The 59215-nt window shown below is 32.0% G+C and overlaps 5 protein-coding genes, 1 long non-coding RNA gene and 1 other non-coding gene across 9 annotated transcripts; 2 read left to right on the forward strand and 5 right to left on the reverse strand.

The window, feature by feature from the left end:
* Window positions 1-13629: 13629 nt before the first annotated feature.
* Window positions 13630-15352, reverse strand: LOC145957576 (uncharacterized). The gene is made up of 2 exons (XR_014433614.1): window positions 15220-15352; window positions 13630-13878 (listed from the first exon to the last, which is right to left on the reverse strand). It is a non-coding gene; the product is annotated as an uncharacterized LOC145957576 (long non-coding RNA).
* On the forward strand, window positions 15099-22715 carry JAC1 (J-domain protein required for chloroplast accumulation response 1). 2 transcript variants are annotated; one of them, XM_020364224.3, is made up of 9 exons: window positions 15099-15680; window positions 18165-19093; window positions 19219-19535; window positions 19694-19796; window positions 20361-20428; window positions 20527-20589; window positions 20670-20747; window positions 21736-21912; window positions 22455-22715. In XM_020364224.3, the coding sequence occupies exons 1-9, from the start codon at window positions 15310-15312 to the stop codon at window positions 22491-22493; spliced, it is 2145 nt and encodes a 714-aa protein (XP_020219813.2). In that variant the 5' UTR covers window positions 15099-15309; the 3' UTR covers window positions 22494-22715. The 2 variants fall into 2 exon arrangements, with proteins under 2 accessions (XP_020219813.2, XP_020219814.2); XM_020364225.3 differs by having other exon boundaries at window positions 15101-15680; window positions 20364-20428.
* A 1983-nt stretch (window positions 22716-24698) lies between these two features.
* On the reverse strand, window positions 24699-30956 carry LOC109802392 (Phospholipid/glycerol acyltransferase family protein). Of its 2 annotated transcripts, XM_020363747.3 has the most exons (9): window positions 30237-30956; window positions 29225-29341; window positions 29066-29103; window positions 28799-28863; window positions 28091-28159; window positions 27218-27351; window positions 26520-26660; window positions 25359-25422; window positions 24699-24973 (listed from the first exon to the last, which is right to left on the reverse strand). In XM_020363747.3, exons 1-9 carry the CDS (start codon window positions 30705-30707, stop codon window positions 24954-24956), a joined length of 1119 nt encoding a protein of 372 aa, XP_020219336.1. In that variant the 5' UTR covers window positions 30708-30956; the 3' UTR covers window positions 24699-24953. The 2 variants fall into 2 exon arrangements, with proteins under 2 accessions (XP_020219336.1, XP_020219335.1); XM_020363746.3 differs by lacking the exon at window positions 24699-24973 and having other exon boundaries at window positions 25059-25422.
* Window positions 30957-37397: 6441 nt separating this feature from the next.
* Window positions 37398-40293, forward strand: LOC109802915 (DNA glycosylase superfamily protein). The gene is given in 5 exon segments (XM_083073971.1): window positions 37398-37774; window positions 39221-39366; window positions 39464-39601; window positions 39707-39993; window positions 39995-40293. Coding segments are annotated over 5 exon segments (795 nt in total). The 5' UTR covers window positions 37398-37581; the 3' UTR covers window positions 40026-40293.
* Window positions 40294-40875: 582 nt separating this feature from the next.
* Window positions 40876-42658, reverse strand: BZR1 (Brassinosteroid signaling positive regulator (BZR1) family protein). Its single transcript, XM_020363580.3, has 2 exons — window positions 42218-42658; window positions 40876-41829 (listed from the first exon to the last, which is right to left on the reverse strand). Exons 1-2 carry the CDS (start codon window positions 42455-42457, stop codon window positions 41149-41151), a joined length of 921 nt encoding a protein of 306 aa, XP_020219169.2. The 5' UTR covers window positions 42458-42658; the 3' UTR covers window positions 40876-41148.
* Window positions 42659-46948: 4290 nt separating this feature from the next.
* On the reverse strand, window positions 46949-47020 carry TRNAD-GUC (transfer RNA aspartic acid (anticodon GUC)). Its single transcript has one exon. It is a non-coding gene; the product is annotated as a tRNA-Asp (tRNA).
* A 7452-nt stretch (window positions 47021-54472) lies between these two features.
* On the reverse strand, window positions 54473-58849 carry LOC109802591 (uncharacterized). Its single transcript, XM_020364010.3, has 6 exons — window positions 58416-58849; window positions 57363-57489; window positions 56861-57000; window positions 56688-56750; window positions 56512-56580; window positions 54473-54868 (listed from the first exon to the last, which is right to left on the reverse strand). The coding sequence occupies exons 1-6, from the start codon at window positions 58614-58616 to the stop codon at window positions 54797-54799; spliced, it is 672 nt and encodes a 223-aa protein (XP_020219599.1). The 5' UTR covers window positions 58617-58849; the 3' UTR covers window positions 54473-54796.
* Window positions 58850-59215: the final 366 nt, after the last annotated feature.

A 59215-nucleotide genomic window follows, 5' to 3' on the forward strand; every position in this document is an offset into this window, starting at 1 on the left:
AAGAGAAGAAACAAGAGAGTGAGTGAGACCTTAGAGTGAAAGAAGGTTTGGGGAAAAATAAGTTCGTACGGGGGGTCTCACATCCTCCCCAACAACAAGAGTTTTCGTCCCCGAAAACAGACTTACTTGGGAAAAGAAACGGATACTGATCTCGGCACTGCTGCTCAACTTCCCAAGTAGCCTCACCAGTAGCTGCATCCCATAGTACCTTCACCAGAAGAATGGACTTGCCTCTCAACTCTTTCAGCTTATGATCAATCACAGCTACTGGCAACTTCTCATACGTCAAATTTTCTTTCACCTGTACATCATCTAGCTCCACCACATGACTCGGGTCATGAATGTACTTCCTCAGTTGAGACACATGAAATACATCGTGTAGGTTTGAAAGAGATGGTGGCAAAGCCAACCGATAAGCGACCGGACCTACACGCTGTATTATCTGATAGGGACCCACGAATCTTGGTGTTAACTTCCGAGCCTTCAGCGCTCTACCCACACCAGAAGTCGGAGTCACCTTCAGAAACACATGTTCCCCCTCAGCAAACTCCAAAGGCTTACGCCTTTTGTCAGCATATGATTTCTGCCTACTCTGGGCAGTCCTCATTTTCTCCTGAATCATCTTCACCTTCTCAGTAGTCTGTAGGACCAACTCCGGTCCCACAACCACTGACTCACCATCCTGATACCAGCACAGAGGAGTCCTACATCTCCTGCCATATAAGGCTTCAAACGGCGCCATCCCAATACTAGCATGGAAACTGTTGTTGTAAGTAAACTCCACAAGCGGTAATACTTCCTCCCAACTACCCAAGTGATCTAACATACAAGCCCTCAGCAGATCCTCCAAGGACTGGATTGTCCTCTCCGACTGACCATCCGTCTGCGGATGATAAGCAGAACTCAGCTTCAGCTTTGTGCCTAAAGCTTGGTGTAGACTCTGCCAGAATCTGGAAGTGAACCTCGGATCTCGGTCGGAAATAATACTGGAAGGCACCCCGTGCAACCGTACTATCTCCCTCACATACAACTGTGTCAGCTTCTCTAAGGACCACTTCATGTTGACAGGCAAGAAATGCGCACACTTGGTCAACCGATCAACAATTACCCAGATAGCATCACTATTCCTAACGGACCTAGGCAACCCCACAATGAAATCCATAGTAATGCTATCCCACTTCCATTCCGGAATTTCCATCAGCTGCAATAACCCACTCGGCTTCTGATGCTCAACCTTTGCCTTCTGACAGGTCAAACAGACCGCCACATACTCAGCTATCTCCCTCTTCATACCAGACCACCAGAAAGTCTTCTTGAGGTCTTGGTACATCTTAGTCATACCTGGGTGTATGCTAAGTCTACTTTTGTGGCCCTCCTCCAGCACAGCTCTCTTCAGCTCAGCATCCTGAGGTAGGCAAATCCTGCCCCTAAACCTCAAGATCCCATCTTCTCCCAGCTCAAAACCAGCAGCTTTCTCGGTGCCCAATAAACCAAGAAGTCTCACCAATTCCTCATCCTGCAACTGCTTGAGTCCAACCTGCCTCAAGAACTCATTAGTTATGGTAACTGCCCCACAACTAATGTGATCCTGAGCTAACTTCACACAGAGATTCAAATCTCTGAACTTCTCAACCAGCTCCAGCTCTCTCACCATCATGTTCGACATGTGGATGGATTTCCTACTTAGTGCATCTGCCACCACATTGGCCTTGCCCGGATGATACATCAACTGAAAATCATAATCCTTCAGAAACTCCATCCATCGCCTCTGCCTCATGTTCAGCTCTTTCTGATCAAATAAGTACTTCAGACTCTTGTGATCACTAAAAACGTTGAACCGAGCACCATATAAATAATGCCTCCAAATTTTCAAGGCAAACACCACAGCTGCTAACTCTAAGTCATGAGTGGGGTAGTTCCTTTCATGAATCTTCAGTTGCCTTGAAGCATATGCCACCACTCTCCCGTTTTGCATCAGCACACACCCTAGACCCTGATGAGAAGCATCACAGTACACGTCAAAAGGCTCACCAGAATCCGGTAACACCAACACAGGAGAAGTAGTCAACCTTCTCTTCAACTCCTCAAAGCTCCGCTCACAGGCATCTGTCCAAATAAACGGCTGCTCCTTCCTCGTCAACTGGGTCAGAGGCGCTACTATCCTAGAGAACCCTTCAATGAACCTCCGATAGTAACCTGCTAAGCCCACAAAGCTCCTTATATCCGTGACAGTCCTCGGGCGCTCCCACTGCAATACCGACTCCACCTTAGCCGGATCAACAGCAATCCCCTCAGCTGAAATCACGTGGCCCAAGAACTTCACCTCATCCAACCAGAACTCACATTTTGAAAACTTAGCATACAATTGCTTCGCTTTCAAAATCTCCAACACTGTCCTCAAGTGCTCTCCATGTTCCTCCGGGGTCCTTGAATAGATTAAGATATCATCAATAAACACTACCACGAATTTATCCAAGAACGGCCGGAAGATCCTGTTCATGTAGTCCATGAATACTGCGGGGGCGTTGGTCACACCGAACGGCATCACAACATATTCATAGTGACCATACCTAGTCCTGAAAGCAGTCTTCGGTATGTCACCCTCCTTCACCCTAATCTGGTGATATCCTGACCTCAAGTCAATCTTAGAAAACACCGACGCGCCCCTCAGTTGATCCATTAAGTCATCTATCCGGGGAAGTGGATATTTGTTCTTAATGGTCAATTTGTTCAACTGCCGGTAATCAACACACAGTCGACTACCCCCATCCTTCTTCTTTACCAACAACACAGGAGCACCCCACGGCGAAACACTCGGTCGCACCAACTGCTTTTCCAATAAGTCCTCCAACTGATCTTTCAGCTCAGCCAGCTCAGCAGGAGCCATCCTATAGGGAGCTACTGACACTGGTCCCGCACTTGGAACCAAGTCAATGCTGAACTCCATCTCCCTAACAGGAGGCAACCCAGGCACCTCGTCTGGGAACACCTCGGCATACTCCCTCACCACATCGATATCAGCTAAGATTCTCTCGGTCTCCACACTTGTGGTAGCAAGCAGAAGACAGCACTCTGCCCCATCCCTCAGCAAGGACTCAGCTTGAACAGCTGAGATCAACAGCACATCCTCCTCTTGAGGGAAGATTAACCGCCTATTGGCACAGTCTATAAGGATGCGATTGGCAGACAACCAATCCATCCCTAAGATTATGTCAATATCCACCAAAGGTAAACAAATCAAGTTCACCTTGTACTTCTTCTCATTCACCACAACTGGACAACCCACGCACAATTCAGAAGCAATCACAGAAGTAGAAGCGGGCGTCGACACAAGTAGTCTCAACCCCAACTCACACACAGGCACACCCAACAAAGCAGCACATGCATATGATATAAATGAATGCGTAGCACCAGAGTCAAATAGAATCATCACATCCTTACCAGCGGCCTTGCCCTTCCCCTTCACAAGATCAGAAGAAGTCGAAGCCTCAGCACCCGTCAAAGCAAATACCCTGCCAGCAGTAGTAGGTCTGTCACCCCTTTGTGTATCAGCTCTCTGTGCACTACTCCTCTGAGTATCAGCCCTCTGTACATTACTCCTCTGAGTGCTCCTCTCTGGTCTATCCCTCGTAGGACAATTTGCCGATTCGTGGCCCATCTGATGACACCTGAAGCAACGGCTCTCTGTGTGCGGACAGTCCCTGATAAAGTGGGGCCCAGCACACCTAAAACATCTCAGAGTAGCACCTCCACTCTGTCTACCTCCACTAGCAGCACTGGAAGATCGCCTAGAAACAGAACCCCCTTGATGTGGTTGGGGCCTGTCATATGGTTTCCTCTGACTCTCACCCTTCTTGGACCCAGATGGTCCCCCAATAGTCCTCACCGCACGGTTGCCACCTTCCAACTGCTCAACTACCTTCGCCTTCTCCACTAAGGCTGGGAACTCCGTGATGGCCATAGGCACCACCATCCTCTTCAGCTCATATCTCAATCCATCTGCAAATTTCCTGCATTTCCAAGCCTCAGGCATACCCTGCGAATAAAAACGGGCTAGGTGCTCGAATTTTATCACATACTCTGATACTGTCATCCCACCCTGATGCAATCGCATAAACTCTGCCTCCTTGGCATGCCTCACGCTTTCCGGGAAGAACTTCTCCATAAACACTGTCCGGAAGCACTCCCAATCAACTGTAACTCCCCTAGCAACAAGCATCTGATAGGTGCCTCTCCACCAATGTTCAGCCTCCCCAACAAGCATGTATACAGCGTATGCTAACCTCCTCTCTGGAGGACATCCCAATACGGTAAAGATCTTCTCTAATTCACGGATCCAGCGGTCAGCCACTTCTAGATCCGCATCTCCTGCAAACTGTGGAGGATTACACTTCCAGAACTCAGCAAGATCCCGGCTCTCCTGTGACCCTGCAGGTCTTGCTGCACCAGCTGCAGCTCTCTCAGCCTCCATCCTAGCAAAATAGGCATTTTGCTGTTGCATAGCCATGGCCAACATCTCTAGGGCACGGGCTATCTGCTCATTTGTCCTAGTCATCTTCTACAAAGGTAACAACATCTTTAGTAAACAATACTAAACCACACAAAATCAACAGCACAACGAATCACCACAACAATTTCAGCACAGCAATTTTCAGCACAGCAGACATCACAGCAAAACAACACAGCACAGAGCTAACACAGCAAAAAGCCTAAAGGGACCACCCCCAAAGAGTGTCCACTAGACTCGAACTGCTCTGATACCACTAAAGTGTAACGACCCGACTGGTCACTACGCCCGGCATAGCACACTCGAAACACCAGACAGATAGAACAAGTATATGAATATAGGATCTAGAATATATAGATATACAAGGTTCCAATCTGACTAGAGTTAAAGTGTACTAAAGGAAAATACAACCAAATGCTACTATCCCACGTAGCCACAAGCAAAACAACACATCGCCAAGCAAAACAGCTGCAAGGTCCACCAACCTCACCACAAGACGCACCTCTATTCCTGCCCTGCTCCCATACATAGTATGATCATCGCAGTCCAAAAACATGGAAAACAACAGAAGGGTAAGCTAGTGAAATTAAAATTCATCATACAATTATGTAATTGGCAATATAAATAACAACAGATACAATCAGCACACTTGTACCGCTTATACCACTCAACAATATCAGCACCGCAATGCGGCAATATCAGCACTGCTTAGCAGCAACAACAGCACCACTCTAGTGACTATAACGGCACCGCAAAGCGGCAACAACAGCACCACTCTAGTGGCTATAACGGCACCGCAAAGCGGCAACAACAGCACCACTCTAGTGGCTATAACGGCACCGCAAAGCGGCAACAACAGCACCGCCTTAGCGGTTAGAATCAGCACCACATGTGTGGCTAACAACAGCACCGACTTAGCGGCTATAATATCACCCAACCCAGCATATCTCAGCACGGTACAGCACAGCACAGCACAACAATTCAACAAAATTATTACTTTCTACAATTCAGCCCAACGGTCTATGATTCCGCTATACTATATAATTTCTCTTATTAATCCATTGATTCCAGCTCAACAATACACCTCTAATACAACTAACATATTTATCTCAGCTTAATTCCCTAATCATCACAACATATTCATCAAATTCGCTTGGTTCAGCATATAACATCATTGATTAACAATTTCGGCACAACTCAACAGTCAACAACCTATAGATCATCATCTCCTTGCGCGCCCGGCGCACTCGAGGTTGCGCCCAGCGCGACTCAACCCGAGAGCACCAAGGCTCTCCCGCGCTTGGCGCAATTCCAAATTGCGCTTAGCGCCTGTCTGGCAGAGACTCAAGAAGTCTCGTGCGCCCAGCGGAGCCTAACCCGCGCCCAGCGTGGGCAAGGCAGAGACCCACCAGGGTCTCGCGCCCAGCGCAATCCACAATTGCGCCCAGCGTGCCCTTGGCAGAGACTCCCAAGGAGCCTCCGCGCCCAGCGAGTCCAAAAGTGCGCTTAGCGCAATCCAAGTATCCCAAAAACATGTTACTCTTGATATCGCGCCCAGCGCAGCTCGAGTCAGGCCCGGCGCGGGCCAACCAGAGACCCCCATTCGCAAGCTCGCCCAGCGCACACAGCCTTGCGCCCGGCGGGCTTGCCTAAACAGAGTCTCCTGGTGGTCGCGCGCCCGGCGCGAAGAACAGCGCTCAGCGCGAACTCATCAGTAACTTCCCCAAGTTCGAAAAGTTGTTCAAAACCTGCAAATCTTAACAGCAAACAAGCATGCAATCCAGCCAAAATGTCACATTCTCATCAAACATCAAGAAAAATACCTCATTTTCCACATGCAACCACAATCCAAGAATTTCCTCAAAGTTTCTCAAAAATCCCGAAAACCCCAAAATCTTAACTATTGAATTTCTCAACCAAAATCATCAATTCTCAGCCGGTTAAATGAGTCCCCAGACCCCCTTTTAACCAAACCACAGCATAAAACTAACTTCCCTTACCTTGAATCCAGAAATTTGAGCTTCGGGACAAGAAGAACGGAAGAGAGGGACGGAAGAGAGCTTGAACGACCGGAAAGGGAGAAAAAAAGACTCCGAACACTCAGCTAGAGATCCAAGACTACCCCGCACCACCACCTTTAGTCAGCAAGGAAGAGAAGAAACAAGAGAGTGAGTGAGACCTTAGAGTGAAAGAAGGTTTGGGGAAAAATAAGTTCGTACGGGGGGTCTCACATTTTTAGCTTACTAGATTAAAAACTAATTAATAATTTTTAATAAATGATCATTAACAGATTTCTCTGTATCTTTTAATATAATTTCACTATAATTTAATCAAAATTTCATATTTATAGTTTTTAATTGATATTGAGAAAAAGAAAAACCTTGAAAATAAATCGGAACTGAATAAGTTTCATGTTCAAACTTGTATGGTTGGCATTATTAAATGCTTGGAAATGGATAAAATGGCGGTGGCGGTAGTCAATTCTGAAGCGTGTCCTGCTTCTGCATTTGTACGAACCAAAATAATGCAACTTTCAAACTTCTCTCCCACGAATTTCAAGATAAGACAAGATCCAATAAATGAAAATGCAATGTTTTTAATTTCAGTCTTATTTAGCGGGTGTAGAATGAATTCAACCCAAAAGATCATTAATCTTCATAATTCATTTAAAATGATTGAGTAGATTATACTTTTCAACCTCCAATCCGTCAATTAAACATGTTAAACTTTTATGGCTTAAATTTAAATATGTTTTTAATATTTCAAATTTAAGATAAATCTATCTTTATCTTTAAATTTAAAATTATTGTTTTTAGTTTCTATAATTTTAAAAAAATTTATTTTAGTTTTTATATTCAAGTTTTGTTAAGAAATTTATTAAACATTATTGTATAAAATCTATTTATTAGTATTTTTATTAGTGAAAATATCACATTTAATTTAATTGATATTGCATAATTATCTTAATTAGTCACTTTTAAATATATTATTGGTGGCTTAAGGGACTAAAATAAGATTTTTAAAAATTACAAAAACTAAAAACAACAGTTTAAATTTGAGGGATCAAAAATAAATTTATCTTAAATTTAAGGGACTAAAAACATATTTAAGCCAATTTTTATCGAAAAAATTTTGAAGAGGAGAAAGTTTAAAGAATGAACGATGCAAAATTTTATTTTAACTGTCTTGCTAGTGATTTTTTTAAAGTATATTAATAATAACTATACAAAATTAATAATAAAAAGGCTTAACTAAAAACATGTTAAGAACATGTTAATAAATAATAATTATAAAATTTAAGAGATGATAATTTTACAATAAATTATTCAACTATTTACCCACTGAAAACAGTAAAAGAAAAGAAAAGAAGATAAAAATTTAAAATATAATAAATAATATATATATATATATATATATATATATAAAGATAAACACAAAAATTGTTGCTAATGATTGAATGAATTGTATATATATATTACATCTGAAAGTTAAAAGGTAAAATGGATTTATTATTTTAAATTAAAATATATTATGAACTTTAATGTCAAATATGTTATAAATAAATTTTTATATTTTACTTTACACAACTCAAATTATGCAAGCAATTTTTTTTACAGTAAAAAAAAATTACAATATCGATAATGAAGTTCGAGTTTAAATTCTCGCATCTTTATCTGACTTTATCACTAGATCGATCTTTGGGATTTTAATTGCAAAAATCTATGTAATGTTACTTGGGAGTTTAAACTTGTTCAAGAAATGGTTTGCAAAGAAGTAAGAACATGATTATTGGAGTTATAAGGTCCATTTAAAAAATTCGCTTTAATAAAATAAGTTTTTTAATGTTTTATTTAAACTTTTTTTTAGAAACACTTTCTATCTAATTTTAAAAAAAATGTTTTTTAAACCATTTTTTATATACAATTTTCTTATTCAAATTTAAACAACCGACCAATAATCAGTATCAATATCAATTTGGGGTAGTATCCAAACATCATTTGATTCGGTTTAAATATAGGTTTAAAATTTTTTTTTTTGTGTAACAGGGAGCTTAGAAACCAAAAAAAAAAAAAAAAACTCAAACTACCCTTGCTAGATCAGTAGCTAATAAGGAGAAGAGAAAACAGAGGGAGAGTCATAAATAATAAAAGTCTCCCCTAACACAATTCTATGATTGGCTAGTATATCAGCCACTGAATTGGCTTCTCTAAAAACATGCAAAATTGAAAAACTCGAAAAAATATTGTATGACTGACGAATCTTTTGAATTATATCAACATAAGGATGATTTCTAACACATCCGGCTTTCAACAGATTAATTGCTTCCAAAGAGTTTGATTCAAGTATGACTTGCATGCCTAGTTGACAATCCATAATAAGTTGAAGCCCCTACAAAATGGCCCATAATTCTGATTGGATAACTGAGCAACTACCCATCCTTCTAGTAAAAGCAACAATGAATCTACCTTCAGAGTTTCGAATCACTCATCCACATGAACTCTCTCTACCACACTGCACCGTCACAATTAACTTTAATAAAATCCCAGGAAGACAAATTCAGAACTAGATAGAGGGTTGTATGTTGGTTCATCTTTTAAGCCAAAAGGAGAATGACTAAAAAGCCACATAAATTTTAAACTAGTAAATTATTTGTTTTAATATAATATAATTCTATGTAGAGTTGGTTCACGTTTATTATTAGGGTGTAAAAAGTATTGATTTTAATAGGTTTATTTAATTAACTTGTATAAAAATATTTAAATTAATCATATATCAAAGCTTTTAAATTTGTGGTAAGTAAAAGTGTATAAAGGCCTGTATTAAATTTTTCTTCTACTAAACTTAAACAAGTTAATTATTATGATAAATTCATATTAATATTTTGTTTAGTAAATAAGAAAGAAATAAAGAGAAAAAGGGTAAAAAAAAGTAGGTAAGAAATAAAGTAAAAATAATAATAATTTGATAAAAATATGAGGAAAATGTAGTAGAAGTTAATTTTTTTATAAATAAATTTATTTAAATAGTAAATAAAATCATTTTTCATATTACTATATTTATATAATATTATTTTAATATTAAATATAATTTTATAATTAATTTATTTAGAAATATCAAATAAACTTATTATTATTATCATTATTATTATTATATAGAGAGAGTCAAGATCCGTTAACAGTAAATGTAAGTCTAAAAAATACTTACACCAAATTTTATACCTTTAAGAAATTTTTGTATAATAAAAATTTAATCAATTTACTGTTAAGTCATGTGATATTATATTCAATATCATGTATATCAAATTTCACAGTTAATTAATTAACTTTTTTGTATAATACATAATTCAATGATTGGATCGATTAAAGTTGTATTATACAAAAATTTATTAATGGTATAATATTTGGTGTGTGTGATGGAGTTAAGGAGGTGAAATGATAATTTTTCTTCCCTTTGTTTACTCTTTCAACACAATCTTCTTCCTTTAGTGTGAATCTGGAATGATGATCAGCTATGAAGACAAGTTTAGAGTGGATCTAAACTTAGATGGAAGCACTCAAGCTAGAAGCACAAAGGAGTGCTCACGGCTAGTCTTATAAGATCTAGGATTCCTAAAGCTAAGCAAAGAAACTCGGTGACTTTTGGAGAGAAAATGGCTAAAATGTATATTCAGATTTCTTAAATGGCAAAAGTGATTACAAATGTGAAGGAGTGAACTATATATAGGACTGGAGGCAAGCAAAAGTGGCGCCAATCACAAGCTACACAATTAGCGCCAAGAATTTGAATTTCAAATGGAATTTGAAATTCAAATTCTTGGCCACCATGTGCATGATCGTGATCTTAGGCCCTTCATGCATCTAAATGTCATTTAGGAAGCATTTAGGATGGATTTGGGCGTGCACATGTTCAGCCACACTTGACTCAAAACATGTGACCCCAAATTCATCTTAAATGACTACTAAATGAAACCTAGATTTAGCCTCACTTATCTATTCTAGTATTCCTCCAATATTCCTACTCTAATGGCCTAAATACAATGGCCAAACAAATATGAACAATACAAAATAATAAAAGGAACAAAATGAGCCTAATATTGAGTATCAAAATACCCAATGCTCATAAGGCCCAAACATAGGCCCACTAAGCCTATGACCCCAAAATCCTAATCTAGGTTGTCCAAAATACAAGACAAAAAATGTAAAGCCTATACTATATATTGGAAACAATAATAATGGTGGTCATTGTAAAGCCCATGTGAAGAGTACCCTAGGCTCACCAAGTCCATTAGGCCCACCAAGCTCTGAAGCAATCAAATCTTCATGTAATTTCCTTATCATAGCTCTAGTGGTTGGACCTTTGGTCCATGCTCTTCCATGTAATAAAGAGAGATCCGTTTACTTCATGAGTAAGTCTACCTAGACTCACTCCATTTAATAATTCATGTTCTACATTAAATTTCAACGATCAAATCGTTGAATTTAAAGTTCTTAATACATAAATTAAATCAACACATTTTTAAAATGTTTAGGGTTTTGGGTTTATATGATATTTTATTATATAGATTCAAATATACGTTTAAAATATTTTTATGATAATCTATCAACTTCAATTATGAAATAAGTATCATATGATTTTCAATTTTTAAAAAAATTTGTAGACTTGATCTATGCATTAAGAACTTTTAATTTAACGGTTAGATCGTTGAAATTCAATATACATAATGAGTTATTAAGTAGAGTAATTTTACTAAGAGTTATCATATATATATATATATATATATATATATATATATATATATATATATATATATATATAGTTAATCACCTATGCACTGTCTGTGTAAAGTTTTTTTACACTGGCAACCAATCATATCTTTTAATAGTGTAATAAAATAAGCAACTTTAAAAGATATGATTGGTTGCTAGTGTAAAAAACTTTACACTGGCAGTGTATGGATGATTAACTCATATATATATATATGAGGAGGGATCCTCTAATTGTAAGAGTAAGTTTGTCTAAACTTAATTCACTCAATAACCCATATTTTACATTAAAATTCAATTATCCAATCGTTGAATTAAAAAGTTCTTAATGTATAAATCAAGTTTATAAATTTTTTAAAAAATTTGAAAATAATTTAATACTTCGTTTTATTAATTCAAATTGACAGATAATCATAAAATTATTTTATACATTAATTTAAATTAATGAAACGAAGTATCAAATGATTTTCAAATTTTTTAAAAATTTACAAACTTGTTCTATGCATTAAAAATTTTATTTTTAATTTCAATTATTTAAATTATTAAAATTTAATCTAAAATATGAATTATTAAACAAGATAAATTTAAATAGTTTTACTCTTGAAATAAATTAATCTCCCCTTTTATATATATATATATATATATATATATATATATATATATATAAACCATAAGTGTGTCTCCACCAATTTAAGATGGACGCTAATCTCCTCATTTGAGGGATAAAATATTTTAATATCTACAATTTTTTAAATAACACCATATTTTTTTATTTATAACTTTTCTAGGATTACCTTACTTCTCCTCAATAAAGAGGAAAAGTATTTATATGTTTATACAATTTTTTTCTTACATAACATCATATTTTTTACTTTTATATGATTATATTATGTTCTTTCTTTTTCTCTATTTACTCTATATCAAACTTTTAGTAAGTCAAAATAAAATTTAATGTTATATTTTTAAGTTAAACAAAAGTAAAATAAACAATTTTATGTATTTTAACTATTATTTTAGTTATACGGTTTTGATTGGTTTCTCTTGTACTTGTACCATGTTCTTGCATGCGTGTATACAAGCGTGTGTATACAAGCGTGATTACATTAGATTCTGCCAAGTATGCATTTTGTTGTATTTCATTGGATTTATTTTTACTATTGGTCTCCATGTCATTATGCATTTGGATTTGGCAGTTGTTATGTGACATATAGATAAATATTTCTCTATGGTAAAAACATTGGAAAATAAACTCAAAATTCTTGTTGAATATTAAGCTGGGGCTATGCATTCGGTGACTTAACACATTTAAATTGTTAGATTTGTAATAATAGATTAGATTGTGACACGTGTACATTTAAGTTAAAATATATTTTATACATGTGTCATAATCTAATTTATTTTTATAAATCTAACGATTAAAATAAATTAAGTTACCATAATTTTTATATATCTCGAATGGGTTGCCGTGTTTTTAGAAGCTCTTTCCTGCGATGTTATAATTGTCGGTACGGATGTATTATTTGATGTATAGTTATAATTATTGGTACGGATGTATTATTTGACGTATTATTATAATTAATGGTACGGATCATATGATGTTTTTAGTATTTATTTTTTCTCTTAAAAAAAACGCTTAGTTACCATAAAGATCGAGCGTTTATAACTTAGCTTCAATTTCTGAGCTCAGTGGAACTATCATTTGATAGTAAGTTGGTGGCATTGATAAATTTGTCGCTTTAATATTTGTTAGATTTTCATAATTTTACCTACATTTTGATAAATTAAGAAAAAATATTTATAAATTATTTTTAATTTTGATTCTCGAATATTTAAAAACCTTTTAAACATATCGAACAATACGTGAAACGTAAAAGAAAACGAAAGCAAAGAAACTAGAAGGAAAAAAAATTGAAAAGAAAAAAAGATGATTTTACAATTGTTTAATAAAACAAAAAGAAAAAAATAATATTATTTTCCTTTATTTAGTTGGGTAAAAAATAAATAAAAATAATAATAATTTACAAGAAAAACATAAGTACTCTTACATAAATTATTTCCAAACAAAATTAAAATAATAATTTAAGGGTTAATTTTATTTTTAATTTTTATAATTTTACGAATTTGCAACTTTATTCTATTTTTCTTATTACAAATTTGATCTCTAATTTTTAAAAATTAAACAATAGTCTGTCAGAAAAATGCAGTATATAATTAAACAAACAAAAAAATATTAATGTAAAATGTAAATGACACTACCGAATAAAATTTTTAAAATTATTAGCTAATGTTATTTACGCTTATACACACACGTTTGTAACCCAAAATAGAATGTCAAATTTATAAAATATATTAAAATTATGACTAATGAATCTAAAAATTTGTTTGAATAGAATAATAAATGTTTTTGAAAATTCCTGTATTAAAAAAAACTTTTTAATTTTAATTAAAAAAATATAAAAACACTTATAACTTTGGTCAGAACAGATGGTAAATGAACATATCATATGCAATAAGCAGAGAGATGAGGAAGCAAACACCTTGCTCAACTGCTGCTGCTGCTGATGAATGAAGATGCATAACATTTATGCAGTGCAACTTTTAGTCCTTCTGAAACATTAACATATCGTGATGGTTATGCATTAAAAAAAAAAGAAAAAAGAAAAAAAAAAGTGATACTGTTCAGATAGGTCCTCTGAATTTACAATTTGTAAAGGCAATGCGGAAACAAGTTAAAGAAAAGCGCCAAATGGTTGCAGAAAAAGACCCAAGCCTCTGCCTCTATATATTCGTGTCGTTTCCTTTCCGATTGCTCAACGCCCCCCAACCAAGAAGGGGACCACTTACAACGCTTCAGCATATTCCATGTTTGATTTATTTCAATTTTAATTATCACATAAATATGTTTTTAGTATTCAGAAATTTTTCAAATTTTTTATTTTTCTCCTAATTGTTTTTTATCTCCATATTTTACAAAAAGTAAAATTAATGTTTACAAGTTTTATAATGATAAAAAACAAAAATTTTACGGAAACCAAAATCAAAACTAGTGCATTTTATAGAAATTAAAAAAATATTTAAGTCTTTTATTACTTATTAGTTTAATTTTCACACTATATAATTCTATAAAATAAAAAATATATATATAATTTCCTTTCTTTTATTTTTTAAAAATATTCTTTAATCTTTAACTTTCAAATTTGGATTGATATTTTAGTTTTTTAAATAATGATTATTTTTAACTTTAGAATATAATTTTTAATTTTTTTTAATAATTTCAATATTTGAAATTTGTTCCATTAATTTCATTATATGAAAATTATGAAATTTAACTAATGTTAAAATAAAAAAAGTCATAAATATATTGAAAAATATTTGAAAAGCGTGTCCAACAAGCAATTTAAAGTTGAAAATTTTAATATTTTTTTATGATAACCGGATTATTTCTTATGTAATTTTTTTATGTTTATAATCTTTTAAATTTCATGATTTTCATATAAATAAATCTAAAAGAATTAAGTTTGATGTTTAAATCAATAAAAGAAATTAAAAAGTATATTCTAAAATTGAAAATAATAACGGTAATAGGAGGACAATATTAATTCAAATATAAAAATTAAAATTGCATAATGAATTTTATAAGAAAGTGGAGTAGTATTGAGATGATTTTTTTTTAATTTAAATTTAAATTTAAATTTATTAAATATATATTTAATTTATGTGATTAATTTTAAATGAATGAAGATTCGGATGAAAGTAAAGTAATAATATATGTGTGTTTGGTTTGAAGTTAGGCAAAAGATTGGAATATGGAGAGAGAAAGACAAAATTAGAGAGCAATGAGAAGGTGTGGTGTGATTATAGAGTAGAGAGTATTTAATTAGCATCACACAAAATAAAAGCGAAATCGAAAACATGGAGTGGAGCGCGTGGGTTATCGCCATCACTCACCACTTTTGGTTTATCCGTTGGAAATTTGGCAGCCAATGGACATTCATACATAACATGTGGCTTCGCAACTGCTATTACTATTAGCTTCCAATGGAGAGGTTTCCTTCTTCTGAACGAGAGAGCATTGTTTTAGGGTACAGAGAGAGTGAGTCGTTGATTGGGAGGTCGTCGTCGAGCAATTCGATGTTGGAGGTGGATTTCAAGGACGTGTTTGGAGGGCCTCCGCGGCGGTCATCGATGAACGAAGGGGAAAGAGGTTGGTGTAGGTGGCCTCCGGAGAGGGTGTTTGGGGAGGAGAGTGGGAATCGGAGGCGTAATGACGACTTCTTCGATGACATATTCGGAGGTGAGGAGTCAGCAAGTGTGTGTTCCACGCCAAACAACAATTTCGCTCTCTCCCGAGTCTCCAGCCCTCTGCCCTCTGCGCCTCATTCACTTCCCTCTCTCCCGCTACCCTTCAGGTTTTTCTTATCCAACTCATTAACTAATATATTAAATAAATGTTACCACTTACTTTAAGTAATTTAATACCTTTTTTTTTTAAAAAAAAAAAAAAGATTGTTGCAATGATACAATACTTGTGTTATTTATTTAAAAATATAAGTTTAATTTTTATTATGAATACAAAATTTAATTTTTAATTTTATTAGAACCCATGAACTTTTTATTCACCCATGGGTCTCTTTGATGACAGAAGAAATAGTCGGATTCCAATGCAATTAGTTGTGAAAATTATTAATAAAAAGGCCAATAATCACATGGGAATTTGGAGATATGTAAATTTAAATTTTAAAAACCGATAATATAAATACTTTTATTCTATTATCTAATTGTTGCTGTAAAAAAATTATCATCTATAATAATATGTTAATGATTATAATTTATATTTAAGGTGATTTTTTATCCTGTCTAAGATGATTTTTAATTGAGTGATAGTGAAGGATTTTTTCCACTAACATTGTATTAAAATTAAATTAAAAGAATTTTCAAAAATTTGAAAGGAGAAAGGAATATGTAAGAAATTTTTTTTTGAGACAGTAACACTTCAGAATTCCCAAAACTTTTCATAAAATTAACTCATAAATGTTTAGATTATATATAAATTTTTATTATGAAACATACAATTCGTAATTCGTATGCGCATCTACAGATGGGCATCCACCAATTGGGATTGAAAGTGATAACCTAAACCAGAAATAAAATGCTCATTTAGTGTTTAAAAACTAAATATAAACATTTAAAACAGGGGAAAAGTTGATAAATATGTTCGTTGATTGAAGGACTTTGTAAAAAAAAATACATAAAAAAGGAAATATATTTAATGTTTTAAATATATATATATATATATATATATATATATATATTAGAAAGATTATTATAAGAATAACTCTTAATAAAGTTACTTCACTCAATAATTTATTATATATATTAAATTTCAATAATTCAACCGTTAAATTAAATTTTTTTAATATATTTACAAATTTTCAAAAATTTAAGAATTATTTAATATTTTATTTCATTAATTTAAATTGACAAATACTCATAAAAGTATTTTATATGTTAATTTGAATTCATATAACGAAATAGCATATCGTTTTCAAATTTCTTAAAAAATTATAAATTTGATCTATATGTTAAGAATTTTTAATTTAACAGTTGGATCGTTGAAATTTAGTATATACCGTGAATTATTAAGTGGAGTAACTTTATTAAGAGCTAATCTTGGAGTAATTTGATCTTTTTCTTATATATGTGTGTGTGTCGGCTATCGAGGGTGCACACACATACATGTCTCCACATTAGGATGATATTGTCCACTTTGAATTTAAATTCTCATTATTTTATTTTTGGTTATCTTCCAAAAGGCCGCATACTAATGAAGACTATGTGTATTTTATAAACTTTTATTTTTTTTCATGATCCAATAATGTGAGACTTCTTTTGAACCCTAACAAATCTCCCCTCAAACAAAAGACCATGACTTAACCTCCCTTCAATGAAAATTTCCTTTCATCTACGAGTATTTAATGGTGACGTTTAAAACTTTAGTCACACCTATCAGTTCTAAATATTTGCAATGTGATTAGCTCACATTAGGACACCTCACCTGACCACCACATCGCTAGAAAAATTTTTGACACAAAAGATCTCACACTTGGATTCGGTGTCTCTCATTATCAAATATTTGTCCGAGTCAAGAAGACTTTCGACACAAGAGATCTCACACTTGGATCCACTGCCTCCCATTGCCAAATACTTATCCAAGACTCTGAGCTGGTCACCTGGCCGATCATTGACTCTGATACCAATGTTAGGTATTTGAGAGTTCACACACAAGTCTCCACATTAATATGATATTGTCCACTTTGGACCTAAATCTTCATGATTTTACTTTTGGTCATTTTCCAAAAGGTTTTATACCAATGAAAATTATTTGTATTTTATAAACATTTATTTCTCCTCATAATCCAATAATATAAGACTTTGTTTGAACATCAACAATATATATAACTTCTTATTTTATATTATTTTTTATTTTAATTATAAGTAATAAATTGAATCTTTATCCTAATTATAAATAACAATCAATAGTTTTAAAGATATTTAGTATTAAATTTTTTTTATACTTTTTATTTATTATTAACTCTATTTTTTATGCATTTACTTATAATTAAAATTAAATTTAATATTCACTTAAAGCAACATATATATTTGGAGTAAAATTTGAACTTATAGTAAAATTAATTAAAAATAATCATTTAATTACCTTTCTTCATCATAATGATTTATATTATATTTCTTATAATTAGGATTAATGGTTGTACTATCTATTAAGCAGTGAGTTGGGAAATTCATGATTTAATTTCTTGTTTCAAAGCAATTCATTAATGATTTGTTGGTGTTCATCTTCAATTTGCTTACTCCTACGATTTTCTAATGACCAGCCTTCCTGCCAAATTGACAAATGGAGTGGACCTTCCAACATTTGGTTCCCCCAACAACACCAGCGATGCTTCAAATGGATATGGCCTTTCAGATTCCCATCTATCCAGATTTTCACCCCATCGTAAGGAGTTGAAAAATGAGTTAAAACCTTACCGACAAAGTCTTCTATCACAAGAATTTTCGAACTCGAGCACATCTGATAAAGCAGACAAAGGAAGCATTATGAAACAAGACATATCTATTGGTGATGTTTCCCCTAATACCAGTAATAGCCAGTTCCATTTCTCAATATATAAATGGGCAAGTAAAGGGGTGCCAATGATGATGCCTCTTAGGACAGAGAGAACCTCAAGGACTAAGGATAAGGTTAAACTTGAGAGATGCTCAAGCGCTAAGGAATGGAGGGTCGGTGAGACTACCACACAAAATCCTGTAGTGTACAATGATTCCTCTTTAATGAGTAATAGAAAACAAGATGTGTCAACTACTTCCACAGCCACTGAAAATCGAGCAGATTCAAACCAGATTGTAGAACAAGTAGTTTCTGCCAAAGCTCAATCAGGTACATCGAGTATCCCTCAAACTGATACTAAAGATGTGGAAGTAGAATCAAGTAATCATTCTGGAAAAACTGAGGCAGCAAGGGAAACGCAGAAGCTTGAGTCTAAGCCATTACAATTTCTGTTCAAAGAAAGTGAAAAGAAACTAGGTGAAGCCACTGAAAATCGAGCAGATTCAAACCAGATTGTAGAACAAGTAGTTTCTGCCAAAGCTCAATCAGGTACATCGAGTATCCCTCAAACTGATACTAAAGATGTGGAAGTAGAATCAAGTAATCATTCTGGAAAAACTGAGGCAGCAAGGGAAACGCAGAAGCTTGAGTCTAAGCCATTACAATTTCTGTTCAAAGAAAGTGAAAAGAAACTAGGTGAAGCCATCTACAGCATGATTCTCTCTTTACATTGTTATATATATATGTATCTATGTTTAAACACACAAATTACTACTTACAACTTACAAGCCTGTGATACTGTCCTTCATTTCCTGTGTCAGATAATGATATGATTACTAGGGAGAGAGACGAAAACAGGATGAAAAGCACCAAAAAGTTGTCTGCTGTTTTTGATGTTACTGTGAATCCAATGAAACAAGAAGAAAAGACAGTTTTCTCGAGAGATGTAGGACATACCACTTCTCAGGGTTCATTGAGATTAGGCGAGAATATGGGGAAAGGCCTAGTTAAAGGGAAGGTCAAAGAATTCGCTCGAATTTTCAACCAAGAAGCTGTAACAAAACCCAAAGTTGACTCCAAATCTCTACCTCAGGGTTCTACTTACAAGCAGAGAGATGCTTTAAAGACAAATAATGAAGTAAGTGTTGTCACAGCATAGGAAGATGGCTAGAAGAGAAAATTCACTTTGTTAAAAGGACATGGATAGTTTGAATATGCTTTAGTGATAAATCTCGTGTACAATTCTAATTTCACAACAGTCGGGGTGTTTAAGATTTCTTTCAATTATTATCCCAGGTGGAAAGTGTTCCTGAACAATCCAAGAAGGAGAACTCTGCCATGGAGACCACCAACATCTCTGCTAATAATTTGTCTCATCAAAATGATATCTCAGCGCAAGGTACTGCTTAGTTATCCAAATCCCGATATTCCTTCAGTTGACAATTGACTTACTATGGAAGTGATTGTATTATGAATATGCTCTTCATTATTCTTAGAATGGTGACAAGAATATGGCAAACTTATAGAGATTATGTGGCCTGCATCTAACAATAGGAAAATATAATTACATAGCAAGCAGTATGCAGCATTTTATTTGCAATTCTTAAGTGGTCTTTATTATTTCCATAACGTTTTCGTCTTAATTCTGTTACATCGGTTCTCAAGATAAAAGTTTCTTTACTGTATAGTCTATACATCCAAGATGTGGATGGTTTCATCCTGATATACTGCAAGGGAAACAGTTTACACGATCAATGAATAATACGGTGCCAATTATTTGAAGCTATTCATTGCAAGTGAAAAACCTTAATTATTATACAAATGTGGCACGCACTTATTTGTTGATGGTGTAAAAGGTTTTACGCTTACACTGATCATTGATCAACTTTTAAATTCTGTATATATGATTTGGGCTGAATACTTGATGATTATATTATGTGATGGAACGAATTGATTTTGTTAGCAGCAATTCCTGATATATCATTTACTGTTATTGGAGATAAAGACGAGTCCTTCAATGGGAGTTTCATGGTATTCCATTACTCAGTTAAATAAGTTCCTTTCATAAGTATGAACTTTTTGCCTTTTTTGCGGCTTATGTTGATAAGCTCCTATATTGGGTTTTGCAGATACAAGTATTAGACGAAGATGAGGGTGAGGTCTTACAAAACCAAGAAAATCAAGAAATCCAAGTAATTTATTACTTAGTAGTTTTTGTTTGTTTCAAGGTTATAGAAGAACAAAATTATTGAGTATATTGTATATAATGTAGATGATTGACAACAAGATACGACAATGGTCTAAAGGGAAGGAAGGAAACATACGCTCCCTGCTATCGACATTACAATATGTAAGAAAAATAAAATTGTCCTTTACTCTTTGCTATTCTTATCCCACTTGATTGAAAATTTGATTTCTTCTTATAGTTTTTCACGTAAAATAAAGCATTTAATTATGACTTGAAATCATAGCTACAGGTTAGTGCTTTTAAGGTCCATCGATGGGACTAGAGAGTCTAATGATCCACCTATTTGAATGGTATATTCTTAAGAGGGAACATAGGATGCAAAATCTGATCACGTGACAATTTTGCAGTAGTAATGTACTTAATTCTGTGGGATGGTTATTTAGCAGTTATGTGTCTAATTATATAGGATAGTTCTGTAGCTGTTATGTATTGATAGTATATGATGGAAGAGTAACTTCGATTTTAGTTTTCATAAGTAATTTATTAAGGTTCTTATTTTATTTTAAATGAGGTTCATCATGTTACATCATTTTTAAATAATTCATATTGCATTTTTGTAAATTTTGTTTTAATGGTGAAATTTTATAAGCAACTCACTCTTTTATAATTTTTTTATTTACATTTCACTTTTGACAACTTAAAAATTAATATAATTATTATAATTAAGTATTAATATAATTAAACATAATAAATAATATTTTTTGATTTGTGAGAGTGGTTGGTGTTCTAAACAACGTTGTTTATTTAAGAATCATTTATTTTTAAACAATTTCTTGTATCATGTGATTACACTCTAATAGAAGTTGTTAATAAGTACGGTTATTTATTAGTAGTAAAATACACTACAAACACTCTGAATTGAGGAGATGTTCCAAGTCGTTGGGAGGCCATCATTATGGTGTGTATAAGGCAGTCCGGACAAAGTACACTCTAGGAGTTTCTCAAATCTCAATTATGCGATAACATTCCTGCTGTAGTTTCCATAAAATTCTGTGTTTAATCATAATGAACACCAATTAAACATGAATTTTAGTTGGTATTGATCATCTATGGTTAACTCTTATTAAAATGGCATTCATCATGCATAAAGGTACTTTGGCCGGAGTGTGGATGGAAGCCTGTGCCTCTTGTTGATATAATTGAAGGGAACGCCGTGAAAAGAGCATATCAAAGAGCTTTACTCTGTCTGCATCCAGATAAGTTGCAGCAAAAGGGAGCTTCTTCAGATAAAAAATATATTGCAGAAAAAGTTTTTGATATTTTACAGGTAACAACATCTTTGTGGTAACTGAATAATAACAGAACAATTTACAATCATTCTATTTCTTTCAGGATCTATGACTAGAATCTTCCTTAAAATTTGTTGCCCGCATTTCTTGTCTTAACCTTTTTTTTTATTAACTTACTGAAGTACGTTTTCTTTGGTATGAATTCACTGAAGTACTCATTTGAGCTTTTTGCTTGATGGTTGATTTCTATTTTATCCAAAAAATTCTCATATACCAAGTCTAGTAGCAGTTGGTGAGAGAATAGCACAAAACTTCAGGAAATAGGACATCTTAATAATTTCACAAGCAACAAACATGATCCTGAACATGAATTGTAATGACCAATATTTTTAAAATCAGACGGCTTATTGAGCCAGTAAAGACACTGGTTTACGATTTATTGATTGAACTGTATTGAAATGTAGATACTGGTCAATTCTTAGGAAGCTATTGAAATGTATGAAATAATTAATATGCCTTATCATTATTTTATTTTATTTTTACAAAAATTGAATTACTATGTCCATATTTTATAATACAGGAGGCATGGACTCAATTCAATATGCTCGGTGCACTCTAATTTTGTCGACATCATTTATTGAGTAAAAGCACTATTGGTGCCTTGTGGGAAGCTTCCCTCCTTAGACTTTTACTCGATCTTGTTCTTTTCAGAAGTGCAAGTGTTACTTCATATAGCTGTAGCTAATTTCACGGTAAATTGGTAATGTAAATGATTGGGTACGCAAAGATGTAATTTTATTGTATGGTATGAATACACCAGTGTTTTTTTTTTTTTCCACAAGATAGTATATATATATATATATATTGTATATATCTACTGCACAAACATACAGATAATCTTAATATGTTTGAGTAAACTTCCCCATATGTTAAGAGAGTAAAATAGGAAGAAAGAAGTAAAAAATAATTTTTTGTAAATTAAAATTAATTTATGTATAAATTATTTTGTAAAAACTTTCATTATTTTCTCTAAAATCTTATTTTTAACTTATGTGTATAATTTAGTTTGAAGTTTAACTTGTAGAGAAACTTATTTTGATTTTTCTTCCTATTCTTATTTTTATTTCAATATGAAAAATGTACTAAAAATAATCTAGCAACTGTCCAAAATCAAAGTATTTAAAATGTGTAATTTTATGTTTGAATCTTTACATGTATATACTAATCTAGTATCCTAGACATGAATATTTTATTTTTAGTCGTGATCCCATAAATCAAAACATGTTACTTATTATCATTAATAATTCAACAAATTATGCTATTATAACTATTATCTCATAAAGCAACTCATTATAATTATTATCATGTACGATCTCGAAAATTTCAACGCCTTATCTCGCCTGTTATTTGGAAGTAGTCAGCAACTGATCTAGACCTGCTCTAGCCGTGAGACATAGAATCCGTAGCTGAATCCTGACTGCTTAGAGGCTAGGTCAATAAACACATCAACTAAAAAGCTCTGATAGTACACAGACTTTCACACTCGAGTGTCAAAGACATGAATAGTCTTAATTGTTTGGCCTGTTTGGTCCACGAGAGGTCTGAATCTGAACAATACAATTTCTTTTAAAGTATCTCCAGCTCTTGTCAATATCAGTCTATTTGAGTTATTTAAATTTTACTAAAATTTCTTATACAAGTTCTGGTACTTAAAAAATAAGAAAAAATATACTGATATGACAAGAGAGTTGCTTATAAACAACTCTACTAAAGATATTCTTAAAACATTGCTACAACCACTAAAAAGAAGCCAAAATTTTGTCCGAATTATTAAAAAATTATTATCTTTTAATAAATTTATTATAAAATAATTATTTTATAATAAATTTATTAAAAAATAATAATTTTTTTAATAATTCAGATAAAATTTTGACTTCCTTTTCGGAGGATAAAGCATTTTCCTTCTAGAAATGATGGATCAACGGTCATGGGTACATCTTGTTTGCTGCTCAACTCTTCAAAGGGGGATCGTAATTGGCGACGCGTAGATCTCACTTGCGACTTTTACTCACCACATCCTATCTTAGTTATCATAACGTTTCACATTTTAATGTTTTGGACAACGAAATAATTCCAGTACCATTACAATTCACAAAAAATGCTACAGATGACAGTGAAGAATATAATGGGACTTTCACATATCAAGACTCAACAAAAAAGAAAAATGTTGTACCGATTATTTTTATAATGAAGATTCTTGCGAAATAAATTAACGTATATACACTTTTTAATTTGGATTCTTAATTTTCTTTTAGCTAGTTTTTTATGGCTACATAAGATTTAAGAGTACTCAGTAAGTATCTCCTATGATAAAACCCAACTTAAATTCTTAACTTATTAAAAGTACTCGGCAACTTATTTTATCCCTATATTTATACAAGAACCCTCATTTTATCTTGAAAAAAAAAATAGTTTATCAACTTGGGTTTTCTTACATAAGAAACTTCAGTAAAAGCTCAAAGAATTCATTTGTTATAATAGTATACTAAAATTCATTTGTAAGACAGCATAAAGAACTACATTGGAGTTGCTCTTCATAACCCTGCAAAAACATTGCAGCTTTGTCTAAATTAAATTCATGGCTGTTAAAAAAATTGCACCGTGGATGTCGGTATTTATTATTAGATGGTGTTGAGTGTTTCCCTTTAAAGGATTGTAACTGTTTGTTCGCGGCTTAGTTCCTTATCAGAACTTCGCCAAAAAAATAAAAATAAAATAAAAAAGGGGGCCCGAGCTCGTTCTACCTATTGCAAGAAACAACAAATAATAACAAGAATCGGAAATTATATTTTAGAATACCCTATATTGAAGAGGATCCTATTGATCCTACAAGTTGACCAAAATATATAGATACATTGAGCTTCTGGTCAGAAATCCGTTAATGCTAAGGTCAGATAAATACATTTTCAAATACGGATACTTGTTTCTGCACAGAATTTCCTATATTAATTTCCTTTTCTTTCCTGATAAATAATGGAACCATACAATGAATATACAGACAGACCACGAATCCGTAGAATTAGCATTGGGAAAACAAACCTGCAGGAAAACGAAACAGAAGATTCAGATCTAATGTTACATGGCCTTTCTCAAGTGAGTCAGGTCATTTATCACAATCAAAACGGGAACGAACGATAACAGTTTTTAATATTGAATTGTGAGCCTCAATGGAGTTCTCCAGCAATTAAAACATATTATTGGTCACGTTATTTACAAGAAAATTACACAAATACATTTCATAAACAATGTTAGGTGAATGTATACTATTTAGCTATTATAAACACCCCTCACTCAATCTGTCCATTCAAAAGCAGATACTAAGTTTGAAATAAAAACTCGACTGGAACTACATTTCATTTGAGACTGGGGCCATGAAATTATCATTCGTCTTTCTGATGCAAAACACTAGGCAGGCTATTATTACCATTGAGAGCGGCATGATATATTCGTTTTTCAGCTAGCCCAATATCAGAAAGTATCAAGTTACCCTGCAAACAGAACATACAATAGACACAATAAGATAAACATCAATTCCCTTTGCTACAAATGGTATAACATGGAGGAATACAATAAAAATAAAGAATGCAAATTACTAGATGCAGCTTTTGACATTCACCTAACCGCACTTGAAAGTGAAAATGAGTATGTAAGATTTAATAGTATAACCCTTTTTGCCTTGATAGATGAAAATGAAAATTAAAGGGATAAAATCAATATTATACGTAATTACCATTTAATCATTTGTATAAAATTGTGGAACAAAACATGATAGAACGAGAATGATATGCAAACCTATTTTACTACTAAGAAAAGAATTATGGTCTGAATAGTCCACTTCATATTATTTGTGATGGTATTTATAAGGATTACAATTCCCAATCATTGGCTCTCCACAAATGTCGGCAACAAAAAAAAGGAATCTACTAGCCAAACGCAAAAGCAATGATAGTGGACGACAATTCTAACAAACTCCTGCAATAGCAACTGTCAATGACACCTAAGAGGGCAGCCAAATAATTCTCTAAATGTGATTCACAGTATCTAACTATCTATTCAAAGTCGTTTAGATAATTAGGCTTCCTTGTGTTTCTCTTGGGCCGAGCATCTTGGGCTGGGGTGGCACTCAGGATTGGGTTGCTATCAAAACATCAGTGCATGAATCTCACAGAAAGTTAATGTTTCTATTTTGAAAAGAAGAGTTATCAAAGGCAGGCCAAAAATCAGTTTCAACCTAATATAAAACTCTATACTCTATAGTATTAATAAGATAAAACTTACAATCTAATTATTTTACAATATACTTTTCAAACAAAAGAAAATACCAACAATTTAATCCTTTATGTATCTTACTATCTTTTTCTCAAAATTTTAAATGCAGAATAAACTAACAAACTTTTCGAGAATGGATTGCCCGAAAAACAAGTTGTTTAAAGAATTATTGAGCAGTGTAACTAAACAGTGTCAATTTATACTCACGATTAAAAACTAACTCCGGCTATAGAATATGAATATCCTTCTTAACTATTTAATTAACCCAACAGTAGAGAAACATTGAACTTTCCCACTGATAAAACAGTATAAATACCTCAGTAGCCATCAACCTTCTAACGTTATTAGCAAATAGTTTGGGATCATCCATCTCCTGCTGTGAAGGATGATAAACAGGTAATCGAATCACCTCCATATAATTCACAAACTGACAGAGGAGAAATATCACATGGCGTACCTGTCAAGATCAATATAAACTTTACGAAATAAAAACTAAAATTGCAAAGGAAAATGACAATTTTTCCAATTTAAATTACCAATTGTTTACATCTATGTTGAAAATGCGAAGATAACATTAAAATAAAATAAAAATGATTAACAGCAGAAACAAATTGTTTTTCCTAGATGGTTAGCACAGCATCTTTTGAAGCACAAAAGCTGGTCTCCATCATAAAACGAACTACAACTTTTTACACTTTAACCAGGTGGAAAGCAAATGTTCTTGAGCTACTCTACACCCAAAAGAAAGAAATAGAAACTACAAAGCCAACTGACAAGTATAAAGAAAGTGATTGTAATAGTTCCACTAGCTTTCTCACAGTTTCAGACATGGAATCAAACTTCAATTTAGAACATTTAAGAAACAATTATTCACACCTAAGGTGCAACTCTAGGTTCAAAATATAATAGTCGCCAGAATAGAGCAGTTTAGCTATCAGCTTAAAAGATTAGCCTTTATAATCAGAATTCAGCAAAAAAAAAAAAATGAAACTTTATTACTACTGAAGTACTCACCCCAGATATGGAATCCCAAGCGGGACTAAATCTCTGGTAATGATATCTTAAAATCACAGGATGTACTGGTGCCTTTGCCAAAAAACCACCAGTCTTGAATGGAAGGAGGTACTCTCCATTTGTCGTTGTACCTTCTGTAGAATACCCAATATCATTAAGTGATTACAAGGACATTGATACACATGGACAACTTAAATACTCTTAATTACTTGATAATTAAATGATAGATACAATAAGTAAAACAGAAAACCATAAAACTTTATTGACTACAGTATGACCAATGCTAGTGCCATCATATGCAACAATTCATTCACATTCTAGCAGCAGAATAATAAACATGAAGAACTATAGAGTGATATTTGAAGACAACAAAATATGAGAGGTGAGAACACTAAGAAATGAACTTAACTAATGAATCATTATGTTGAAGAGAGACTTTTAAGAGAAAGACAGCCCGTGGATGAGAACATGGATGCAGTATTCATTTAATAAATTGGATAAAGGTAAAGAAATGTGGCAACTTTGATCATCAAATTAATTTTACAATAAATACAAATTGCAAATAGAAGCAGAAAAACCTACATCAATCATTTTATACATTATCATCCGTACAAATTACAAAATAAATTCACCTTTCTCTTAACATAGTAGAGACAAAGAGGAGGGGATGGGTAATTTTTTTTGAAAGTTCAAATAACTGCCAAGTAACCATATCTATTATATATATTGGGAACAACAGGGTATCAAACCCTACCTAAGGCATATATATTAGTGCAAATCCAATTTGAGAACAAAACCCGAATTTCACTAAAAGAATATATTTGAATTTTGATTCCACCCCCAAGATAAAAAAAAAAAAAAAAGGATAATAACCTGGAAATAACATCATTAATGGAGCAGATTTGTTCTGATGAGCTTCTCGGATTCTATCAGTGACAACAGCTGCAGGAAGAAAGATTGAATGAGATTAAAATCTAGCCATCAGTTCTAACACTTAAAATATAATTTATATTAAACACGGCATGAAAATCTTAATTTGACTAACAATTACACAAGAATATGCATAACTGGCCGATTGCTGGGGCACCTCTAGACAGTGTGACAAATACCATGAGTATATTTAGAAGCCAGAAGGGAAATTCAAACACAACAAATGAAATTAATTCAGATTGAGAAAAATGAATATTACTTAATGTTGGTCCGATGTTAGAGTTTGGAATGTTAATCAAACATGTGATGCCACCAAAACAGACTAAATGAAACTTCTACAGTAAGTCAACTTCATTAATTACAAACAACGATTCAGCACTCTTGTTTAACAGATGATATAGTTTTATAACAGATCATCTAATTTATGCCTTACAAAGTTACAATTAAACAATCAGGAGGTACACCTATTGTGTAGAAAATTTAAATTTTCAAAATGCAAAAGACCTAAAGCAAAACCCTTAAAAATATGAAGAGAAGAAACACATTAGGCACACAAGGAAGAATAAAAATCCACATTCTTTTACTTTTATTTAAATTGCACACAATTTCACAATTATTATAAAGTTTTCATACGCCAAAATATATATGCACCTGAAACACCCTTGAAGTCTGATGACTTTGATTCCCGCTGAACATATACACAACCAAGGCACTTGCTGTCACAACAAACATACCAAAATATATAAGCACTAGATTCTGAATAATACTTTATAATGGAAAGTTAATGCACATTGAATCATATGACATAGGTTTGAGAAAATAATAAAAAACAGAACACCTCAAGATTTAAAGAACTCAAATAAAGCAATGAGATTTAAATTTGCAATAATCCGTATAAATCCATTTAAGCCAACATACCTGATGAGACCAACAAGAGGAAGTTTAGCCACTGATCTCTTCATCGATGAAATCCAAGATTTGAATCAAATGTTTGGAAAAAAATGTCAGTAACAAACATGAAAAGGACACATTCATAGTCATGGAGAAGGAAAAAAAAAAGTTTGTCACATCACAAACCTTGGCAACAAAACTTGGGAATGATGATGACATGTGATACAAAATATCCAAGTATGACACATGATTAGATATTATTACTCCAGGTCTCCCCAACTCTTCAGGTTGATCCTTGTCTTCCTTCACAAATTTAAGTAGACAAAAGAAAAGAGATAGAACTAAAATCAAATTTCAAGACATAACAATTTTCATTGAGAAATATAATGAAACAAGATGCCTGAAAACTTGTTATCTAATAAATGCTAAAATACATCTCAACAGTCCTCTCAAGAATGCTTCTTATTCAGCATACTGCATACTAGCAAACCACGTACGGAAATCATTTAAAAAAAAGGAACAAAATCCTTGTTTCAGTGCTAACGACACAGAATTCACACAACCCTAACTGAAATGGGAAATACAATTCGTGAGTTAATGACATTCTATTTATACAAGCTGCTATCCAAAACTGAACGACATGCAATACTCCCTTCTTTTTTCCCAAAAAACAAATAGGAAGAAAATACCCAGCAATATCGCTTTGGAATCCATCAAAGTACAACAGCCTTGCCGTTTCAAAACCAATACATCTTTCATCACGCCAGTAAAAATTTTGCCATTTAGAATTCAGTAAACAACGAGAAACATACCACAGATAGAGTTAGCATAAGAATAATTAATTATACTTAGAACAAAACTTAAGATACACTTCCTCAAATACTTTAGGCGTTGTTCTTTTGATCAAAATTGAAGTTCCAACTGGAAAACCTGCTGACCTTCTATGTGAACATTTATTTTGCAAATTATTGAGATGAAACTTGAATAGCAGAATTCTAATAGGAAATCAATACGAAAGCAACTAAGTAACTACATCTAGGTTTTGTCCTTATAAGGTATAGCTATCCCCCTTATAGCCCCAACAAAAAAGAAAAACACTAAATGGTCTTACTCTTTTGGTTAACACTTAATAATGGCATTGAACACAGTGAGTAACGAGAAACTGAGAAAGCGAATAAGAAAAGGCAATTAAAGTGACCTGAGACTGAGAGGGGAAGTTGGACTCCGAAATCCAATAAAAGCCGAAAACGAAGAGCATGACTCTGGAGAGGGCGCGTCCACATGAAACAATAACGGTTCTCCTCCAACCACTCATGTGAGCGTAATCTTCCTGCTCCTCGTCGCGATTGGGCGAAGAGAAGAGAGTGCAAAGCCTACAAATTAAGTAATAGAGGAGCAAGACTGTGAAGGCCAGAACAACTCTTATGGGGAGAAGAGTAACCAGAGCGAAACCGAGAAGGAGCTTCTCCTTGGGCGGCAACTCGCCGCGCCCCATGGTGCCGTAGACGTCGCGGCGGACGTAGGCGGCGAACTTCTTCTCCATCTCGGCGATGGTGTCGGCGGAGGAGGAGACGGTGGAGTCGGACTTGAGCAGAGGACGGTGGTCGGTGACGGTGTGGCCGTTGGGGGGCTTGGAATTGAGGTCTTTGAGTTCGGACTCCATGGCCATGGTTGATCGGAGGAAAGTGAGATTGAGATTAATTAATTAATTAATTAGTCATTGGGGTTTGGTTTCCCTTCCTTCGTTGGGTGGATTTAGGGTTTTAGAGAGAGAGAGAGAGATAAAGGAACACGATGCTCCTTTCGCTTATGCGGATCTGATGGAAACTACTCACGCGATCTTCATCCTTGCTGGGTGCGGTTTTTTTTTCATCAACTGTGCGAGCTGTTTTTTCAAACAAAATATGATGATAACTCAATAAAAACCGGATTAGTGATATTTTTTCATGAATTATATCTTTTTAACATCCAACAGGGTATAATGTTCGGTATACTAAAAAAAAAAAAAAAATTAAAGACAAAGAATAATTACATATTTATCCTCTTCATAAACTCGCCTTTATAATATATAAATTTATATATTATTAATATTTTAACGTGTGTAATACATAAATTGTTTATTATCTATAATTAAAATTTGTAATAAATTATATATAAATAAATATTATATTTAAATGTATAAATTATATTTAAAATTAGTATATATAATTATTTTATAAATATATAAATTATATTTTAAATTTATGATAAATAATTTGTATTATAAAAAAATATTTTTATTTATTAATAAATTTTTAAATATTAATATTTAATTAATTAATAATTTTGATAAATAAAAATCAAATTTCATAAGAAGTTAAGAAAATTCTTATAAATCATTTCCTTTAAGAAATACGTTTAAATTTAATAAGAAGTTAAGATTTATTTTTAATATATAAGGATTAATATATACTAGATGGATTATGACATTTTATACCTCTAATAATTACACAAATAGAAAATTAGATAGTTGTGAGTAGTTATTGAGATGACATATAAAAAGTTATTGTGAGTGACTCTTTAAAAATGAGAGATACATTTTAGAAGATAAAGTGTGCCTACAATTATTAATTATAAAAAATCAACTATTGAGATTTTTGATAAAATAAAATTCTTACAAAATAAAAGCTAAAATTAATTATAATATCAATCGTTGATTTGTTAAATAACAATTATTATTACACTTCATTTTTTTAAGTGCAATTCCTTTATTTTGAAGGAGTTAGATCCTTGTTTTAAGGATTTAACTCTTCTAAAGTGGGTGAATTTCATTTTAAAAAATTAAGTGTTATAATAACTATTGATTAAAGAATTATTTGTTGATATTATAATAAATTTTAGATTTTATTTTATATGAATTTCATTTAACATAGATCTTAATTATTGATTTTATAATTAACAACTATGATGTATTTTTTCTTTTAAACATTCTTTAAAGTTAGATCCTTATTCTAAACAATTAACGATTTAAATACAAATCACTTGCTATTAGGTAATTTTAAAAAAACAAATTATCTATCTATATCTATAATGTATGTTTATGTTTTTATGTTTATATATAACATAAATAGGATATTTCTCTCTGATTTCACATTTTAAATATATTTATACCTCTTTAATATATATTAGTGGAGTTGAGACACTAAATGTCTCTATAAATTTTACTTTAAAAAGTACTTTAAAAATTAAAAATAGTGAAGTCTCTCCATAGAAGTGATGTGTGGTTACTAAAAAAAAAGTAAAAATAAATAACAATCATTATGTATAGTTACAAATTTAGACATAACATTTAAATAATATTTTAAGGGTAAAGAAGTAAAAAAATAATAATAGTGGATACCAAATCAAGATATCCTTTTATTAATGTTATACATTATATATTATAGATATAGACTAATCTTTTTCTCACTATTATATTTCTTAAAGATAAAATTATATATATATATATATATATATATATATATATATATCGATTTTAAAATTACCAACTCATCGTAAAAAAAACTAACTTACTAATTTATATATAGGGATGGCAATATAAATCAAATATCGTGAGTCAATCTTTTAGGATCTGTCTGTGTTAATTTTAGGTAGTGATAATTGTTTTCGTTACTAATTTTGAATTTCATTAAATATAAAGACCATAGTAGACCGTTATAGATAATTTTATAAAAATAGTAAAATTTTGCTTACAAAAAGAATATTATAAATAAAAAATGATGTATTAGATAAGAAGTCAAAATAATTCCTTAAAAGTTTAAGTTGAAAACTAACCACTAAAAATACTATTAGGTAAGATATTTTTATTGCTAAAATAATTGAATAAATAAAAAAATGAATTGGATAAAATGTTAAAAGATATTTACAAACCTCCTGATAACTCCTAAAAATGTTTTCGTAGAAGATAATCTCACCTTTAATATATAGAGTATGATTTAAATGAAATACAAAGTGTTTCGATCCTATTAAGTTTAACATATAAATGTCTAAATTATATTTTTAGTCTTTTATCTTATTTGTTATATTCATCTTGATCTTTTATCTTGTAAAATGTTTATTTTGGTCGTTTATTTCTTAAATTTGGACCAATTTAATTTATTTATTTTTAATAGAGATTGTTTAAAATTTTAAGTTATGATTTTGAATATTTTTTTTATTGATTTAAGACTTAAAATTCTTTTTATTATATTTAATTATATAAAAACTATTAATGCATTTGAAGTTTGAATGAAAAAGTGTTGTAAATATGGTAAAAATTACATAAAAATAAATTTAAAAGACAATAAAAATATTAAAAAATAATTTTATATTATTTTTAAATTATTTATGACACAATCTTTTTAAACAATTTTCAATATATTTATAACCCTTTTAAAATTTTAAGGTCAAACGAATTTCACAATTTTTTAATATTTGATCTCCTATATCTTTTAGCTATCTCTTTAATCATTTTAATAGGAAAAAATATACTTTTTTATCTCTCTATATTTTTTTAGGAGTTTTGAAAAAGAAAGATATTTATAAAAAAAATTATGATTTGAAAATATATAACTGCATAAATTAGTGGTTATTTTTATAACATCAGATAAAAGAATAAAAATGATTTATTTATTAGTGAGTAAGTAATTATGAAGTGTGATATATAGATTTATGAAGAAGAGTGTCTGATAAAAATATAAAAAAAATAAATATTATTAATTTTTTCATAATAAAGAGCATCAAAAAAGTAAACAGATAGTTTAAAAAAAAATAATAAAAACAAAACAAACAGATAAAAGTATACTACAAACAAACAACCCGAACCTCACCAACCCTCAAAAAGTAATTACTAAACATTAGGATTATAAATAAACTCATATTTGTGGATAATATTTGAACTCATTTTAATTTTGACGGAGAATACTCGATTTGACCGGGTATTTTTCTAATTATAATCGTAATATAATAGAAAAATAGTTTTAAAATATTGTGCATTTTTTTTACAAAAATAAAAATTATTTTTGACGGGTAAGAGTACAAGTACGGGTATATCCCGATACCTGACGCCCGATGGGAATGAAGACGAAAATAATATACTCAATGGGTACAAGTACATGTATCATGAAGAGTTTGAGTTGCAAAGACGGAAGCGAATATCATGAAACCTGTACCCGACCCACCCCGTTGTCATTTCTACTAAACATGTAAATGTATCACCTAATAAATATAATTTAATTAGTTAATAACTACGACCTTAATTGATTAAATTTGTCATTTAATCCATTAAATATAGCATCGTTTTTTTTAGGAATTGAATATAGCATCGTTTAAATTTCTTTGTCATGTCTTTGTATTTAAACTCAAAAATTATACATGTGGATCTCATCACTTTTTATTTTATTTTTTCTTATTTATTTTCAATAAATAGACACATCGATTTCATAGTTGTTACAATAAGTAAGAATTAACTCTTCGATCACGACAATTATTTACATTTCATAACCATATTTTATTTTTAATTAGAAAATTCGAATACACATTCAATTAAATCTATTTCTAAATAAATAGGCATGTCAAAATATATACCGACAATACATAAAATATCTATTTTCAGCTTGTTTATATTTCCGTTGAATATAATTTGTAGTATAATCAATACATGTATGAATTAAATCAAAATATATAACTAATATTATTTTTAGGTTGAATAATCGAATTAGAAAGTTATCAATTTGTTATTTGGAATTTTTTTATCTACAAAAAATAAACACAATAAAAAAATCACAACAACTCATACAATGTAATTAAGCAACTAAGCTACTAAAATATAATTGAAGTCTATCCCAGTGAGATACGAACAAGGAATCAAACAAAACTTTACCTTCTACGTATCTAAGCCTACAAAAAACCGTACTAAATATGATAACGACGTGCTGTAGTTAAATGAATAATTAATTAGAATAACGACTTGTAATGTTATTTCCTAAATGAGTCGCGATTGTAATAAGAATAAGAATAGTAATAGCCACATTTTTTTATCAGGTCATGGTATCCCTCAGCCTATAATTATAGGCACAATAAATACAATTTAAAATGAGTTAAATTAATTATATATTATCAGAATTTGATTTAGTTAATGTTAAAATATTTTATAAATAATGAAATTATTTCAATTTTAGTCTCTCTCATATAAATAAACTAATTTCAAACTGTATAAAACGAAAACTTATAACTTTTCAAATATTTCTTAGGTGCATGTTTATATAAATAAGCTAAGTTCAAGCTTTATGAAATAAATATTTTAAAGCATCTAAGTAATATAGCATTCGTTATTAATTAATTAATTAATTAAAAATATTGTTATTCGCATCAAGGAACCTAGTGTCTTTTTTCTTTCTTTCCTGCCAATACTTATTTGATGAGAATGAAAAAAGTAAAAAAGAAAAAAAAAGTTAGTCCTATTATAGATGGTAAAAGATGTTTTAATTAGTTTTTAATTTTAATTATCAATTTTATCATAAATTAATAATTAAAAACATTATAATTAAGTTAATTTATTAAAAAATGAATTTATTATTGTTGTTTTTCATGAAATTTAAGTTTAGTTGGTTTTCAACTTTTCATCTCTACTTTTCTCACCACATTAAAAAATTTAATTTGGTGTAGTGTTTTTTGAATAGCAAACAAAGTATGAAGAATTGTTGTTAAAGAAAAAGTTTTATTTGGTATGACTGTCTTCAAAGTATTTTTTTATATTATATTATAAAAGTGAAATATTCACCAATTTTATTAATGATTTATAGAAAGTAGACTAATTATCTCATATGTAATTTTTCCCCTTAATCACATTTTCATCTACAATATTAGAATATGAATTATTTCTTAAGAGATTCAACTTCATATTCACTTGATTCAACTTAATATTGGTGACTCCAAATATTATTAATCGAAATTTCAAACTTAAATCATTATTTTTTCTTTATCAGTAAAAAAAATTATTATGTCAATAATAAAATCAATAAAAAATATTACTAAGACAATAATGAAAATCAAACTTAAATCTTCATGCAACAATCCAATTTTTCAATTACTAAACCCAAAAATTATCATTCAAAATCATATTCTAGAGACATTTATATTGTTGACAAAACACACTAAATTTCCAAATATTTATGCAAGTGAGTGAAAATTTAAGGTAAGTGAAAATCAATCCAATAGTCAATATGTACGTGATTCTTGAAGAATCTCACTATCATGATGACTACATAGGTAAAAAGAAGGAGCAATTAAACTTTTATGTCTCATTAATTTATGAATGGAATCATGAATCATTACTATTTTTTATCCATAAAAACTACAATGATTGCAACAAAATTTGAATGTAAAAATTTGTGCATATTACCCCTAGTCTCCCACTTAATAGGAAGAGGGGTAATATCTTAAACAGAAATTTTAAGTTTGTCTAGAAAACTTATAAGTGAGTGTTTCTAAAGTTTGCTTAAAAAATTATAATTTTATAGTATATGGTTAATATATATTGAAATGTTTCATGAACAAAGATAGAAGGTATCATATTTCAATAAATTTTAATTATTCAACTTTTTTTTTTTATTATGGTGATATTTATAAGTGAAACCTAAAGACTTTAATCATCTTAACTTTTTGCATAAATGAAAAGAGTGAAGGGACTTGTAATAAATAGGTTTTTAAGTTTGTCACCTATAATCAAGGATTTCTCAAGCTTGATTACCAAATTTGTATTCATAATTGTCATGGTGAAAATATATATTGAAATGTTCGGTAGACAAAGACAAATGGTGTTAAACTAGGTTAAATTTGTATTATTTTTCTATTTTAATCATGGTGAAATATTTATGAACGAGACTTAATGATTTTAATTATTCTATCTTCTCACCTAAGTCGCAAGGAGGTGTTTGAGATTTTTAAGTTTATCTAAAAAAAACCTTATAATTAGAAGTTTTTCAAATTTACTTAATAAATTATAATTTTATTTAAATTTGTATCATGAAATGTTTTGTTGGGAAAAAATATCACATAACATTAAAAATGTATTATTGTGCTATTTTTATTGTGTTAAGATATTAATGAATGAGATTTATTTATTTTTATTTGTAGTAAGACTTAATTTTTATTGTTGTATCTTTTCACGTAAGGGAGAGAGAGGGGAAGGGGTTTGTTCATAAAACATTTCAAATTATTCCCAAATTCACCCAAAAGAAGTTCGATACAGCTATAGAAATGAATATATTGTAAGAGATAAAAGAATTAAAAAATAGTGGTGACGGGTGAGTGGTCACATAACCGTAGCTTTGGATTCTTTTTGTAAACGGTAAACAAAGCAAAGCAAAGCAACCGTCCATACATACGCAACCAATTAACAAGAGTGAATGTGACCTTTCGCCTAAACTAAACTTCCTCTCCCTCCCCTTCTTCCAGGAATAGGATACTCATATAGCCCAAGCCCAAGCCCAAGCCCAAGCCCAAGCCTCAGTTCAGAACCAACAATGCCCGTCGCCACGAAGCTCGAAACGCGAGGCATTTTGAAACCTGGCGGAAACAGAGTAAGCGTTTCGGGAGAGGCTATAGAGAAGAAGCTGAAGCCCAAGGTCCCTGACTCCGCTCTGCAAAGGAACGTCAAGCGTAACCCCGTCAGGCTTCTGCCTCCCAAGACCTGTGAATGGATCACTCCTAACTCTGGTAATCCTACTTGTGAGTTTATGATTAAATTTCTTTCCTACTTGTGAATAAAAACAATTGCTAAAATATTTATCACGTAAGAGTGTAAATATATATTAAAAATAAAAACTTGTTAATTACTTTTAAATTATGTGTGTATCTAACTTTAAGCAAAACTCTATATTTTGAAAACAGAACAAATATTTACGGTCTGTTATCGATATTTAATGTATCTGTATATTATATTTATTGTGATTGTAAATGTTTGACGATGGATGCCATAGTCACGAAGAAACCGCATTGCATACCAACTTGTCTTCTTCGTTTCTCATGGTAATAATTAATAATTATGGTCGTAAATGGGTTTTGTTTTGTAGTAGTTAAAGGTTAGTTACATACAATGTAGGCAAAAAAAATATTTTAAAGTTCGAACTACCTTTATTTCTTCTTCAATGGCTCGACAGTGATGAACTGGATTAAGCTAATTTCCAACATTTGAATGATAATAATCATCCTGCTTCATATTCTGCACGTAGCATCACCATAAGTCAAATGTCGAGCCATATATGACAACTATTGGTTTAAATATGGACATTAAGTTACATTATGGTGTAGTTTCTTTAAGTGTTATCTTTATAGCTCTTACCGCATCTTTATGAATCTAGTTAATGATATGAAGGTGGTGGAACTGGAATTGGGCTTACGTTTTTTTTGCTCTACTAAGTACTAACTTCCATGCATGTGCTTCTGCATAGCTAAAACATCTGAGACAGGTTTCCCCCAACGGATTTTTGTTGAAAGGCCTCTGAGAGAATATAATTTGGTTTTGCTTTCTAGTTGGTTATCCTCTGTACCTCTTTGATCTAAAAGCCCATTTTAGCTTTGGATTCAGTTTTTCGTGTAATTCTGCGATTTGTGATAGTTCTAAATTTCCAATGTTGTTGTAGGGAACTGGGAACTTGATTTTTGGAAACTTAATTTAGTATTGGCAACTTCATTTTTGGCAAAGAATGCTGGTTTTTCACAGTTCCGACGATTTTCGAAAAATTCAAATCAAACTATTCAATTCATTTTTTAAAACTGGTTTGATTAATTGAACGATTTTTTATAAAGTAGATTAGTTTATAAAAAAAAAAAAACTGGAAATTTTTAAATTAAATCAGCTCTATATAATTTGGTTATTCACTTTATACTCATATATACAACTTAATTTATAAAAAAAATAAATTAAACTAAAGCAATTAACTTAATAGAAAAAAGTTCAGTCAACTAAATCAACTTTTTATAAAGCAGACGGGTTTAATTTTTTCTCAAAATATATCAACTCTTTATAATTTGTATCAACTTAGTTTGTCGTTTCGATTTGGTTCAAATTTTTCCCGCACTCTATTTAAACTAGAGGGTGCATATTACCCTACCCCACTGATAGGATTTCCTTATCAAGAAATCTTCTTTGATTCTTAGCAGATCCCCTTTATATTGCTTTCCATGATGAAGAATGGGGTGTTCCAGTTGATGATGATAGAAAGCTATTTGAGCTTCTTGTCTATTCACAAGCATTGGCAGAACGCAGTTGGCCAGCAATTCTTAACCAGAGAGACATATTCAGGCATGTTAATCTCTAAATCAACCTATTTTTTAAACCATGAGACTTAATTTAAGTGCATACTTAAACCATGAGACTTATTATTTGACATCTTTCACAGGAAGTTTTTTGAAAATTTTGAACCATCATCAGTTGCACAGTTTACTGAGAAGAAATTGCTCTCGCTGAAAATAAACGGCAACTCGTTGTTATCAGAACCAAAGCTCCGTGCCATTGTGGAAAATGCTAAAAAATTACTTAAGGTAACTCCAAAATTAATGCTTCTTTTTAAGCAAATACTATATTGGAAAATTCTGAGTTGAGATGTAAAAATCACATGGCCATTGGTTTGACTTATCCTTTTACAGGTTCAGCAGGAGTTTGGTTCATTTAGCAATTACTGCTGGAGATTTGTTAACCACAAACCGATAAGAAATGAATTCAGATATGGACGTCAAGTACCCGTGAAGACTCCAAAAGCAGAAGTCATTAGCAAGGACATGATGCGTAGAGGTTTCCATTGTGTGGGACCCACTGTAGTTTATTCGTTCATGCAAGTAGCGGGACTCGTTAATGACCACCTATTAACATGCTTCAGGCACAACGAATGCAAAGTGGCAACCAAAAACGAATTTAAAAACGAGGTTAAGGAGAATGGTACAAAATGAAACTTTGGAGTTGACATGAACTCAATAACTGAAGGCCGTTTAACTGAAGGATATGTTCCAAGCCGCGGGGTCGATTGTCATTGTTTCTTATTATTGTATTGTATGCTATAATTTTATTCTTTCCTAATCTGTTTGTATCTCACCCAACCTAACCAGAAAATGATAGGCCTCATCTTGTTATCGGTGTTCCCACGTGAAGGTGCATGTTTCTTTTAATACACTTGGATAATAAGTTGCTGTTCTAATCTGTTTGTGTTCTGTAATAAATTTCCAACTTAATTTTGCCACCCTGTACGATTGACAATGCATTGCTTTCATGTCCCACTATATTTTATGTTCTTCAACATTTTTGGAAGACAATTATGGTAAATTCGTAACCCATTCGATAATAGAAGAGAGGACCGTAGGAATTTCCACTCTCAAGGGATAGGTGTCAAATGTTTGCGTCCTTGCTTTGCCTTCGCTTCATTGCTTCTCTCGGACAATTTCTAGTTTCTCGACACTCACTTCACAGTCCGATTACGGTTTGGAAATGAATTAATTTGAGAAAGTATTTACTCAAAATAAAAAAGTTTGACTGATATATTTTTTTAATATCCAAAATAAATTATATTTAGAAGTTGGGCTTTTTGTTTCTGGCATGCTAAAATAAGACTGTAATCCAGTCCATCAAAAACAAAGCAGGATTCGCATGCATTATTTTGCTAACATAAATTTCTAAACATTTTAATTGTTCTAGTAAGAAACGGTATACATGTAACTGTATTACTATTGGATTTATATACTCGAGATTCTCTTTCCTGCGATAGGTAGGTATCTTTGGATAGACATGAAAGGAGTAGGAGAAAAAAAATTGCAAACACAGTAAATGAAAGGAAATAAAATGACAATTCTTATTCTATTTGTTTAAATATTTAAATCCTTTAAAATAAAAATAAATTTGATATGTTAAAAAGAGTTTTGGTTTTGGACATAATAACTGTAAACATAAAATAAAATGAACATGTCATGTGATCCTTCCCTATTCCAATAACAAGTTTATGGTGGTTACATACGAGCAGAGATGCACCCATTTACTAACTGTAACTTGTGTTTCAAGGTTGAATCGAGGGGTCTCAATCTGAACCAGTTTTGCAAGCAGCCTAAGTAGGTGTCTTGCCACTTCCGAGCGTGAGCTCCAAATCATCCAATCCGACTTCATGAATCCTCTCCCCGACCCAAGGCTTCACCTGCACCCCAATTCTCTCCTCTTGGATAGGAAGGTTGTGCTGCTGATTCACCACAGGTTTGATGAAGTTCAAGGTGGGAGAGATGGGCATCGCAGAAACAGAGGGTGGAAATGCTTGGAAGTTGAGCCACTGGCCAGACTCAACAGTGGAGCTATCAGACTCGTCACACTCGGGAATAGGTGGCGGTGGGTAGAGGTGGCGGTGCGTGGGGCTGGCCGGGGCAGAAGCGGCGAAGAAAGGGTGGTGGTGGCGGTGGTGGTTGAAGGATGATGCCATGGAGGTTTTGACGATGGAGTCCCATGTGGGAATGGGTTTGGGGTTTCTGGAAGTTGGCGAGGAGAGGGGTGGGGTGACAGGGGCGCTGTTTGATATCCTTAAAGGAGGGAGAGATGCGGGGAACGCATGCCGAATGTAGGGGATTAGGTTTGACGCGTTGTTCCCGTCCAAACGAGATGGGCTCGGGAAAGAGGATGAGGAAGAACTCACTTGGTATGAAGGAATTGGACTCGGATTTTGTGACGAGAAAGGCGTGTTTCTGCTGGAGGTACCTGCACCATCACCTGCTAGTGCTAGTGCTAGTGCTGCCCTGCTTCCCTATCAGTCATACATACATACACACTTCATATGCCCGTTTTCTAGTGCCTAAAACCATTTTTGTTTCAATATTTTCATTTTAAAATCAAACAAATCTTAAGAATCTCTATAAATTTTTTTATTATTTAATACAAAAGTTACCTTAAATTACTTTTGGATTCAGAAAACCAAACTCAAATTTCCAAGTGATTCTACATAAACAAGAGTGAATCCAAACACGCACATTACGATCCATCTTTCACACACACAAACAGACACTCCCAAGTAATTAACAAGGCTTAAGACAATTATAGCAAGATTTGAATCCAACAGTGAGTATTAGATGCAAAATATGAAAAACGAGATCTAACTCTGTGAAATGTGAATATGGAAGGAAGGAGAAAAGTACCTTGCGATAGGTGGTGCCGTCTTCTTCGACGGTCCAACCAGCTTCGGCGCAGAGAGCCTTGAGGACCTCGTTGTTGTCGCAGTGTTTGGGCAAATTGTAGTTCCCCTGCGCCCTAAGTCCAGAGTATATCTTGGCTGCTATAGCTCTCCTTCGCCTCTCTCTCCTCCGGTTGTTCTCTCTCTCCCTCCACGACGGCTTCCTCCGATTGGCCGCCGCCGACGTGGCGCCGTCCGAAGTCATTCTCACTTCCGCCAGCACGGCAGCATTATACGCGGAACTGATAAGTGGTAAGTGGTAACCCTCACGAGGAATGCGCTACTTGTTCTAATTGCCAAACAACCTCTTCCATTCTCCCCCTGTCTTTACAACAGATCAAGCAAGCTAGTTCGAGGGTTAATATAACGTGCGGGAGGCCTCACGCAATCTCCTGAGGGCCACACGTCATCAGCACCGTTAAAGGATCAACGGGCGGGATTCACGCGAAAAAGGCAGGGTGGGATTTGCCGTGCGGAGGCTTTGCATAACATGTGCACTGCCTTCTGATCACCTAATTATTAGTGTGGGTGAGGCCCACGTTCCGGCTCAGCTCGACTCGGCTAAAACCGGATAATGCATGCATTACAGCCTCGAATATCGATGCAGGAATATGCCAAAACACTTTTGCCTTTGCCTTTTGTTTGTTTCGACCTTTTTCTTTTTTCAGTTTCTCTTTTCAACTTTAACGGGTCAAACATTTAACACTGAAGCTCCAAACACACACAAACAGAGAACCAGGTCTCACCTTCTATTAGATTTCAGGGTATTGGTGTGGACACCCGACCCGGCTTCCGCGTGAAGGATTTTGGCGCAGGCATGCATATAAACGATGTGATACTTGTCCCCTTAAGTGACCTGAACCCACAAAAGCATTGTCCATTTTTGTTTCTTTCTTTCTTGTTTTACTTGTTTAATTTATTGAGGTTTAATTATTCATTTTCTCCCTTTTAAATGTGATGCATGTATTGTTTAGGTAAGGAAAATTCATTAGAGAAAATAAAATATAAAGTTTTTCCAAAAAAATCAAAACATTTAAAATGTAATATATATATATATATATATATATATTAAAATCATATTTATGAATAGGGATGAAAATTAAATAAAGATATATGGTCTAACATCTTTAAAACCAAAATTAACTTGTTTAATAAAAATGTGATGTTTAAATTATAAAAAAAATATTATTTATATGAAAATATCAAGCTTAAACTTATAAAAAAATTTGATAAATTCGTTTGTTTATTTATATAATATAATAAAAAATTAATATATATATATATATATATATATATTTATATTTATATTATAAAAATATAAATAAATAAATTTTAAAAATAAAAACTAAATTATCAATATTTAAGATATTTTTTGTACAATTTTTTTTCATTATAGGTTTATAGGTTTATGATCTGTGCATTAGTGTACATCAACATACATTATTACATATAAATTATTCCTTTAATAGAAAATGATTTAATTTGTCTCCTATTTTTTTTTAATTTAAAATTTAATAATATTAAATAAATTATATTTTAAAAATTAATTTTATTAGCCTAATTAACATTAATAATTTAAATAAATTTTTAAATTGACTAATAGGTTAGATTTAAACTTTAATTTTGTAAAACAAACTTATCCTATATATTTAAAGCCTGACTTGTTCTACTCTATTCACATTCCTATGTATGAATCACAAGGTTTAAGAAGGTAAATTTCATTACCTTTTGACATTTGATAAACATTAAAATAGATAATTATAAATTAATGAAAAGTTTCATCTTTTGTAAAGGATAGAAATACTCATGTTAACGAGATATGTAATGGAAAAATATTATTGTTATCAAGTCTTGTCGAGCAATAACATTTTTTTCTAAGAGTCATTAATTATGTGTTTTACAAGAATTTTATCTGGACATTTTGTCTAAAAGATATATTTGTCCACCAACTTAAAGTATGTAACGCATAAAGTTGTATCAAAATCTTCCTCTCGATACATTTTTAGAAAGACACATTTGTCCACTAGCGTCTAGTGTGTTACACATAGAGATTGTGTATGAATTTACATCTCAGCAATTTGCCATAAAGATACATTTGTCTACTACTCTCGAGCGTGTGTCACACCTAGAGACATATCAAAATTTCCATCTGACCATTTTGTAGAGAGGGCATAAATATTACTATTTATTGTTTGGTTGTCTTAATTATAAACAACTAATTGATTTATTCTTTGATTCTAATTATAAACAACAATCACTAGTTTTTAAAGTTATTTAGAATTAAATTTCATTTATACCATTCATTTGTTTTTATTTCCTATGCATTTACTTTTAATTATCATTAAACATGAAAATCATTTAAAGTAAAAGGTATATTTAAAATGAAACTTCAATTTATGATAAAATTAATTAAAAATAATTATATCAATTATTTTTTTTATTCAAATGATTTATCATATGTTCCTTACAATTAATTACGTTGAAAGGAGGTAATATTTTTTTACTAAAGTTTCACCTTGAATTTTTAATTATTACAATAAATTATGCTTCTCAATCTTATTTTAATGAATTTATCTAAATAATTTTTATTTAAATTATTGAAAATTTAGGATATTTTAAAGAAATTTAAAGAAGTTTATAAAATGAGATGTCAAGATTTCCAAACAAAAAAAAATAATATTTTAATGAGCCTAATGTTTACGTATGTGCCATTTTACACTATGCTATTACTTCCATGCATGTTTTAATTATCATATTTTGGTATTTTTTTTAATTTGGACTAATAAGATGCGACTACCTAGCCACCTTTGTCGCATCAATTATAGAGGGTAACTTTTTAAATATTACTCTCAACTCCAAGAAGTTTATGTGCAAATATATATTTAATTTATATTATTATTATGTAAAGATAATTTTTTTTACCATGGATTATTAATTTACAAGTAGAGTCATGATTATTTTTCCATAGGTTATTGTCTATTTTTTTCACGAGCCATTTTCAATCTTTTTTCTTTAACAAAGAAACTTGTCTTGAAGAAATCTGAACATGATTTGACAATCATGAATAATAGTATATATGTGCTTGTGTTGGGACTCATTCACTATCCTCATTGATTTAAAAAGGACGAAGGTTTATTATGACGCATAGGTTCATTCATTGTAAAAATCCTAAAAACAAATGAGATCATTTTTTTTTTGCTGTCTGCCCATTTTGAACTCCAAGCACCTATTTTTAGGGTTTTACAATCAGTAAAAACATTGACAAATATGTAAATCATAGTGAATCTTTATCTTTTTCAAATTAATGAAGATAGTGAAAGAATTTCAAGATAAGCACACTACTACTCAAGGTCCCTGCATCTTGTTCCGGTTTCTTCAAGAATGAGGATTTTTTCATTAAAGAAAAAGGTTGAAGATAACCTATGAAAAAATAACCCAATAACTTGACTTGTAAGTAAATAACTTGAAGTAAAAAAAAAATTCTTAAATAATATATATTATACATAGATTTCCAAAAGTTGAGAGTAATATTTAAAAAACTTAACCTCTTTAACTAATGTGACAAAGATAAATAAGTGGTCACATCTTACTACTCCAATTCACGAGAAACACCAAAAACATGTTAATCAAAACATGCATGAAAATAATAATATAAAATGTAATCTTCATTAAACATAAAACATAATTTTAAAATAATTCGATAATTATTCTAAACCATATATTTCGTTCATATATATATATATATGTTTATTGTGATTTTATTGTATTAAAATTTAAAAATAGACATTTTTTATTTATTTTATGTACTCTGAAAGAGAAAATACTTAATCAAAATGAAGTATAAGTTTATACAATGATACTTATAAAACTGAAACTTAGAATTAGTAATGATCCTTTGCAGCAGTACACAGCAACTGCCTTAAACTAGTTACTACAGTAGGATAGAAGCCAGTATTTGTTCCAGTACTGGAACTAAAAATTCTGAAAGTTTGACATCAAGTGATTCCACAGAAAAACTTAATATATGTGTATAATTATGTTGTCTCAGACGACATTTGTTCTTTCGAAGCACTCCTTTTCATGCTAATACGCTGTTAATTACTACTAGTTTTTTTTCTTTCTTTCCAGCAAGTAGCCGCAGCATGAAAAGAAGTACTTAGAATAAATGCAATTCAGTCACTACAGACAACGAGGGAACAAGATATTTTCCCCATATAAAAATCACTACTATAGTTTGCTTTTGTCACATTTGCTGCTAACTTCTAAGAATAGTCCCTCAGTGCCTTATAGCTGCATCTTAATTCAGTCAATTAAAAGTTTATTTTGTCACATTTGATGCCAATTGTTAAGGATATTCTCGTATAGATGAGTTTTCTGCACACAACTAGTTGATTAAAGCTTCCATGATAGCATTAAAAAACTGAGAGAAATTAAAAATAATAACACAGCGTAGCTCTAAACTGCTTTCAAGGGTTGGTAACCCATGAAAATGCATGAGTATAAAACGGGGAAGACTTGGAATAATGTGAGGAGGAACCTGACAACCCTGAACCTATAAAAAAGTAATAAAAATAAAAAAAATGCATACATACAAGAACACGTGGTGACGCTTACGTATAGTGTGGTATATATTTAAACAGAAAAAGTAGAGTGACATGACAGAAAATATGGAGTCAAATAAAAAAAAATGAAACGACGCCGTTGCCGGGGATCGAACCCGGGTCGTCCGCGTGACAGGCGGAAATACTTACCACTATACTACAACGACCTTGATGACATAGGCATAAAATAGTTGTTAATATCGAATAATTATCATAAATTAGTATACATACCAATACTTTCAACACATAAAATTTTGCTTATTAAAACATTGTAAATCAAACTTTTAAACTAATCTATAATAAATAAAAAATAGATTTGTACTAATATTTAAGACGTGAAATACACAGAAATATTTATTATATATAATATAATTAAAACTTATAATAAATTATATATAAATAAATATCATGGTTAAATATATATATATATATATATATATTATTTTAAAAATTAATACTCATAAATATTTTTTAATATATAAATTATATTTTAAATTTATGATAAATTATTTATATTAAAATATAAAAAAATATTATAATTATTAATAATTTATTTTAAATATTAATATTTAATTCATAAATAATTATAATAAATAAAAATCGAATTAGATAAGAAGTTAAAAAATTATTTCAAATGTTCTCGTTGAGAAAAAATTCTTAAAAATATTTTCATATAATATAGAGGTTGATATTTAATATAGAGATTGATTTTATTTGTCTCTTATTATTTAAGATCAACTCACATTAAAATAAATGGTTAGCAAACTCACGAATATCTATGTTTTTAGGAGAGAAATTTGTAATTTTATTTCGTAGATGGAGTCATTTTCTGTAAATCAAAAACAAGTAAAGAGGAAATTGATATCCAGTATTTTTCATACCAAGTTCTCGTGACAATTGAAGGCTAACTGAGCTCCTGTGTGAGTTATGCATATGAGAATATCTAATTATCTATGTTTATTAAAATTACTTTTAAATTATTTATTTATTATTAGTAGGGAGAGCGGGGTGTACAATTGTATACTGATAGCTGTAATGCTGTGAGTCATAAGCTAGTTATTGCAAATGCAGATATATTGTTTTTTAATTTTAATATTTTTTAAGTTAAACTTGCTTAGAATTCCTATAAAATTTCATATTTTAAATCTTAGTTATGAAAATTCTTTTTATCCATTTTTTACCTTTTATTTATTACTATCTATATCACTATTTAGAGGTTAAAATTTTGCCTATTTTTAAGTTCCTTCTTAAGGACAGATAACAAAAATAAATGAAAGACTAAAAATCAAATTTATAAGATATAAAGTTTGAAATTTTATAAGAATAAAAACATATTACTCTTTCTTTCTGTTAGTTTTAATTATAATAAATTTTAAAATTTGAAGAAAAAAAAAAATTCTATATAACAATGTATTTCATATACTATTGTAACAACAGCATAAAAAGTCATTGAATCGAGTCGAGCTATTAAATAAGGTCTTATACTCTTATGATCATATTTTGTAAATAAAAAAAAATATTAGTTGATAAATATTTAAAACCAATCATATGATTATAAAAAAAATATTATTACCTCAAACTATGTTATCTTTATGTTATCCTGCAATCATCTCAAACTATCTCTCAGTTTTAGTTATCTTTATCTTTAAAATGTAGTTTATATATTTAAAAATTTTAATAATATGAAAATGAAAACTTATATTTAAAATTGTCCTGTCCAAAGTTGTGGCAAGAAGACATTAAACAACCACATTTGGCGCCACTTCAAAGAATGCAAGAATGTAATGACGCCAAGCAGTGAGATCCACCCAATAAAAATCTCCAACATTACCATCATTAACATGAACATTTTGGCCAAATAAGAAAAGCTCTCACTTCTCATTTCTGAATACCGTGATGAAACTAACTCAACCAGAGGTCGTAGACCCTACCACTCTCTGAATAGTTTTTTTCTGATGCTGACCCACACCTACGACAGCTCTTATTGGAAAAAACCCAAGTCCCACATCGACTAGAGATTAGGCAATTGAATAGTATATAAGTGGAAATCAATCCTTACCTTACAAGCCGGTTTTGTAGGGTTGAGTTAGGCTTAATCCACTATTCTAACATGGTATCAGAGCCATTTAGATCCACTTTAAATGGGCCACCCACCATTGATGCATGTGCCATAGGCATGAGGGGGTGTATTGGGAAAAAACCCAAGTCCCGCCTATCCTAGATCATTAAAAAGGGCCACCCACCATTTATCCACGTACCAAGCCCAATAGTGCTGGACGTGAGGGGGTGTATTGGGAAAAACCCAAGTCCCACATCGACTAGAGATTAGGCAATTGAATAGTATATAAGTGGAAAGCAACCCTCACCTTACAAGCCGGTTTTGTAGGGTTGAGTTAGGCTTAATCCACTATTCTAACATGTTAGAATAGTGGATTTATGAAATCAAAAAAAAGAAAAGAGGAGAAAAAGAAGGTTCTAGAGTTGGAGGGTAGTGTCTCCTCCAAGGAAATTGTTCCTAGAAGTCAATTTTTAATAAAACATTCTATCAAGAAATGTCTTCTAGTTGAACAACCTCTTCACCTTCTTAAAACTAAAAAGACACTACTCTTGGAAAAGAGTAAGGAGGATAGTGTCTCCTCCAAAAATCTTATGCAAAAGGAAAGTCACTTTTTAATTCAAAATAATTGTAAAAAGACTTTTCTTCTTCATAAAGAATTTAGCTCTTTTTCTACTGCTGCCACAACCTTAGAGCTTAAGATCCACCACCTAAATATTTTTGAAAATAATGGATCTCAAGTTCTTAGTCTTGTGAAGAAGAAGTGGACTTCACCTAGTTCTACTTCTTATGCTACTACTTTGGTGGTGCCCAAAGTAGACGGCCATTGTCTATTTAGGACTTCTCCTACTTTAGTTGTTCTAATAAAGCACCCAACCTTTGGTTTATATTGTTTATCAGATACATCTCATGGTGTCTTATTTTCTACTTTTGATCTTAAGGGAAGTTCAAACTTCTTTGAACTTAATTTTACTACTTCCCTTCAAGACCAAATTAGATTCTATGACTTTTCTAAACTCTTTACATCCTCTTCATTGATGTATCTAACATATAATATGATCAAGGGTTGTCTAGGTAGTTTCCTTATTATATTCACTTTATTTTCTTGTAGACGCCTAGGTTACTACATAGGGTACTTTAGGCAAGATATCTTGGTATATAGGACTACTTCATTAGTTTGTTATAGTTTTAGCACTTTAACATTTTTAGGATTTAGTTTTACACTCAGACTACACTATAGTGAGGATCCTATTCTTATAGAACCCATCCTTCCTAGTCTAAGGACCCTTGCTAGGACTATAGAAGGAATTCCTCATAGGGTGCACTTTCCACATATGTTATATGAATATGTCATCCCTAATGCTTTATTTCTTATTTTCATTGTAGGTGATGCTATCTTTGTGGAAGGACCACTGGATTTGAGGACAAATCCTTTCGAAGGGGGAGGGTATGATGGAAATCTAATCCCCAAGGATCCCTTTGGAAGAAGTAAGACCAAGAAGGGTGAAGGGTGATCCAAGGATGCTCACACATGAAGACCATTAGGCCTCTAACTAGGTCTATGGTTAGGGGGCTAGAGGAGGCTTCTATAGAGGACGGAATACTAACATGGATGATGAAGAGGTAGATCTGAGGACAGATCCTTCCCAAGAAGGAGGGTATGATGGAGGACCATCCAAGGAAGAGGAATACATGAAGGCCATTGGACCTTTGACAAGGTCCATGGTAAGGAAGCTAGAAGAGACATCTAAGGAGGAGGTGCTTCTTAGACCCTTGCTCACCATGAGCATTGTGTACTTTTCTCCTTAGTAGTATCTTGAGTAGTCCCATTGTATATATTGTATATAGTAGACTTTGTATAGGATTGTTTTGCCTTTGTATTTTTGAGGCACCTTTTTCTTTTTAGAAGTAGGCATAGGAGTGGCATTAGTAAACTAAAGTGTGCTCCTAGCATTTTAGCCAAATGTGGTCTTAGGATAAAGGTTTTACATATTGGACTCATTTAACTCCTAATTTTTCATAGATTTGATTTAGCTAGGTTCCATTCACATTGAATGAACCTAACTAAACCAAATGAACCATTTTCAAACCGGGTGGAGTTAAATGAAACCAATCAAAACCGTCCACACCTTTGTGTTCACACCTTGTGTTCACATTGGTGCACACTTGGCCAAATGCTTGGACCTCCTTTCTCTCCTACACAAGGGCGGTTTAGGAAGGCTCAACCATGGTTCTTAGTGAACCATGGTCTAGCCTTTTCTTGCTCCCTAAGTTGGACGGACCCAACCATGGTTCCTAGTGAACCATGGTCTAGTCTAGCTTAACCCCTAGGTGGCCACGCCTATATAGCCTCAAATTTTCACTTGTATGACACTTTTGGCATTAATGAGAATTGAGTATTCAGATTAGAGATCAGATTTCTCTCCTCCCAAAGGTCCTAAACCTCTTTGTGCAAAACCAATCTCTTATCACTTTTCCAAAGACAAGTGTGGCGGGTTGAAGAATGCTTATCCTTTCACCAAGAGTGGCGCATTCTTGAGAGGCTTCTCCACCATCTTAAGGTGGCCGTGAGGTTCCTCCCTCCATTGGAGCCTTACACAAGCATTGGAAGGATTCTAGGAGTACAAAGATCTAGGGAAAGACTTGAAGGAAGCTACATCAATCCGGCCTCCTCCAAAGTTCTTCCATCATTTGAACCCAAGTCCCGCCAATCCTAGATCATTAAAAAGGGTCACCCACCATTTATCCACGTACCAAGCCCAATAGTGTTGGACGTAAGGGGGTGTATTGGGAAAAACCCAAGTCCCACATCGACTAGAGATTAGGCAATTGAATAGTATATAAGTGGAAAGCAACCCTCACCTTACAAGCCGGTTTTGTAGGGTTGAGTTAGGCTTAATCCACTATTCTAACATGGTATCAGAGCCATTTAGATCCACTTTAAAAATGGGCCACCCACCATTGATGCATGCCTCACAGGCATGAGGGGGTGTATTGGGAAAAACCCAAGTCCCGCCAATCCTAGATCATTAAAAAGGGCCACCCACCATTTATCCACGTACCAAGCCCAATAGTGCTGGACGTGAGGGGGTGTATTGGGAAAAACCCAAGTCCCACATCGACTAGAGATTAGGCAATTGAATAGTATATAAGTGGAAATCAACCCTTACCTTACAAGCCGGTTTTGTAGGGTTGAGTTAGGCTTAATCCACTATTCTAACAGCTCTAGGAGACCAATAAATTTGGCATGAACTCATGAATTAAAGGATATAAGACCTTCACCTTCACATCACGTAACGTCGCAATTACTACAAACGATGCTGTCAATTTCTGTGTTTTTACACTGTTTCCTCTCTAAATTAATTTTCTTTGAAATCTGTAGTGCTTCTATGAAACAAACCTTATTATAATGTGTAATTTCAGACATTAAGTATAAAAAGAACATTAATAGTGGTCGGCATGCTTATCTTAAATACTAACCCATATGACCCATGTCTTGGTGTCTAGTATTGTCTAATTAATTTATTGGTCAAGGACAATGGAGGCACGTACGTGCCAAAACAAAGATGACTCAATACGAGTACAATTACAATTTATAACCATGACTACTATTACTAGTTTATTCGCATTAATAACTGCTACTATTAATGCACTATAATTGTTTCTAATAAATTTCACGGCTATATTTCAAGCTATTCATAGGTGGTTTTTTGTAGAGCGAAGCTTTCATAAATGCAAAATACTACTAATAATAAAAAAAACCTTTAAGCATGAACACTTGAACAGCAAGGGAAAATGTTTTTTTTTAGTAAATTATTGGTAGTCAAAAAAATTAGGAAAATAGAATAATACTCAAATTTAAAACAAAAACCTTTAAAGTTTAATTTTTTTTAAAAAAATTACATTTACCTCGTCCTAAAAGGACGAATGAGGACTTTTAACTTGCATTCTCCATTTTAACTTCAAAAGATAAGTGTTTGATTCTTTACTTTTTCCATATTCATTTTCCTTTCTATTATTTCAAATAGAGATTGTTTGTTGTTTCTTCAAAAAATAAACAGGTATTGCTTCCTGCAATTCAAGCAACATATTCTTCGATAACGTATCGTTCTTCTCCGTAAATTAATCCATTACAAATTAATAAATATTTTGAAATAATCTTTTATTTTAATTTTACTAGTTTCCACATTTAGTCTCCCATTTGAACTGAATATGTCACATTTTCAAAATTATGAGAATAAAAAAATCACCATTTACCTATAATTGAAAACAATCTTTATTTTTTTGTTATTTAGAATTACATTAAGGTATACATAAGACTTTATTTGCTTAGCGGCTAGAATTAGTTTTACATACAATAACATATTTCCAGGTAAAAATAACGATTAAGTTTAATTTATACATATAGCAATTACACTTAGAAAAATTATAACCGTCCATCCTCTTTTGGGGTGCATTGAGGTGAAGAATAGAGATAGAAAGAAGAAAAAAAGATAGAAAGAAAATGTTATAGATGGTATATATGATACGATTAAAAAGACAGATAAGAAAAAGAAAACAAAAAAGTGGCAGTGAAGTGAACTACAAGAGAATGAGATGGATAATTGTTTAAGATGTTGGATTATCCATGAATAACATCATATAAACACAAAATAATTTTCATCTTATAAATTAATTTTATAAAGTTAAATTTGATTTTTAATTCATTTTTTAAGATAATATCATAATTTATCTTAAAATATTAAATTTATCAAATATCACATTATTATTAAATCACTTACAAAAACTCAATCTTATAAATTTAATATTTGAAATGTTTTATCCTTGATATAAAAAAATATATTAAAATATATTATTCATATCATTTATAAATAAGATCATATTAACGTATATAAATAATAAATAATTCTCATCTTATAAACAGATTTTATAAGATTAATAAACTCTTAACTCATATTCTAAGAATAATAACAAGTACAATTACACTTAACAATTTAAAATACTATCTGAAAAAATAATTCTTTAAATTAAATAGCAGCAAAACAGTAAACAAAGCCTCGTGTCCAGAATCAATTCTACTAACCATTGAAAAATTACCAAAATTCTATTAAATTGCAAACTTTTACTTCTAATTAATTCTATGAACCACAGCTTACTGGTGAAATTTTCAGTAAAAAAAATAATAGTACAGCAAAAATTGATTTTTAATAACGCACACGATCGTTAGCACAATATCCAAACGAACACTAACCCTATGTTTAGTTGGAAAGAATGTACAAAGAAAAAAAATACACAAACAACAATGTATTTTCTTTGAATAGAAAATAGAGAAAGAAGAAAGAAAATTTGATTTTATAGATACAAATTCAAATTTTTCTTTCCTTTCACTTTTCCTTCCATTTAAATTTCTAATTTTTTCTTTCCACCCTCCTTTCTATCCATCATTCCAAACGGTATCTCTAAGTAGATTAAACACCATTACAGCCACTTTAAGTTGGTGGCGCTGGAAGAGTAGCAGTGGCGCCTCAGCAAAACACAAAAAATCTTCTAAGACGAATCAAAGTTAGGGGAAACTAAAATATATACATTAAGATCTGAAAACCCACTTCCTAGGTCAGCAATACATTGAATCAAGTTGAAAAGAAAGCCACGGAGACTCCCCTATCCATCAAGATGCAAGGTCACATATATATCTACATAACTTGCGGGCTACCAAAAGAGTAAGAACCTCTATAACCTCAAACTACTTACCTACTACTATATCAGAAAGTTACAAATCACCGATAAATATGTTACATAACACGAATGGAAGTGGTCATTACATACAATATCTTGGTTAGCATAGACAATATAACTTATAAAATGTCATTTCCCGCATCATTCCATCTCATTTGCACACAGTCTTAAGCCTCTTTGCAGCTTGGACAAATCCCACAATGACCTGCAACTCGTCCATTTGCTTCACAAGAAAGAAACACAATTTCAGACTATCACATAGACAAAATCTTGTTCACATAGACACTAGAGCGGATACACACACACACACACCATATATTCAACGGCAATGCTTTATTCTTTGGGTGGAATTTGGAGACATGCTTCCGTCATAGACACATGAGACAAGATTTTTTTTACATGTGGGCTACGGGTTTCCAGAATATTGAAACTTTTATTAATATAATACTCATGTTTGTTGGTCTCAAATATAACCAAATATAAACTAATCTACTAATCTCACTCTCTATTTAATGTAATTATCCCCAAAATACGGGTTTGCAATGTTTCTTTTTATTCTTGATATTAGATTAGATTTCAAAAAATGATAGTTCAAAAAAATAAGTTATTTTTTATATGGAATTAGCAAAATTAAATTATTTAAACTACGTTTCTTAATTAGCATTAATCATTTTATTACTTATAATCAAAAGCAGAGGGAATATTAATTACGCTTAAAAATGTTTAGCCCATAAAAATAAGCTGGTTTTGACAATGGTCCTAACGTATTTTCTTTAGTTTTCATCCTTAAAAAAACTGTTCGTCCCTAGAGTATCTACTGCCGATAGCAGTGACTAATCTCCTTGCTACGTTAGAGGCACCTCAAAGGGTGGGATAGCTAGCCCCAAGATTTAACGCGATTACATAAACAAGGCAGAATTCGAACCCCTCACCTTGCTTCTATATGATTAATTTTAGTCCCTATAAGTAGATGACACTCATTAAGTGCGTATGTAAATAAAAAGTCAAATGACTATATTATGAGTCTATTTAGAAAAAATTGAGATTCTCTACTGAAAAATAAAAACCTTTTCTGATTAAAAAAAAACTCTCAAAAATTCTTCAAATATTGTATCTAAACAAATTCAAAGTATCACTTACTAATGTCCGTAATATTATGTCAACACTTAACAACTCTAAATAATTTTCTAAATCCTTAAAATTTTATTTTTCTAATCCTAAAATTAATAGTTAAGGACCAAAAATAAAATTTTAGGTTTTTAGGGGATGCAAATCAAATAACAATGCTTTAAAGGATCATCGTAAAAATCAACTCATTTTTTAAGAAGAAAACAATTATTTCAAAAATGAGAAAAATGAAAAACAATAAAAAGAAATTCAAGAATCAAAATCAAAAGTCAATTAATATATCAAGACTAAAAACATATTTAAGCTTATTTAATATTTAAAATTAAGAGCATTAACAACACTGGCATTACACAAAAACATTGTACAACTAAAAGAGGTAGAGTATTATAATTGACTAAAGAAAACAGCTTATTAATCGGAAACTATGCTTATTTGATATGTATTTTATCATCAAAATATTTAAAACATTAGATAAGACATTTAAAGATTAGAAAGAATGATGCACCAAAAAAAATTTACATTGCACCCAAAAAGAAAAGATTGGAAAGAATCAAGATGGTAACACTTAATAATAGAAACTAGCATACTCTGAAAGAGATTGGAATCGGATATGCAATTCACCACTATCAAAACCTCTTTGGCGAACCATAGAATATTTCAATGATTACTATTTAAGACAAATCAATATGCAATCAGCAAATTTTAGATACCTCCAGTCAAAATAAATAAATTAGATACCTGCGACATGAAATGCCTCTGAACAACGTCAACTAGCTGCTCTTTTGACGGGTTTGGGACCGCATCCACCTATAGAACCATTTCAAGAAGTAAGTACAATGAGGACACATACCCCCACTGCCAAAACCATCTTTTATGGGAGACAGTAGCCAAACAGTTAGTTCAAAGGAATTTACTAGATTAAAATGTCGCCAATATCTCCACAATGCAGCCATTTCAAGTTTGCTCAGGTCGACCTTCTGCAGATAATATTTAAAAGTAACCTTAATAATTAAAATACTAAGGAATAAATTATTTACTATGTCACTGAGCGCGGAAATAATTTAAGAAATTAATAAAGTTGATATACCGCGGACCCATGAGGCATAGAAACGGACCCCTTCGATTGTGAATCGCCAGAGAAGGACCTACTTATGGTCTTGTGAGATGATCCCAATGTTCTATGCATTCTATGCCTCGATTTGTGGGACTTCTGTGTGTCGTCCGATGCTGAGAAATCGAATAAACACACAAAAATTAAAATAAAAAAAAAATACTGTGAATGATAAAAGTGGTGGGGTCATCAAAGATTAAAGAAAGACACTACAACTTTAGAGATAGCAAAAGCAAAAGGAGGAGACGTAACGGATCCAATGTTACCAACCTCTACCATTTTGCAAACCCACGGATTTGGAAGCCAAAACAACAATTGAATGAATTAATAAAAATATCACAGCATTGCAATATATGCCTATTTTCAGTGTTGTATGCACAATAGCAGTACGTCAAAGTGCAAGGCTCAATACTTTGATCACGATACCAGCGACTGTCTGCAAGCAGAGCATTTAAAAACTGTCAAGTTTGAAACTCACCCATATCTGACCCATTCCACTGTATATTTTCAAATTCAAGATCATCATCTTCCTCGTTACCGGTGGGTGCTTCAATCACGCTAAGAGCATTTCTCTGTAACTTAACTTCAATACCATTTGTAAGAACCTGCATTTGTTTATACCAATTTAGAACAACAATGCCAAGCTAGTTTCAAATAATATAAAAGCTTATAAATAATATTCCGATATAAATCTCCCAGAGACCCAGACGAAAGGCCTGTGACAGGCTTGATTACAATGTACAATCAATCAGTATTGTAAAAAAGACGAACAGAATAATCTAGAGAAGTGAAATTGGGGGAAAAAATAAAATTCGAACCATTAATTAATTAACCATATATAATTAAATTAATGATTAGCTTCTCGTCCACAATGCCAGCAAAACGCTTCTATATGATTCAATTAAAATATCAATAGGACAAGTTGAATCAAAGCACAATCAGAAATCGCATATGCCTTATCCCTGAAAGAGGGAGGCAAAAAAAAAGGACATGCAAGTAATGAACATGCAATAAATCAAGAATCCCAAATTGAACATGGGCATCCGTTTGAGGAAAAAGAAGAGAGAAAAAGAAACAATGCAAAAAATGAATTATTTAAAATAGGAAACAATGCGAAAAGAGCGTAAAATAGTGAATTGATAGGTGAGACCTAGAATTAGGAATACGAGTTGAAAGATCATTTAATTTAGTTGGCTGAATTAATAAAAGCAAAGAAAAGAGCCAATTAGCGACTGATCCTGACAGAGCAGCTCAGAAAACACCAGATCCAGCAATAGAGAAAGACATGCAATGGATTCGAAATTGAGAATATAAAATAGTAAAAGGCATTGAAAGGAGAAGACGAAGAAGAGGAGATTTGAAATTGTAAATTGAAAAAGGTGAGTGGATAAGAATTAAGCAGTAGGGTTTGTGATTAGTTGAGAAAGAAGAGAGCAATTAAATTGGAGGAGTAAGGAAATAATGAAACAGAAAAAGGAAAATTGAGCATTGACAATAAATGCAAAAGAATGAGTGAAGGAATTACAATTACCAGCCAATGCCATCCGCCAAGGCCAACGGCTTTCTTAACAACACCTTGAAGACCAACGAGGACCGATTTGGTGCGGTTGTTTCCAGTTACAACCACTTTGGTGTGGCGAGGAAGCACTGATAACTCCTCTTCGCTACTGTCTCCACAGCTCTGCAAATGAGAGAAGCCTCCATTGACCGAACTCTCCATTGCCTCTAGCATTTCCACTTTACTCACTGTTTAATTCATCCAATCATGCATCAATACACCACTCCTACGGAAGATCTCGCATTGCTCCTTGCGAATGCGCCACTTTCAGAAGCAGAGGAGATAGGGTGGGAGAGAAATTGGGGGAATTCTGCAGAGAGAAAAACACAGATGGATGGAAAGAGAGAGAAAGAAAGAGAAAGAGAAAGAGAAAAGAGAAAGAGAGAGAGGAAAAACGAGTGAGAACGACTTCCATTGTTTATTGGTGTGTTGGGATGAATCCCGACGAGACCATAACTCCCAATCATATTCTGCCACGTCATCCAGGGAGGGTGGCCTCTTTAATCATGCGCTTCCAGAGACCTAATGTTGCGGCATGTATTGTACATCATCTATGTATGCCCACGAAACATTTTTTTTTTCTCCACTTCATATCCTTTTTTATCCTCCTTAACAACCCCAGTTAGCACATTAATCTTCTGAATTTCAAATTTTTCCTCTAAATTTAGTCTTGAGATGAAAATTTAGCTAGCCTAGTACATATCACTGCCTCCCAATCTAATTGCCATACAAGGAGATTTGCTAACCAAATATATTATGTTTTGCCTGCAATT

This window comes from Cajanus cajan, chromosome 4 (assembly GCF_000230855.2).
Source record: "Cajanus cajan strain Asha chromosome 4, NIPB_CcT2T_4, whole genome shotgun sequence".
NCBI classification, from domain to species: Eukaryota; Viridiplantae; Streptophyta; class Magnoliopsida; order Fabales; family Fabaceae; genus Cajanus; species Cajanus cajan.

Coding starts and splice junctions, on each gene's coding strand:
- LOC109802591 (XM_020364010.3), bottom strand. CDS start 58,616: ATGCTAGAGGCAATGGAGAGTTCGGTCAATGGAGGCTTCTCTCATTTG. Junction 56,751..56,860: donor CTATGCCTCATGGGTCCGCG/GTATATCAACTT, acceptor TATTATCTGCAG/AAGGTCGACCTGAGCAAACT. Junction 54,869..56,511: donor AGAGGCATTTCATGTCGCAG/GTATCTAATTTA, acceptor TTTCTTGTGAAG/CAAATGGACGAGTTGCAGGT.
- JAC1 (XM_020364224.3), top strand. CDS start 15,310: ATGGAGAGGTTTCCTTCTTCTGAACGAGAGAGCATTGTTTTAGGGTAC. Junction 19,536..19,693: donor CTTTAAAGACAAATAATGAA/GTAAGTGTTGTC, acceptor TTATTATCCCAG/GTGGAAAGTGTTCCTGAACA. Junction 19,797..20,360: donor AAATGATATCTCAGCGCAAG/GTACTGCTTAGT, acceptor TGATTTTGTTAG/CAGCAATTCCTGATATATCA.
- LOC109802392 (XM_020363746.3), bottom strand. CDS start 30,707: ATGGCCATGGAGTCCGAACTCAAAGACCTCAATTCCAAGCCCCCCAAC. Junction 29,104..29,224: donor TCCCAAGTTTTGTTGCCAAG/GTTTGTGATGTG, acceptor TCATCGATGAAG/AGATCAGTGGCTAAACTTCC. Junction 28,160..28,798: donor AGACTTCAAGGGTGTTTCAG/GTGCATATATAT, acceptor TTCTTCCTGCAG/CTGTTGTCACTGATAGAATC.
- BZR1 (XM_020363580.3), bottom strand. CDS start 42,457: ATGACTTCGGACGGCGCCACGTCGGCGGCGGCCAATCGGAGGAAGCCG. Junction 41,830..42,217: donor ACGGCACCACCTATCGCAAG/GTACTTTTCTCC, acceptor TATGACTGATAG/GGAAGCAGGGCAGCACTAGC.